Source organism: Myotis lucifugus, unplaced genomic scaffold (assembly GCF_000147115.1).
Source record: "Myotis lucifugus unplaced genomic scaffold, Myoluc2.0 scaffold_46, whole genome shotgun sequence".
In the NCBI taxonomy this organism is placed as follows: Eukaryota; Metazoa; Chordata; class Mammalia; order Chiroptera; family Vespertilionidae; genus Myotis; species Myotis lucifugus.
In genome coordinates, this window is record NW_005871094.1 from 3981939 (window position 1) to 4054027 (window position 72089).

Consider the following 72089-nt stretch of genomic DNA (forward strand, 5'->3'; position numbering starts at 1 on the left):
AACACCTCGGCAAAGGTGGTATAAACAGTGACAAAGGAGCTTAAAGAAGGTGGGTCAAGTGCCACCTTCACCAGCGCCTCCCAGTTTCCCTGGGTTAAGACCCGCCATAGAGAGCAGGTGGTGGTTGGGGGAGAAACAGCCTCTTTTAAAAGCCACATTGGAGTCTCTAGGAAATGACAACACTTCAGATGCATGAAAGGAAATGTTCTGGAGCTAAACACCAGGAAACATCTATCAAAACACAAAGGAAGTGACAAATTACTTTGTAATATGCAGAAAAATATGCATTTGAATGATCATCTTTAAAGACTTTTTTTTTGGGAAAATAACACATTTATAGATGTTCTGCAGGAGGATGGGTAACTGCTTTATTCTTCTATTAAATCTTCCCATAAAAGGAAACTTTAGGGATTCAAAAGATGCTTACAAATCACACTTATAGCTTCTTCCTTTCTCTTACTGGCATTTTTTTTTTTTTACTTTGACTTTTGCTCTTAACAAAGCACCACAATTCTGGTGGGTAACACACCCATCACGTGTGCTGGGTCTTTGCTGTGATATTTTTTTGTTTTGCTGTTTTTAAAACAACCTTCTTTTGATGTCTTCTTTTCAGCTCTACAGAGTCAGCTAATGTTTTCTAGCTGTTTGTATTCTTCTATCCCTTGCATTCAACCCAGTTTTGTCAATCCAAGTTCCAGCAATTCCCTACCTCTTACAAAAGGGATGTGTCTCTCAGGAACCCTTGTCCAAGGCCCTGCATGGCCATTTCACCATTTGTCAGCGTTAGTTGCCAGCAAAGGATTAGGCCATTGGTCTCTAAAGGTTAAAAGGGGGAGACACGTGACGTTCTAGGGATTGGGCAAAATGATCCATTGGTGTATGAGGAAAAATAATAACACATTTATTTTACTTTAAAAAGTGAAAATTGTGGCCCGCTGGGGGAACTCAGTGGTTGAACTTCGACCTATGAACCAGGAGGTCCCGGTTTGATTCCCAGTCAGGGCACATGCCTGGGTTGTGGGCTTGATCCTCAGTAAGGGGTGTGCAGGAGGCAGCCGATCAATGATTCTCTCTCATCATTGATGTGTCTGTCTCTCTCTCCCTCTCCCTTCCTCTCTGATATCAATAAAAAATATTTTTTAAAAAGTGAAAGTTGTTAAACTTTAATACTTGCTATGTGGATTGACACTGCCACCTTCACTTGCCCCATTCAGTTGTTTGTCACCAGTGATGTGCCAAGTGTACTGGAAAGAGTGGGGATACCACAATGAATTGAAATTGACAACGGTCCCCATTCTCATTAACTTGATTCCATAGAATCATCAACTATTACTATTTGCATGTGTACAGTGACGTGGTTTTGAAGATTATGTTTAATTTTAATCCACAAGATGAAGAGTAGTTTAAAATATTCCTGTAGAGAGACCATGATTTAAATTGAACTTTAATAACTCAAGCACAAAGGAACCACAAGGAATTGGCAGAGTGGACGCTGTGCCTTCTGGCATAAGCTCTATTTCAGCCACATTACAGGTGAAAATAGTGATAATCTAGTAGTGCTGATGCTTTTTTTTTGGCTTAGAAAAAGGTTGTTTGCATTGAAAAGAAATGTTTTACATTACAAATAAATAAAATAAAATCCATTTTAAGATATTGTTTATTTACCTTTACATGGTTTTATAACCATATTAGTACAGTAGTATGTGCACATAGGGTCATGCTAACCACCAATATTTGCAATTACATAGATATATAAGCACAATGGACCTTTACTGATAGGTATATGCAACCAAAACTGTTTGGCAACCACTGGATGACAGTCCCTGCTGTTCTGGAACTAGCTCATGTAAGCTCAGGACAGCTAATTGTTAAATTTTCAGGAGATTTTAAAGCTATATGTTAAACACAACTGTTATTACAATTTTAATGATACAAACATATAATTATGTAAACTATGTTAAAAACAAAATCAGTAAATATTCACAACCTGTCATTTCCTAATTATTTTACTACCACTATTCCCGTTACCTATGCTCTTGAGGTTATTTGCATCTATTTATGTGTATGGTAATATATTAAGTATCTATTGCTGCATAACAAGTTACTCCAACACTTAGCAGCTTAAAATAATAAACATTTATTAGCTCAACAAGATTCTAAATCAGGAACCTGAGAGCAGCTTAGCTGAGTAGTTCTGGCTCGGGTTTCTCATGAGGCTGCAGTCAAGATGTCAGCTGGGACGGTGGCCATCCCTGCAGCCTGACTGGGGCTGAGGGAGTCTCTTCCAAGATGGTAACCACATGGCTGTTGGACGGGAGCCTCAGTTCCACTCCATGAGCTTCTCCATCAGCTGCTCACGGCATGGCAGCCAGCCCCAAAGCGCGTGATGAGAGAGAGAGAGAAGCTGCAGTGCCTTTTATAGCCTAACCTTGGGGGAACACAGTATCACTTCTGCCATATTTGATTGGTCACGCAAACCAACTCTAGCACAATGTGGGAAGGGAATAAATATTAGGTGTGAATACTGGAGGATGGGATTATCTTAGAGGCTGGCTAGCACCCGTGGGAACACTAAGTGATGATGTGCTACTGGGTATCTCTTTCCAAGTCCATATTTAGTAACATCACACGGATTGCTTGGTGGAAGTACTTATACCACAGAAATCGGCAAACGCTACAAAATCAAGTGGTTTTTGATGTTGTTTCTTTGAGTGTTATCTTGTTTGTTTTGCCTGGAGAGCCAGTTGTTAAACATTTCCCAACACATCCCAGATTAGAGTATACTGCCACACTGTGCTGTCCCTGCTGAGTCTGGCAAGTTAATGGTGAGGAGGTGGGTAGCCCAAGGTGGTAATAAATTAGCTGGAATTTAGTTGGGATCAGATAGGGCTTAAAGAACTAAGGCAGAAACAGCAAGCCAAGATTGAGGTGACAGGAGTTGGGATTAAGTGAGGGGATGGTCCCTCAGTGATTCTGAAGGAGGACAGGGCAGCCTGCAGATTGCTGCATGCTCCTGGTAAATGTCTAGGATAAGGAGAGACTGGACAGATGCCGGGGTCTTATCCACATCTAGAAGGGTTCAGGAATCTGGAGAAGGGGCTGTGACGTAAATTAATAAACTAGACATGAAATATAAATTTGGGAGGCATTTTGAGGGAGCCAGGGGAGGCTTAGCTTTAGTAACTAAGTTCCCTGAATCTCCGAATCCAGGGCTTTTAATTCACACATTTTGCCCTATAGCAAAGCAGATATACATATCAAAGGTAAGGTTTGGTAAACAGTAAAAAGATTATCAGGTTGGGGGAACTGCCTTCAGCTGGCTGGCAGCAGGCAATAATATATGCAGATCTTCAGCCCTGCTGAAGCTCCAAGGTTCATCAGCCTTTTGATGAACTTCTTGCATTTTATTGAATTTGCTTCCAGCAGACAGACACTTACCAAGTATGACACAGTGTGGACCCCAAGCTCCCACTCCATAGGGGGCTGACAGACCGTATCTGAATTTCGACTCTGAGCGCATATCAGTGCCCCAATCTGAGGTTGAAAGTGGGAGTGAATTAAGATTGGAAGCAAGAATTGGGAGCGATGGTTAAAGAAACAAGGAGAGAAGCACGGCAGAAGAACAACAGACAATAGGGATGGTCTTCTAGATGATAAAAGGCGATTGCACAGAAGAGTGAGCAGGATAATGACAATAACGACCAGAATGGAGTCTGTTCTATGAGATAACATCTATTTCAATTTCTAGTCACTCCTAGGTAATGAATGTAGGCTTGTTTCATCATCAGTATAATTGTCCAAAATTCAATTTAGTAAGTGCTATTGAAGGACTGCTGTGTACCACAGATTTGGCTGAGCTCCTGGGAATGAGGCTTGGGGTGAGAGTTAAGAGGACTATATTAAAAAGTCTATTCTAGATGACATTGCAGACTTTTGGGTCTAGTTTACATTTTAAGAAATCTCTATTTTTGGTATAATAGGTATACTGGAACTTAGGAGGTGTGTATGTGTGCATTTACTGCAGTAAAATATGCATAACATAAATTTTATCACTGTAGCCCTAACCAGTTTGGCTCAGTGGATAGATACACTCAGGGGGCAGACTCAGTGCCCTGACTGGGAATTGAACTGTGACCTCCTGGTTCATAGGTTGACACTCAACCACTGAGCCACATGGGCTGAGCAAGGCCCATTATTTCAAGTGAACACTGAACAAAGGGACTAGGTGGGCTGAAATGAGAATCATATCTTTATTTTCAGAACTTGGCCTTCAAACTGTGTATAGGCCCCAGTTACTCTACTCTGACTTGAATGTCTGTCACCAGGTAAACAGAAGTTTATTAACATGCATACCTCATACATACAGAGAAAAATGAGGAAGTCTCTGAGGTGGCCTAGAATTTGGGTTTAAATAGCATTTTAATAGGGTAGGTGGAGAGTAATTTTGGAGGGAAATAAATGGATCCTTAGAAAAATATAGCAGAGCTACAATAGTGTGTGACAGTGTCTGGTGTGGTGTTGACTTCTAGTCTCCTCTCTTTGGATGGGAGTCAATCTCTTCTTGTTGATGAAACTCCCGGGGAGGGCATGTTACAACTGAGATTCTTTTGGAGGCTCTGTCTTTGGGTAGATAAGGGGAGTTCAGAGAAAGCCTCTCCCTGCATTTGCTGCTTTTCAAGTACCTAATAATTGGTATACCAAAGCTGCATACTTTGGGGTGGCATGTCCTGCTATTCTCCTGCATTGTATACCAACTCCCAACACTCACTGTTTGAGGGCTTATCTAGGGGGGGTCAATAAAAAAATCGCATATAATGTAAGACTGCATTTACATTTATGTAAGAAGAAGTTGGAGAGTTAGATCAAAAGGCTGTAGGGACATAAAGACATGATGAGCAGTTAGAATTTTATCTTGAAATCGAGAATTTTATCCAAGAATTTCCACTGCATTACTGGAGAGCATTTTCAGCATGAAATAGAAGCATTCTGCACGGGAATGTTATGTGACATATGTTTTTAACTGAGATGACTCTGGCTGCTGTGTGAAGAATAAAATGCAGGAAAGCAATAGATGAAACAGAGAAACCAATTAGGAGCTATTTTCAATGATAAACTGGGGCAAGAAATGATGGGGGCTCAGGCTAAGGTGATGGTGGAGAGATTGAGAGAAGTGGTTGAGGCAAGATCAGCAGCAGCATATAAGAGTGAGAGGAAGGGAAGTCCATGATGACTCAGGCTTTTTACTTGAACAGCTGTGCTATGGGCAGTGCTTTTGTTAATTCTGCAAAGGCTAGGGAGGCACACGCAGTGGGTAGAAATATGTACTGAACATGTTATGCTTGGGATGCCAGGTAGACATACCAGTGAAGCTGTTATGTAGGTACTTGGAGCTGGAAGTCTAGATTGTAAAGAAGTCTAGCTTGAGATACAAATTAGGCCATCAAATTAGGTGTCAAGTACAGAAATAACATTTAAAGTCATGAGATCAAACTTCCAGTTTTAAAATAGTTGCAGAAGACATTTCTACCCCTGTTCCAGGTATCTTCTGTTTTCCTCCTCTTTCTATCCTGCTTTCTGCCTCAAGGAGCTTGATATGTGTATATGGAGCCATCAATGGGCTCTCTTGCCCTAGCCTAGGGCTTCTGGTTGAGTTCTACCCCTGAGGGACCCTCCACTCACCCCCAGGAGCTGAGAGAAGGGAGGGATGATGTGGTCCTTTGGTTGCTGTGTTTTGGGGTCATATCAACCAAACGTCACTGCTACTCTCATGATGGCTTCTTCCACTGAACTCTCTTCTCTGGATCCCAGTTAGCTTTCCCTCTCCCCTCTCAGGCTGGGGCTGGGTGAGTAACAGCTCTGCTGTAGCCTCTGGCACTGTAGGATCCCTGTGGTTCTCTACCTTCAGCTCAAATCCGTGTAAATAGGACATTTATTGAATATTCTCAAACGATGCTAAGTTTAGTATGCTATGTGTTTCTTCTTGGAACCCTGAATAATAATACATTCACTTTTTCCTCTAAAAAGTCACCCCCCAAACAATAATGAGAACAATGAACAGAAGCACAAACGCCATATGGTCACGTATAACCCTGAAGTCATATTCTATGAAGATGGAACACTGGGTGAGGAATGAGAAGAGAGTTGGCAAAGCTTAGGAGTCAGGAATTGGAAGCACTCGGTTCTTTGAAAGGCAGGGATGAGACAGAGGGATAAAAACAGGAAAACTGGTTAGAAGGCTGTATAGCAACATGCATACCCCCACCTCTACTTTCAATCAGGACAGTTACTCTCACCCACACCTGTAGGAGACAAGAGATTTATTTTCTGGAGAAATTAAACCAATTGGAGCAGGAAGGCAGAGGCTCTAAGAGGAACATCTCCAGGAAATAAAAAATGGAAAAAATCAATTTCTTGACAAGATTGTCTATGGAGAAAGCTCTTTGCAATGACATTTTACATTTCTCTATGAGTGTATTGAAAATCTAACTATATGTTCAAAGAATATTAAGCAAATGAAAACATGAGTATTTTTAAACTCCAGGTAAAACAAAAATTTGCACAAGAATATAAATGTAATTATGGCATATCAGTTGGCTTAGCAGTGAACAATATTTATACATGCGTCATAGGGAAAACAGATTTAACATGCTACTATGCTGGGAAAAAAGGACGTATCTATGCACACAACTTATGGCCCAAAAATTCTCCTTAAAATAATTTATTCTGTATATTTGCACATATTCAAGGATAGTTATGATAATGTTGTTTGAAATAGCAAAAGGCTGAAAACAACCTAAAGGATAACAATAGAGTTAAACCAATAGTATTCCAAACAATGGATTATTATTCAACCATCAGAAAGACTGAGGCAACCCTATATGTACTGACACTGAAAAATCTTCAAGATATATTGTTAAGTGAAAAAAGCAGGACTCTGAGTATTCGGCGAAGTGTATGTAAAAGTGTGTTTGTCGGCCCCGGTGAGGTCCGGACGGTCCCGGTTAGGTTGCAACGGCCCCGGTGAGGTTGGGACAGCCCCGGTGAGATTGAAACAGCCCCGGTGAGGTCGGGACTGCCCCGGTGAGGTTGAAATGGCCCAGGTGAGGTCGGGATGGCCCCAGTGAGGTTGAAATGGCCCAGGTGAGGTCGGGACGGCCCTGGTGAGGTTGAAACGGCCCAGGTGAGGTCGGGATGGCCCCAGTGAGGTCGGGACGGCCCCGGTGAGATTGAAACGGCCCCAGTGAGGTTGGGACGGCCCCAGTGAGGTTGAAACGGCCCCGGTGAGGTAGGGACTGCCCCGGTGAGGTTGAAACGGCTCCGGTGAGGCTGAGACGGCCCCGGTGAGGTTGGGACTGCTCCAGTGAGGTTGGGACAGATAATGGGGACCAGTATAGACTGATGAACAGGGGTAGATGCAGAGGCAGAGCAACATTGAACAGTCTGTCAAACTACAGTGGGAAGCCTGGGGAGGGTTTGTGGGGGATTAAGAGATCAACCGAAGGACTTATATGCATGCATATAAGGTTAACCAATGGACACAAGACACCGGGAGGGGTAGGGGCCGGGGGAATGTCAAGGGGGGGGGGAAAGGAGACATATGTAATACTCTTTGTAATACTTTAAGAAATAAAAATTATTAAAAAAAGTGTGTTTGTGTTGTACCTGTCTGGAATATTAATATTTCTAGAAGGAAATACAAGACACCAGAGACACTGGTTGCTCTGAGGAAGGGAACCAGGTGGTGGTGGGTGGTGCGGGAGGGAGATGGATTGGGATGGGGTAGGATAATGGTGTGTTTTTGTTGTAAAAGCCTCTGGCACTGTTTGATTTTTTTAAAAAAACTATGTGTATATACAGTTGATCCCCACCACCCCCAACAGAACAATACTCAAGGCTCCTTCACAGCCATGCATGGACATGCACAGAGCAGCAAAACATTTGAGTCACCTAAGGCACAGGTTCCCAGCTGACATCCAACAAGGCTGCCCTGTGCCTTCAGTTCTCACACTGTAACCAAGTATTCTTTTCCCAGCCCATTCAGTGCCGTGCGTTTTCCATTTTTGTACTTTGTGTTGGTTATTTCTCTGCATAAAATGGCCCTCAAGCATAGTGCGCATGTGTAGCTATTTCTATAGGATGAGTTTACATAGAAGCGGAATTTCTGTATCAAAGAAATGAAAATTAATAACTTTTAAAAGATACCTCCTAATTTTGTTTCTAAAATTTATCTTTCCAGCCTCAGCGGATGGGAGCTTTGATTACCCTTATCACCATGGGAGATTATCAACTTGTAAATGTTTACTAATTTGATGGGGAAATAATGCTATCTTCTTTCTTAAAACTTAAAATCGAGTGTAGTTTTCATATGGAAAACCGCATTAAGAGTAGCATTCAATGAATTTTAGAAAACCAAATGCAAACGTGAGGCTCAGCACCCAGATCAAGCACCCTGAACCTCCTTCCTCCTCATGCTCTGTTCCCGCCACTACTCCCCTCTACAGCGGCACTTCTGAGAGCATAGATTCAGTCAGCCTGTTTTGGTACTTTATAGAAATTGAATCATATAATATAGTACACTATTTTGTGTCTGGCTTTTTGACTTGACATAATGCTTGTGAGATTCCTTGAAATCATTGCAGGGAGTTGTGGAAAACTCATTCTCACTGCTCTCTCTCTCTCTCTCTCTCTCTCTCTCTTCCTCTCTCTCTGTTACTTAAATTTGTATTTTGCTCTTAGGTAGAACAGTTTTTAGTTTATTAACAGATAATAGGTGTCTTTATAATATTAAATGTCCCCATTTAGAAACATAGCAACTCTCGGGACTTATTTTATTTTTATTGATACTGAACATTTCTTATTGTATTGCCTTTGAAGTAATTTGTAATTTTTATTGCTGTTATGAAAGGAATCTCTGTTTTTTTCTATTTTAAGAGCAAATAGAAAATATGATTTTTATATGCTGATTTGAAATCTGTTGAAATTTATAAATTTTCTTTATCAATCCCAATAGTTTAAGTAATTATCTTGAACTTCTAGTTAAAGTGTAATTTGTAAAGGAACATATAAGGACACTTTTGCTACTTTCCCCCAGTAGTTGTGACTTATTTCTTTGTCTTCGGGCTCGAAGCCTAGTACCATGTTGAATAGTGGAGCTGATGCAGACACCCTTTCCGTATCCTGACTTCAGTGCGACTGCTTCTAATGCTCCAGCAGAGTTTCACTACTTGTTCTGAATTTATGGCTGAATTTATGGCAGATGTTATTTATCAAGTTAAGGGTGTTTTCTTCCTTTTCTGTTTTTAATGTTAATGAAAAATAGGAATTGAATTTGAGCATATTTTAAAAATATTCATTAATGTTAATTTCTTGATTTGTTAATGTAGAAAATTACATGAAAAGATGTTCTAATATTGAGATATCCTTATAATTATGGGATTAATTGATAATTGGCTATGATGAGGGTTTGTGAGAATTATCTCGATTTCATAATATACTAGAGGCCTGGTGCATGAATTCATGCACCAGTGGGGTCCCTCAGCCTGGCCTGTGGGATCGGACCCAAACTGGCTCTCTACATCTTCTGAGGGTCCCGGATTGTGAGAGGGATATATATATATATATATATATATATAATAACTGTATAGCAAGTAGGGATTGTTTTCCATCTTTTTTCTGTTCCTAGAATAATTTATATAAGAATTATCTATTTCTTAAAAGTTTGGTAGAACTTGTCTATAAATTGTCTGAAATGAACCTTTTAAAGGAAAGATCTTTGATGACCTATTCAATTACTTTTATAGTTATTGAATTATTCTGTTTTCTACCTCTTATTTCTCCTTAAATCAACATATAAATTTAAATTTTTCTGAAAAATCATCCATTTCTTCTATATTTTCAAACATATTGGTATAAAATTTATATAATCTTTAATAATTTAAATAAACTACTGTTGGACCTTTAGTTTGTTCACTTTCTTTTTTCTAAGGTTTATTTTCTTATCTTTATGAGAATTGCCAAAAGTTTATTTTACTATTCTTTTAAAAAATTCATTTTTGTTTATATTGATAAAGTCTACTATATTTATATTCTGTTTCATCAATTTCTGCTTTTACTTTTATAATACTTCCTCTTTACTTTTGTGTTCTTTTCAAAATTTTCTTGTAATGAATGACTAGTTTGTTTTTTAACTTTATTTTTAATTTTTCTTATTTTCTTATAACTATATTTAAGGCTGTAAGTTTTCCTTGCTCACACCCACAGGGCCATTCATTTCTCAATAATTTGTACTTTCTGCATCAATTTCTCTTTTTTTATTGCACATCACTCCATTGATATACTGATCTGGAAATAAAAGACTTAGTAGTTATGCTCAAAATGCATACTGGGTGCAAGTGGCAGGGCCACGCAACGGGAACAGGATTCAGAACTCAGACACAGTGAGAGATACCCCTGGACATGTTCAAGAGGCATTTCACTGCCCGGAAACAATGAGGCAGGAGCAGGATTCCAGAACACACAGCAGAATGACTCCTACATCTCAGAGTCAAGGAGCTCATCCCACCATGGTGTGAGGAATGGCTTCTTTTGTGATGGCCACATGGGGGAATAGTACAACCGCCACTAGAAACCCCAGAAGGGTGTTTGCTTTGTATTAGTCTATACCAGAGGCCTCATGCACGAATTTGTGCACATTTAAAGGAAATTAATTAGAAGATATATTTTAATATCACTATTCGCCCTTTCTCTATAATAGAAGCGTCAACCAAATTCACCATTGACAATGACAGATGGAAACACACACGTGCGATTGGCGCCAGCGAGAGCTTTATATATATAGAGATAACTAAACTTCCTTTTTTTGTAAAAGTAAATACAACATGTCAACAGTCAGGATTGATCCCAATCCTCTGGAGCCAGCGTTTCAGGGGTCAGGGAGGAAATGTTTGTTTGAATCACCACTCATTCATCTTCGATGACCAGAGCCCGCCCCCCAGTCACCTGACTACAGAATAGGCCAGGACTGCTCATGGGAACACAGGTGGGCTCTCTCACCTCTCCTCATTGGTCACCCCTTAGCATGGCTCCTCCCTACCCCCTACTCTAGCAGGTCCTTAGTAGTAAACAAAGCACTAGCAAAAAAGAGTTACTACCTCCGGACTCTCTAGGTAAGAGTCTTCCCTCGGTTTAGAGTGAGGACCCATGCCCAGAGGTGCCATTCTGATGAGATGACATGAAGGGAGAGGGTGCAGGAGACAAAATGGCTAAACCAAAATTGGGAGCCACCCGTCCCCATCTGCAGCTACAACCTAAGATGCCTACAGATATGGGCAGTGTGACCTGTGCACAGGAGAGATGCAGAGGAATGGGGTGGGAGGGAGGGTGCCCTTGGGAAATTCGGCAGCCTGCTCGCCTTCACTTCCTGGCCTTGCCCCGAGCAGCCACAGCCTCCATGACTTTAGTGTGGTCTCTTCTTCCCCCAGGAACTGCATGGGCTTGATGGGCTTCAAGTCTGTCCAATTCCTAGGCAATGGGAATACCAGTGGGCAGGTTCAGTTCCATGACAGCCTCCTCAGAAAGCTCCCCCCCCCCCAGATGTCTGACAATGCCCCAGAGGCTGTTGCCATGGGCTGCAATCAGTACCGTGTCCCCTCCTTGAACAGGGGAACTATTTCTTCATTCCCAAAGGGCAGAGCTCTGGCAAGGGTGTCCTTCAGACTCTCCCAGGAGAGTGGCTGATCTTCACTGAGGTCTGCATACCTGCGACCCTTACTGATGTGGCTGTAGAAGGGAAGGTCGGGTTCCATCAGTGGTGGGATATCCTAGGAGCGCCTCCAGGCCTTTACCTGGGGCTCACCATGCTTCGCAGCAGTTTCTGCTTTATTAAGGCCAGTCAGACCCCCACAGGGCCGCTCATTAAGAGGCCACGTCCTCACCACAGGCAGCCACATGTGGTCCAAGGCATCCAGCACTGCCCAGAGGGTCCGCATTGCCCTCTTCTGCACTGAGGTAAAGCAGATGTCAAACTCCCAGCCGGCATCTCCCAGCGCCTGCCCGCACTTAGTCTCCTCGCGCCTCTTGGTTCTCCAGGTTCAGTGCTCTGGCTCTGCGGGATTAGCACCGGCTTGCAGGCGCCCCCACGGCGGTTCCGAGTACCCTGCAGACTGGGGCTCACCGAGTCTCAATTTCCTTTTTCAGCCAAGAATGATCGGAAGTGTGTTTTATATTTTAGAGGGACTTGAATTTAACCAAGAAAAGGCACAGCAATGCTAATATACTTAACATTGCCGACTGTATACCTACAAATAGTTAAGATGGTAAATTTAAATTTAATGTGATGTATATTTTAGCACAATTTTTTTAAGAAAATTAATGCAAAAATAGGTAAGTAGTTTTCTGGGCAACCACAAGGGTCTTTAAAAATGGAAGAGGAGGCAGAAGTACAAGTGAGCTGGCAGCGCTGGGAAGACTTGCCCATCCTTGCTGGCTGTGAAGATGGAGAAAGGATACAGGAGCTGAGAAATGCAGCCGTCAGTCTACAGAAACCGGAAAAGCAGGGCACAGATACCCCCCAGCCTCCAGGAAGGAAAGCGGCCCTGCCTTGATTTTAGCCAGGCCTGTTTTGGAATTCACCCTCCAGAACCGAAAGAGAATAAATTTGTATTGTTTCAATGTGTAAGGGCATTTTTAACAAATCCGTTTGAACAGATTTTAAGAGAGGCTATAACAGTGCAAACTCTTTTAAAAAATATATTTTTATTGCATTCAGAGATGAAAGGAGGGTTAGAGAGAGATAGAAACATCAAGGATGATTGATTGGCTGCCCCTTGCATGCCCCACACTGGGGATTGAGCCCTCAACCTGGGTAAATGCCCTGATTGGGAGTCAAACTGTGACCTCCTGGTTTATAGGTTGACCCTCAACCACTGAGCCATGCCAGCTGGGTAAATCATGCAAATTCTAATGAACTTTCATTAGCAACAGTTAACCCCTGAAGTTCATATGAGATACAGCATTAGTATTAGCCCCGTTCTAGATCTGCAATCTAAGCATAGTGATGCATATGGCCTGACATATACTAGTAAGCCATAGGGAAATTCTTCCTAAAAGATACTCAGAGCCTCTCGTCCTCTTGCCATCCTTTTGTACAAACAGTGCAGAGAGCACCATCCAAGTTCTTCACTGAGAAAATGGAAGCAGAAGAAAGTTAGGCTCCCAGACCTTAGGATCTCAGTGGTCAGTGAGGGGCAGAATCTCCTAGATCAAGGCTATTTATTTCCACCATCCTCACTGAGCTCTCCAGAACCCACTCCATACGGCCGGTATCAAAACACAAAGCCCCTGGGACCAGAGCCAGTGAGGCCCAAGGAGCCAGAGCTCGGGAAACATTAACCTGAAATACTATTAAAACTTTCATCTGCAGTGATTACAATGGTAGTGAGAGTGTAAGCTCAGGAGAGAGAGAGAGAGAGAGAGAGAGAGAGAGAGAGAGAGAGAGAGAGAGAGAGAGAGAACAGCTCACCAGCCTCTTTGCCCTCATCAGGGCTTAAGGGAATTCTGTTCTTGTACAGAACCTTTGCCACTGTGTCCCAGCTGTGCTCCACCTGCTTATCCTTTGAACTTTAGATTGCATTAGAAGAGCTAACATTTGCTGGTTTGACAGGAGGCTGAGCCTCTTCTCCCCTCATCTCCATGGCCATTCGAGAAAGGTCTGAGAATAAGAATGATTCCTTTAATAAATGGAGACAGAGATTCCACTTCACCCTCCCTCTGCCAGATCACAAGGAAACGATTTGCAGCTGAGTGATTCAGGAAGTGATACTGATGATTGAAGAAACATTCAGCTATAAACAAAATTTACAAGACATATGACAATGTATTTTATACTAAGAAAAAAAATTCCTAAGACTGAGGAAAATCTACTTTAAATGGTAAAAGAAATCAAATTTGATTCAGAATTTTCAATTGATGTTACATTTTTTAACCTTTTATGAGGACCTGCATTTCCATGTGTTTTCATTTAATCCTAAAACTTTTTTGAAGTTTTTTAAAAATAATTTTCTTTTAAATCCACTTGCTCTTTTTTTTAAAATATATTTTTATTGATTTCAGAGAGGAAGGGAGAGGGAGAGAGAGATAGAAACATCAATGATGAGAGAGAATCATCGATTGGCTGCCTCCTGCATGCCCCACACTGGGGATTGAGCCGGCAACCTGGACATATGCCCTGACCGGGAATCGAACTGGTGACCTCTTGGACCTGGGTCATTGCTCAACCGCTGAGCCACACCCAGCTGGGCACTTTATTGAAGTTTTAAAGATGAGAAAAAAGACTCAGGTTAGTAACTTGCCCACATAGTATTAGTTAACAAGTGGCAGATCAGGTGTTGTAGTGTTCAAGTTCAGTGCTCTGTTTTACTAGATTGCTATCTTCAATTGTGAAATGTCAAAACTATGGATTTATAATAAATTCTGTGATTTTAATTATATCTTTGAGCCTTTTCTATCTCGTATTCCATAAATTTTTGTTGAAAATCTATTAATCCTTGACAAAATTAAATTATAATTTAGGGTAAGGTGAAGCTAAATAATTATTTTAATGAAATAACTTATCTCAATATTTTTCATCATTTTCTTATTTTGCTTTTGAGAGGAAAATAAACAGTTAAGTGTTGATATAATTAATATTTACATCTCTAACATTTTTTTATTTGTATGAAAAAAATAAATATTAGTTTATAATTGAAAGCCAAAAAATAAAAATAAAAAAATGAAGACAGAGCCTCATCTCGCCAACAATATTTTCATCAGTCTTCCACTTTACTGTTTTTAAAAAGGAATTCAAGGGGATTTTCAGGTTTGGTGCAATTCCTCTGACCTAGGATTCTCCAAGTTCATAGGTAAGGGCAGGACTTTCTGGCCTATCAGATGGGGAAACTGAGGCAGGGATTGGGAGAGTGATGAAGTCAAAGTTACTCAAGATTAGAAAGAGCAGAATTTTAAAATCTCTGATTCCTAATGAGTTGATAAGACACTCAAGCAGTGGGTTTCTGATTTCCCCTTTTTTTCCCCTCAGTGATTCCTTGGTTTCTTAGAATAATTATCTCCTACGCTTCATTTACAGCTCTCTTTCTACAAGGCACAAAATGAGGATGAAGATGAAGATGAACTCCATGTGCTTAAAACAGGAGCAACACTTTCTCTCCTACCCTGCTCCCCCATCTCAAATTATCCAAATAATTTCTGCAGTCCCTAAGTCCTGTAAAAAACTTAAAATCATCTTTTAAAAGTTTACATTTTTGGTGTGAAAATGCTATTCCGACTGTGAATTCTGGGGGCAAAAATATTTGCATACAATATTTAAAATAGGACCTTTACAATAAACTTTACAAACTTTTTAAAAAATATTTTATTGATTTTTTACAGAGAGGGAGGGAGAGCGATAGAGAGTTAGAAACATCGATGAGAGAGAAACATCGACCAGCTGCCTCCTGCACACCTCCTACTGGGGATGTGCCCGCAACCAAGGTACATGCCCTTGACCGGAATCGAACCTGGGACCCTTCAGTCTGCAGGCCGATGCTCTATCCACTGAGCCAAACCGGTTTGGCAAACTTTACAAACTTTTATATAATCTTTTGTATAATCTTTACAAACTACTTTCTTATGTAATCTTCCTCAGAAAGCAGTTTACTTAAGAAGGCAGTTTATCAAAGTTGTAAGTTGTTAAGAAGTTACTAAGGAAAATCATTTATGGGCAAAATAAAATATTGATCAAATGGTTATAACTTGAAGTGAGCTCTCACATAAAAGAAAAAGAAAATGCAAAGATATAAAGGCACTCAAGTGAAAAGGGATCTAGAAATAGAATTGATTACTAAGGGTTGTTTTGCTTGGTTTTGTTTTGTTGTTTGTTTTTTATGAAGGGCTGAAATGCCTTCCCTGGCCATAATCTCCTCCTTTTCCTGCTCCATGAAAAGAATCAATAAAAACACCTGAAACTTATAAGGAACTACTTCAACAGAGGCTGTGAGAAAGGGGAGTCATTGAAGTGATTCTTTAAGCTAAAGCAATAGCCAATAGTTGATGGAAGCTGTGAAAACAACATTTCACCCTAAGGCAGAAAAGCCATGGACGTGAGCCACCTTACATGTTATATGACTTTAACATAAGGATTAAAGAGAAACGACAAAGACATTTTAAAACCAAGTCTTGGGAAAATAAACTGTGTTATGAATGATCATGTTTAGAATTTATAAGAAATGAACTGAGTTTTGCCACATAGCAAAGTTTTTTCAAACTATGGTCCATAGATTAGTGCATTTGAAGCAAAGGGCACTAGAGATGGAATGCCACTGTTCACCTATATTCAAGCATTTTCCTTTCTACCTGAATATACCATGAGACTGTATTCCCCTTTCTAATTTACAGTGAGGTGTGATTTCTAGATTGAGTTCAGCCACTACCATAATAGGCTGTAAACACTCTCATGTGCTAATATATCACATTCTCAATCTTATCTCTCTCTCTCTCTCTCTCTCTCTCTCTCTCTCTCTCTCTCTCTCGCTCTCTTCCTGTTTAGATATAGGATTTTCCCACAGAGGATTCTCAGTTCTTACAAGATGACAGGACCATAAAATGTAAGGAGTCTTGGTCTCTAATTCTCTACACAGGAAGCTGCCAATTTGGTTCGGGATATGAGTGAGAAATGAACCTTTTATGTGTTAACTATTTGAGGTTTGAAGGTTATTTGTTACGAGGATAGACTACCTTGATTAATACAATACATATTAAAATGACCTGATTCATTGTTCCATTCTAAGATACATTGAATCAGAAATTCTTGGAATAGGATCCAGAAATCTGAAATTCTTAACAAGTTCTCCAAGTGATTCTACCCACATTGAAGTTGGAAAACCGTTTTATACTTTGATTTCTTTAAAAGTTATGCATACATATCAAAATGAAGTCTTTCTTAAGCTGAAGTGTTCAGAGAGTTTTAAATCTATTAGAACAATGCATTTGAAACAATGTTAATCTTGTTTTCAATGCCATGCTTAGTTTAAACCATGTAGGTCAGATTATGCAGCATTTAACCAACAAATATGTAGTAAGCACCTCCTATATGCCAGGAAATATAGTAGATGCTGGAGACACCTGATTAACAATATAGCCACATTCCTTGCTCCCCCAAATACTCCTATGGTTATAGATAAATATAACATATTGTGATAAGTAGAAGTACCTGGTGCTCTAGGAGCAAATATAAAAAACATTTAACTCAGGTGTGATGGCTTCAAGGCAGATATCTCAACTAAAGCATGAAGGATGAATAGGAATTAGCCGGATGGAAGGGAAGAGGAAAGAGGGAGGGTAAAATGTTATTCCAGGTAGGCAAACAGTATGCACTAAGATAAAAATGAGAGAACATGCAACATAACATTAGGATGGGCATGATGAGAGCTGGGGCTAGAGAACTAAGTATGGCCAGGTCAATGAGGGCTGTGGAAATCAATTTAAGGAACTCAGAAATTATCTGGAGGGAAATGAGGTGCCACTGAAGGGGATTAAAAGGAAATGCACTTTATTAGACTTGCCTGTAAAAAATTCTCCAACTGTATTGAGGAGAATGGATTGGATGGGCCAAGACTGGGGGAAACCAGTTAAAAGACTGATTTGTGTGTGTTGCAGAATTCCAGGTGATAAGTTAACTAATTAATTTGTTCATGCAACTAACTTTTAATAAGCCCCATGTGAGGGTCTCACAAATTTTAAAGGAGAGAGAGAGAGAGAGAGAGAGAGAGAGAGAGAGAGAGATTGACTATTAAAAGGTAGTGACCCAGAATGACCAGTAAGGCTGAAGAGAAGTACTGTACTGGTAATTGATGAAATGTGGGAGTGGAGGAAGAAGTCCAAGATGATGCTATGGTTTCTGGCATGAATAAATGGTACCACCATTCATGGAAATAAAGAAGACAGGAATAAGATTAGGTTGAAAGAGAGATTATGTTCAATTTTGGATTTATACTGCCGGATTTCAAGGCTTATTATAAAGATATAGTAATCAAGACTGTATGGTATGGGCATAAACGTAGCACAATCGATCAATGGAACAAATTAGAGAGTCCAAGATTTTTCAACAAAGTTACAAAAGCAATACAGTGGAGTAAATACAGTCTTTTCAACAAATGATTCTGTAACAATTGGACAACCATATGCAAAAAACCCCCACTTTGATCATAGCTTATACCATATAAAAATTATCTCAGAACTGATTTTAGATGTAACTGTAAAACCTAAAACTGTAAAAGAAAATGTCTATCAACTTAGACAAAGATTTCTTAGATACAATACCAAAAACCCAAGCCATAAAAAATGGACATATTGGATTATATCAAAATTAAAAACTTTGAAAGAAACTTCATCAAAATTAAGAACTTCATTAAGATAATGAAAAGACAAGCCACAGATTTAGAGAAAATACTTGAAAGTCACATAATTGGTAAAAAACAAACAAAAAACTTAGATCCAGAATATATAAAGAATTCTTAAAATGTAGTAATAATAATAAAAAATTAAAAATGGGCAAAATTTTGAAAGGTTACTTCACCAAAGAAGGTATATATAGATGACAAGTATTTACATGAAAATTTGCTCATCATTAGTCATTAAGGAAATGTAAATAAAAACTTCAAGAAGATGCCACTGTATAACCATTTGAATGGCTAAATTTAAAAGACTGATCATACCATGTGCTGGGGAAGGTGTGGAGCAACTGGCACTTTCATGCACCACATACTGCTGGTGGGAATGAAAAATGGTACAACTACTTTGAAAAACAGTTTGGCAATTTCTTAAAAAGTTAAACATATACCTCCCATATGATCCAGATATTGACTTATAGGTATTTACTGAAGATGTATGTCTATATAAAGACTTGTATTTATATATATCAGATTTATTTGTAATAGTATATCTATAGTACAATGGAATACCACTCAGCAACAAAAGGAATTAACTCAATTGATATATACAATAACATAGATGAATCTCAAAATTATAACTGAAAAGTCATTAAAAAGAGTATATGCTATATTATTTTATTAAAAACTCTAAAAAGTCCAAATGAGTCTTTAGTGACAGAAAACAGATCATAGTTGCCTGAGGACTGATGAGGAGTGATGTAGTGAAGGGGTTAGAGGGAGGGATGACAAAGGAATACAAAGAAACATTTGGGGGTGATAAATGTGTTTATTATCTTGGTTGTGATGATGGTTTCATGGGTGTATACATATGTAAAAGTTATTCAAATTGTACACTTTAAATATGTGTACTTTCTTATATATCAACATACCTCAATAAAACTGTAAAACTGTTAAAATACTTAAAAAAATAAAAACAATCATTCAATTCTTTAAGGGCCTGAACAGAATAAAAGAAAGAATTCTTATTTAAAAAGAATTCTTGCTGAAACTGGTTTGGCTCAGTGGATAGAGCGTCGGCCTGCGGACTGAAAGGTCCCAGGTTCGATTCCGGTCAAGGGCATGTACCTGGGTTGTGGGCACATCCCCGGTAGGAGATGTGCAGGAGGCAGTTGGTCGATGTTTCTCTCTCATCGATGTTTCTGACTCTCTATCTCTCTCTCCCTTCATCTCTGTAAAAAATCAATAAAATATATTAAAAAAAAAAAAGAATTCTTTCTCTCTGCCTGCCTGTCTTTGAGCTGGGACATCAGTCTTCTCCTGCCTTCAGACTTAGACTCATACTGGGACTTGCACCATTGGCTTTCCTGGCTCTCCAACTTGGAACTAGAGATCTTGGGAATTCTCAGCCTCCATAATTGCATGAGCCAATTCCATAAGTAAAGTAAATCTCTCTCTCTTGCTCTCTCTGTAGATGGATATATAGAGATATACACATATAAATATAGGTAGAATATATAATTCTTTATAATTAAATAGAATTCTACATAAATATATAATTACATATAATATAAATTCTATATCCTATCTAGTATAGAGGGAATATGCTAATTGACCATCACACCCTCACAAAGATGGTGGCGCCCATACCAATAAAGAGGGAATATGCTAATTGACTGTCACGCCCTCACAAAAATGGCAGTGCCCACAGCCACAAGATGGCGGCACCTAGCCCCTCAGCCCCACCTCATCCAGCCGGAGTCCCTAAGTCCCCTCAGCCCTGCAGGGAAAGGCAATTGGGCCAGCAGGGGAGAGGGCAGTTGGAGGCAATCATGCTGACAAGGGAGCAGTTAGGCATCAATAAGGCTGGCAGGGGAGTGGTTAGGGGGCTATTAGGCTGGCAGGCAGAGTGGTTAGGAGCCAGCAGTCCCGGATTGTGAGGGGGATGTCCGGCTGCCGGTTTAGGCCTGGTCCCCGAGGGGTCCCAGATTGGAGAGGGTGCAGGCTGGGCTGAGGGACACCCCCCCCAACCCCCTGTGCATGAATTTCATGCACCAGGCCTCTAGTATTATATATAGAAGTCTTGGTATTTATTAATTCTATATATTTATATAGACTTCTATATATAGAATGCAGAATATATATTATATATGGAACTATATGTATAATTCTATATAAATAGAATATAGAATACACATGTATATCATTAGTTCTATTTCTAATACAGTTTAATACAGACTAACACAGAGACAGAGAATGTGAGCAGTTGGATCAGTCAAAACATGGCCAGGTGTTGAACTGGACAATAAGACAAAAGAGTTGAGGAAAGACAAAGCAATGAAAACAAACAGAGGTGCTGAGTATGGGGGGAATAGAAGTGTCAAGGAAGTAGGGGGGTCAGAGTGTAAACTAACAGAGAGAGTAATGGGAGAATAAAAGTAATTGCCAGGATAAGAACTTTAAATGAATGCTGTCAGAAACAGAGGTATTCTCGATGATGACAAAATCTAGGGCTGTGGCCTTGGAAGGAGGTGGCTGAGAAAAGGTAAAGGAGAGGTTTGTGAGCATTATGTAAATCAAGGAACTGATTGAGTAGGGTGTTGAATCACCCATGAGTTCTTGGTGAGAGGAACAGTCAAAAGAATGCAGACTTGTTACTGATGTCAGCTTGTCCTATTTGCAGGTTTTGCTATTGTAAATGATACGGTACCTCTGGAGAAATTGTACTCCTAAACTAATAAAATGATCATAAAATATTATTATGCCTGAGATATTTTGATCAGAAAAATTGTGTATTTACTGATCTATATGGTGCAACCTTTTTTTTGTTGTTGTTCTTTTATGTTATTTTTACCTTTCATGGTATAGGAATTTTAGATATCTATATTTATATCTATCTATCTATCTATCTATCTATCTACCTAGCTAGCTATTTTTTCTATTTATATACATATTAGAAAACGTCCTTTCCTGCTATTGATCTTTCCTAACCCCTCACCTGGCAACTGTGCTTCAGCACGGTAACTTGAGTGGTTATGATTGGATGAACTCTACAAAGTGAGAACATTGGATTAGATCAGTGAGAGGTTCTGGACCTTTAAAAAAAATTGTCGACCTCTTTGTAAATTTGATGAAAGTGTGACTTCTTTATGCAGGAAAATGAATGTTTTCATACACCCACAGAATTCTGTCACTTAATATAATCTGAATTTTATTATTGTGGATATCTTTTCAGCTGTACAATATTACAACTACAGTTATACTACGAAATCAGTTGGCTTATTTGCCAATTTTTAAAGTCTAATTGCAATCTTTTCCCTTAAACTTGTCTCTCAGATCTCATTCTGTAATGGGTGAGGTCAAGGGAGCATATACATTTCTCTCTGTGGCCTGATCGTTCTCTCCGAGTGTGACCCTTCCCTGACAGAGCACCGGGGAGTCTTCTGCTAGTCACCCCAACAGGTTTTATTTTTAAAGGGTGGGTCTCTCTGACTGGAACAGCTGAGCCTGTCTTCCTGTTTGTTGACTGGCAACAGCCCAACTCCACAGCTGACGTGGTGGAAGGGACAGCAGGGACACTTCCATCAGCCAATTCACTCTGCCCTGGGAATTACAAGTCAGAGAGAGGAGTTTGGCACAGAAGGCAGTGAGGGAACTGATGGGCTGATGACAGTCTCCACTGAGCACATTTGTGCTCGTGGTCTCAAGAGTGCTTAGAAGGACAAGCCTAGGGAGAGGCCCTGGGTGAAATGAGGAAAGAGAAAGGAAAAAATACCCCCCAAACAAGCAAGCAAGCAAAAAACATACACCATTTAAAAAAAATCGAAAAAAATCACTAACAGTTTGTCCAAAGCAGCAGTTGGAGATTTAACTGCTCAGTATCCAGAGTAGGTGCAAATTCAAATTCATTTTAGAAAATAAGTGGGCTTCATAGACCAGACTATTTCTTTCCACTCTTCCTCTTAGGCAGAAAAGCTACCTCTCCCCTGTTACTCTCTATCTATGCCTTCTCTCCCCCCACCCCTTTTTATGACAGTTTTATTCTCTCTTCACCTATAGCTATACTGTATCAAATTCCTAGAATGGTGAAATAAAAAATTTTGTACAATTTATTTACTTACCATTGGGAAATAGATAAAATAGGTTTTATCTATTGCCCAAAATATTTGAAATGATTTACAATAAAGACTAAATTGCTAGAAACCACTAAAATATAGCAAAAGAATAAGAGTCAAACAATAGATGGATTATAGTTGTGTTGTAAAAAATTAGGCCAACCAAAACTACTACAATTGATCCAAAACATAGCTCTGAGTTCCACAGAATCCAAGGTAAAAAAATATAATCCCTTGAGGTAGTCTTCACTGCCTATTAAATTAAATATACACATTTTTTCCTATTATTAAATTCTCAAATGAATCTATATGTCATAGAGATATTCAATTAACATAGTATATTTAAATATCTTCAATTTTATTTGAGATGTGGAAACATTTTTCCATGGAATGTTTTCAAGTATATCCTTTATAAATGCCAAGGGGGAGAATTTAAGTCATGGATTTGTTAGGGTTTTCTCATAGGTAGGTTGAAGAAACCTGTCACAGTAATGTTATTGGCTAGTTTTTGACTTGTCATGAGGATAGAATTTAGGCTTGAGGGGAATTTAGTCTAAATGAATAAATTGTTAGCTATACTTCTTAGAACATTTCAATGATCAATTGTCTCAGTTAGGTTACTAACCAACAATGGATGGCAGGTAATTTGAGATCTGAAGCATAGAACTTCCATTGTGTTGATATTAGAAGGTTGGTGTACATTAGGTGTCTGGCATGCTGATGGCAAAGCCAAGGTTTTATTATAAAAACAGGAGCTTGATATGGGAAGTCTTCTCATTTTTACTCTGGGTAGGTTTCAGGTGCCTATGCAAACAGTGCCAACATTTTTCTCAGGAAGCAGCTTTGGTGGAAAAGTAAAATATCACTGAAAACTAAACGAAATAACAAGGTTGGGCAGTCTATAAACTGAAGCACATCTGCCCACGGCAACTATTTTGAATTTGGCACAGTTAATTTTGGGCTTTTCTTTTTGAAAGCAGTTAGTTGATGGCATTATTGGCTTTAAGATGATGGCTACCATGGACACAGACAATAGTGTGGTGAAGGCCTGGGGGTGGGGGTGGTGCAGGGTGGAGGGGTCAATGGGGAATGAAAAGGGGACATCTGTAATACTTTCAACAAATTAAAAAAAAAGAGAGAGAGAGTAAGACTATGCCATCATCAAAGGATAGAATGATGAATGATCTTCCTGTTTGCTATTGAAAGAGAGAATGCATCCAGCTCATCTAAAAGTTGTTCCAAATATATTTGGTATGAGTTCGAGAGGATGAAAAGGAGCTGTATAGTTGCTACTAACAAGGCCCAGGATCTCTTGTTTCTGCTCCTTAGGACTCATTTAAAGGTACCGTTGACATTAGACAGAGTAGGATCAGATTTACATTATTCATTTGAATAAGGACAAAAGGGGACATAGTACAAGCTATGAGAAGCAAAAGATTCATAATGTCAGCATGGTTGTTAAAACAAGAGGGAATTTGCATTACAGTTTTTCAGATTATACCAAAATTTTTTTTCTCCTTTAGATTCAGAGTCTACTTAAGTACCTTGTCCTATGATTTAGCCTTTGAGAACAAAGAATTCCTTTCCTCTGTGTCCAGTTATTTCCCCTCTGGGAATTCGATTATCTTGCAAATCAATAGTCGGGTAGAATAGAGGTTCTAAGAAGAAAATAGTAATAAAAGACACTTCTTTGAAAAGACAAATCCAACCAATGTTGCCAGTGGGCCATGAACAGCAGAATATAATCAATAGAATCATCTGGACCTGACGTCCAAATAAACAACATTGAAAACAACAACCAAATGTCTAGGTCTTAAAATAGACTTTAATAATATTATAATAACTATGTATAGTGTCAGGGGGCATCAGATTTATTGGGGTGATCAATTTGTAAATTATATAAATGTCTAACCACTATGCTATACACCTTAAACTAATATAATGTTGAATGTCAACTGTAATTTAAAAATAAAAATAAAAAAAAAATAGACTTTAAGTCAAAACTGGTTACAAGCAACAAGGAAGATTATTATATTGTGATAAAGTGGTCGCTTCATTAAGAGGATATAACAATTGTATACATATATGCATCAACATCAGAGCACCTAGACATATTAAGCAAATACCAACATATCTGAAAGGGGAACTAGACAACAACACAATAATATTAGGGACTTTAATACCCCACTTTCAATAATGAACAGATCATCCAGATATAAATTCAATAAGGAAACACTGGACTTGAACTACATCTAAGACAAAATGGACATTCCACCCAAAAGCAGCAGAATATATATCCTTTTTTTTTTTGACCACATGACCTGTACAGGCCTAGACTTTTTTTGTTTGTTTGTTTTAATGCTTAAAGTATTACAAAGAGTATTACATATGTCTCCTTCCCCCCCTCCCCCTTGACATATATATCCTTTTTAAGTGTCCACAGACATCTTTAGGATGGATTCATATTAACTCACAAAATAAGCCTTAGCAAATGTAAGATTAAAATTTTATCAAGTACCTTTTCTGACCACGATGGTTTGAAATTAGAAATCAATACCTGGAGGAAAACTGGAAAATTCACAAATGTGTGAAAATTAAACAACACAACACTCACAAAAAAATTAACTAGAAATGAATTAAAGGCTTTAAGACCTGAAACTGTAAAACTACTGGGAAAAAAAATGCACACATAAGGAAAAAGCTCCTTGGCATTGGTCTTGGCAGTGATTTTTTTGGCTATGACGCCAAAAGCACAAGCAACAGAGCAAAAATAAATAAGAGGAACTATATAAGCTTCTGCACAGCAAAAGAAACCATCAGCAAAATAAAAAGGCAACCTGTGGAATGGGAGAAAATATTGGCAACTCATCTATCTGATAAGGGGTTAACACCCAAATTATATAAGAAACTTACACAACTCAGTAGCAAAAAACAAACAATTGAATGAAAAAATAGGAAAAGAACTTGAATAGACATTTTTCCAAAGGAGACACAAATGGGCAAAAGGTAAATGGAAAGATAGTCAGTATCACTAATCATTGGGCCAATAGGAACCAAGAGAGGTATCACCTCACATCTGTTAGAATGGCTCCTATGAGAAAGACAGGAGACAAGCATTGTCTTAAAACTCATGGTAAGGCTGTGGAGAAAAGGGAGCCCTTGGGCACTGTTTGTAGCAATGTAAATTGATACAGCCACTATGAAAAAGAGTACGAAGGTTCCTCAAAAATTAAAAATAAAGCTACCATGATTCAGCAATCCCACTTCTGGGTATATACCAGCAGGAAATGAAATTACTATCTTGAAGAGATATCTGCACCTCCTTCCATGTTCACTGCAATATTCACAGTAATATTCACAGTAGCCAAGACAGGGAAACAACCTAAGTGTCCATCAATGGATGAACTAATCAAGAAAATTGGTTTTATATACTCAATAGAATGTTGTTCAGCCACACAAAAAAGGAAATCCTGCCTTTTGCAACCACATGGGTACAAGTTGAAGACATTATACTAATTGAAATTAGTCACACAGAGAAAGGCAAATACTGTATTTCTCCCTTATGTGTGGAATCTAAAAAAGCTGAACTTGAAGAAATAAAGAGTAGAATGGTGATTACCAGGGTCTGGGGGTGATGAGGGTGGGTAAAGGAAATGGAGAGATGCTAGTCAAAGAGTACCAACTTTCAGATATAAGATGAATAAACTCTAGGGATTTAATGTACAACGTAGTGACTATAATTAACAAAATGCTATACACTTGAAAGTTGTTAAAAGTAGATCTTAAATGTTATCACTAAAAAATGGGAATTATGTGAGGGGATGGAGGTATGTTTACACATGTGTCAAATCATAACATTGTATACCTTAAACTTACATATGTCATATGTTAATAATCTATAATAATAAAAGCATAATATGCTAATTAGACTGGACAGCCGAATGACCTGCTGAACAATCTTCCAGATGAAGCCAGGGCTGTGAGGGCCGAGCCCTTTGCATGAATTTTGTGCACCGGGCTTCTAGTATCTCAATAAAGCCGGGGGGGGGGGGGAGTCTAGGTTTTGACTAGAGAACTGATTGTGTGTGTACTCATAATGAGGGAAGCGAAAGAACTGTGAACACATTTGCACCCTGAGTTTGTGGTGCAAACAGTCATACCACTGAAATAAGCAATGCTCTACTTCCTGAAGCATCTTGCCACCTTTTCACTCCAGCTCACCCATGTACAGGACCTTGTTGTGTAAGCCTCTTAGAAGGAGCTGGGAAATATTCACACCACCCTTTTGCCACCATCTTTTGCGAACAGGGCTACAGACAAACCTCACTGGGTTCTTCTGACATTTGCCAAATTCCTACACAAATAACCACTACCTGGACCTCTAGCAGCTGGGAAATAGATCAGATCTAATCGGTTTAGACTGACAAGGAGGTCGAGTCGGTCTGACTTTGTTTTGAAACAAGACTAGATACTTGTTTAGGAGCTGTGAGAGGGCAACTATGTGTTAAACACAGCACAGTGAGCCTGGGAGACACAGCTCTGGGCTTCTCAGAGGGGTGGGGGTGGGGGGGAGGAATGTCCTGGGTGCACAACTGGAAAATATTTTAACACCTTCTGTCTCTGGATGAAGTACTGTCCTTCTGTTCACTCTAAAGCCTCTCTGTTCTTTCTTTTTAAACATTCAGTTTAATTCAAAGAAAGTGAGACATGGACATTTTAAGAGGGAGCATCGCTGGAAGAGGTCAGGTCGGAAACGTTAAGTGCTCCAGGCTCTGGCGCTCTTACTAAGGAGACAGAGAGTGCCGGTGATGACAAGACACACTCTCAGATAGAGGGACTGTTTACTGCAGTTTGGTAGAGACCGGAAAATCTTTTCCGACAGGACAATGATCACAATGACCGTTGTGGGCCTTCCATGGTGCCGACCTGCAGGTATGGTGGGGTTACAAATCTCTCTTCACAGTTAAGGAAGCTCTGTGTACACTCATTTGCATGAAATGAAGTGAAAGGGAATTGGTAGTGGAGAAGCCTAAAGGAGAGTGGGTTTCCATCTGAAATGTCTTCCAATTGTTCTCTGATACTCTAGGCCAGTGGTTCTCAACCTTCCTAATGCCGCGACCCTTTAATACAGATCCTCATGTTGTGGTGACCCCCAACCATAAAATTATTTTCGTTGCTACTTCATAACTGTAATTTTGCTACTGTTATGAATCGTAATGTAAATATCTGATATGCAGGATGTATTTTCATTGTTCGCAACCCACAGGTTGAGAACCGCTGCTAGGCTAACAATTCAAAACGGGCCAGGATCTCAACAGTCAAGGGGGTTGGGGCTGAAACTCTGCCACCTGATGCCAGTCACCTGCCTAGGTGGGTGCTTTCTACCTGTAGGAGAATGACTTGTCTTGCGGCAGGGATGGGGAGTCCAGAGTCCAGAACTTCCCAGCATTTTGAAGTTCTCTGTGTCCCAAGACTTATAGGAAAATGCCTGGGCTCATCCTGTGGCCTGGTGGTGGAGGCAGAGGCTGGGACATTTGAGCGTACCTAACTAGGGCCACTCATAACTCAGGTGGTAATGTCAGAAGTTTCAGAGACAACGCCAAAGGTGTCTGTTAGGAATGGAATGGTCAGAAAAGACGTGGGGCACCAATAGTAGATTGTGTTGTGGGGCACATCTGTCCTGGTGTGAATGACAAGTATAGCGTATGGAAATAATTCTTGGTTCAAGTGTGACCTGTGCAACCTACCCCAGATCCTTTGGATTTTGCGTCCTTAAAACTCTAGCTCCTGTCTCAGTAAGAGCTGGATGCTGTTAGTCGACGGGCTGAGAACCATCAATTTCAATATCCCCAGATTATGGCAAAATCATTTAGCAGCTCCTCTGACTGATGGGCTATTCTTTTTCTCTTCCATCATCACAGCATGCCGACTATGTGTTTGCCATAATTAACTAACTTAATGTTAATAGGAAACTTCAGTGATGTGTATCGGCCCTCAAACTCACTAAGATCTTAGGAGGGGAAATAAGAGTAATTTTTTTTCTTACTTTACACAATCCCCTGGGGAAATCAGAAGCTAAGGAAATTTCCAACGATGAAATTAAAAACCATTCCCTCAGTGAATTAAGTGAAATAATAGAGAACAATAGTGGCTGAAACGGAACTGTAAGGGACTTTTTAATGTCATTTTAGAGTTGACAATGCTGGCCCACAATAGGACTTCAATAAATGTTGAAAGCAAAAGGTGGGTTGGAGGAGAGAGATTGAGAGAATGAGGGATGGATGGAGAGGTGGCGGGGGAAGGGACATGGAAAGGAAAGATTGCTGACTCAAGTTTAGCTCTGATTTTTGAGGAAACCAATGAAAAGAGAGACTAAAAATGTTTGTAAACAGATTTGTTGCAAAAGCATTTCATTGCTTCCAAAACCTTTGGACATGTCAATAGTTACACTGACATGTAGCTAACAATCAAGGAGATTCTATAATCTCTTATTACAGTGGGAGCAGTGTCCCAGCATTGCAGTAATGATACTGTCATCCGGAAGTGGAATGAGTAAGGCTTATTTGAGTCAGGTAAAGCTAAAAACTACCAGGAAAGATGTTCTCTCAACACTTTCGGATTAATATGAGAAAATACAACGGTACCCCATACTCTCAAGCTCTTAAAACATTATAACACACACACACACACACACACACACACACACAGAGAGAGAGAGAGAGAGAGAGAGAGAGAGAGAGAGAGAGAGACACATATATATGGTTTTTAATTCAAAGATTCAGTTGTGGAAGTCAGTGCTTACCCAAGACCCTTTCCTGGTGATTAAATTAAAGCTGTCTATATCACTTGAGAAACCTGTCTGTACAATTTTGGAGCTGAACATTAGCATAATGTTGATAGGTGATTTGTCCTAGTCTATAGTATTTTCGTTTGGGGCTTGGGGTTAGAATTATATACACCTTCATCATTCCGCCAGAAATTCTAAGTGAAGGATGTGACCTTAATCCACAGATATTAATCAAAACCCAATTAAATACCAAATGATTAATGATGACAATCTCAAGTTCCTCTTTTGAACTCACTTGAGGGAGAGAAGACTGGAAAATATATAAAAATGGAAATAGAATCAAAGGAAGAAAAAGGTGGGAAGAAGGAAATAATGGCAAAGGCCTAGAGAAGCAATCAAAAGTAAGGGAAATCCCAAGAAAAGTCATTGATTAAGTGGGCCAGAGTGCCCACCAGGAGATGGCTGGCATAACACAAACAGAAATGCATCCCCGAAAGGCAAAGAAGTCTTCTGTCCAGAGCAATTGCCTTTATTGCCTCTGATGCCCTTTCTCAACCACATCTTTCACACAATACAGACTCTGCCCTCCAGAAAATAGGGACCTGACTATTCAAACTGTCCAGAGAGTAACCACCAGGGCTCATTCAGCCCACACAGCTTCCACATACTGATAAGGTACCAAGAGGGGCTCCAGCTTTCTTTCTTAATTACTAAGGCTTTATATCTATCATGCCTCAGTCTATTCATTGTGGATTATAATTTGAGTATAAAGAAACAAATCAAGATTTTGTTGTTGTTGTTGTTGTTGCAAGTGACAGAAACTTAACTCAAAGTGACTTTAGCACAAAAAAGGAATGTATAGGTTCTTATGATGGAAAAATCCAGAACTTCAGGTATGGCTGGGTCCAGGGGCTTGAACCATATCAAGTCATTATAACTCAACTAGAGGCCCGGTGCACGAATTCATGCACCAGTGGAGTCCCTCAGCCTGGCCTGCAGGATCGGGCTGAAACCAGCTCTCCGACATCCCCCGAGGGGTCCCAGATTGCAAGAGGTGCAGGCCAGGCCAAGGGAGCCCACTGGTTCATGATCCGGGCCGGGGAGAGACGTGGGAGATTGGCCAGCTGGGGAGGGACCACGGGAGGGCTCCAGGGCATATCCGCCTGTCTCGCTCAGTCCCGATTGGCCGGACCGCAGCAGCAAGCTAACCTACCTGGTGGTCAGTGCACCTTATAGCAACTGGTTGACCGGTTGACTGTCTGCCCCCTGGTGGTCAGTGCACATCATAGTGAGAGGTTGGGTGGCCTTAGCATATCATTAGCATATTACGCTTTGATTGGTTGAATGGCCGACCAGTCGACCAGACGCTTAGCATAATAGGCTTTTATTATATAGGATTTTCTTATTTTATCTGTAATAATGTCATTTTTAAGATGTTCCCCATATGAGGTGCCCAGACACTTCAAGTATCTATCCTCCTTCTGTTAATAGCTAGAAATATCTGCAAGGGCTTATCTTTCCCCATAATTCCAGTGGAAGTCAAAGGATTGAATTGGATAGTTTGGCTTGGATTGCATGGCCATCGTTGAACTAATCAGGGTAGTTCGCAAAATGGAATACTAGTATGTTCACGGGCCATGCTGGGGCCACATGACAATTTCAGGACGTGTGGGTGGGATGAATTCTGTAGAACTACCCAGACTGGGAGAGGTATTGTGACCAGAAGAGCAGTCAGTGACCATTAGGAATCCTTTCTCTGCTTTTTCTTTTTCTCCACATTCCTCGAAACTTTCCTTTGCTTTCCAGGAACCACTTCCCTTACCTCCAATTCCAATTGGAAAATGAATTTCTCAGTTACTTATCCACCCAAATGGTGTGTTACTTATGCCCTGCCTTCTTTTCTCTTCTCTCAGAGCTTTCAAACTAAGTGAAAATATTCCCCTCAGCACTTGCTGCCTGCTTTCAAGACTCTTCTAGATAACTTGTCTCTGCTCAGGTAATTTTCTCTTCTCTGATGACTTCTGCTTTCCTCCAAATCCTATCACTTCACTCTGCAACGTTTTGCTGCCTGCTCCCATGCCTCTTAATACTTCCCTTTGCCTCATTCTGTCAGCATCTTGAGCTTCTAGGCCTAAAGAGCCTGCCAAACGGTGCTGACGTTAGCGTATAGTAACACAATTATTTGTTAAACTATTGACCAAAAAGAAATAGTTTTTAAAAATCCACAGGAATTGGGGGGGGGGGCGTAATTTGCTATAATGAATGATGGTCATAATTGCAAAATTATTGCACCTGGGTAAATGTATGGAATTATTTTTAATTCCAGGGGTTAGTAATTTCATGGTGTGATAAGTATCCTGAGAGGTTAAGGGGAGAATTCTGAATTTATAGGCTGGGTTTTCTTTCCCTCACAAAATATGTAATGCTAAGATTGCAAATTCAAATGTCTACAGAGCCCTGGCAGGTTGACTTAAATAAGAATAGACGTGGATCTTAGATGGTAAAGTGATGGGGAAGACTGGTGAACTGGAACATGCATGACCCTTCTAATGGTGGTGGGTAGTGGTTAAGAGCTCAGATTCTGGAACCAGACAGACTGAGTTCAAGTCCTGGTTCCATCACTTCTTACTCTGTGATCATAGGCTGAATAGCTGACCTCTCTGTGCCTCAGTTCCCTGTCTGTAAAATGGGACTATCACCAATATCTGCCTTGGAGGATTGTTGGGGGCTACTAAATGAGATAATATAGCTAAAGCACTTAGAATGGTTTCTGGCACATAATGAGCACTGTATGTGTTGACAATTATGGTTTCCAAGTGCAGCCTATTATTTCCATACAGAAATGTGTTCTATCTTGTGGGATCTTTTAATATTAATTTAGAAATGTAGTTTTATGTTTCCAAATGATATTTGTTTGAACTGAAACTATTTAGTTGATTTTCAGTTTAATTAAAAATATTTTAAAACACCAAGAAAGCTCTATTGGTTAGGAATGCATTCAGTTGCTAATTACTGAAAATCTACCTTACATTAGGTTTACCAACTACAGCTTTATTTTTTTTTCACATAAAACGATGTCTGATACAACCACTTTTAAAAAAAATATATTTTATTGATTTTTTACAGAGAGGAAGTCAGAGGGATAGAGAGTTAGAAACATCGATGAGAGAGAAGCATCGATCAGCTGCCTCCTGCACACCCCCTACTGGGGATGTGCCTGCAACCAAGGTACATGCCCTTGACTGGAATCGAACCTGGGACCCCTCAGTCCCCAGGCCGACGCTCTATCCAGTGAGCCAAACCAGCTAGGGCTAATACAACCACTTTGGAAAACTTTTTAGTTGTGCATCTCCTAAGACCCAGCAATTCTACTCTTAGGTATATACCCAACAGAAATGTGCTTATTATTAGATTGTTTAAGAATGTTCTTTGATAATAACCCAAAACTGGATAGTTCACAAATGCTCACCAAGGTAGAATCAATAAATTGTGATCTATACACATATGGATACCATAAGGTAATGAAAGCAAATGAACCACAAGTACATACACAAATAGGGAAGAAGCTCACAAACATAATATTGAGTGAATAAGATCAGACACCAAATCATTCACACTGTAGAGTCTCATTTATATAAAGTACAAAATTGGGCCCTAACCAGTTTGTCTCAGTGGATAGAGCATCAGCCTACGGACTGAAGAGTCCCAGGTTTAATTCCAGTCAAGGGCATGTACCTTGGTTGTGGGCATATCCCCAGTAGGGGGTGTGCAGGAGGCAGCTGATTGATATTTTTCTCTCACCGATGTTTCTAACTCTCTATCCCTCTCCCTTCCTCTCTGTAAAAAACCAATAAAACATATTTAAAAAATAAAATAAAGTACAAAATCGGGCCAAATCCGAAGCAGGAAGGGGTATCCTCGTGGAGGTAAAGACTGAAAGAGGACATGGTGTGGGAAGACACTGGGATGCTGGTCACGTTCTGTTCTTGATCTGGGTTCTGCTTTCTTGTGTACATATAGTTTGTGAGATTTCGTTGAGCTGTACACTTATGGTTGGTGTCTTCTCTGTATGTACATTCTACTTCAAAGAAAGTATGTTTTAAAAAGAGGAAGAAGTCTAGAGGTGACTGATGTCTGGTATTGTTCCTGGGGCCCAAGTCTATATACATTTTTGCTCTGTATCCTCAGCCTGTTGGCCTTCATCCTCTGTCTGTCACCACATATGGCAGTTACAGGCATACTTAATACAGTGTACTTGTGAGAATTAAATAAGATAGAGCATATAAAGTTTTTAGTAATTGCCTTCAAGCATTCTGTGTCATATTCACCTTTATGGACATCTCCCTTTTTACCACAACATAAAAACATTCTTTCCAAAAGCTTCCCCTTACCCTAGCCCAGTGGTTGGCAAACTGCGACTCGCGAGCCACATGCGGCTCTTTGGCCCCTTGAGTGTGGCTCTTCCACAAAATACCGACTTCTGCGCATGGGCCACGAAGTTTCAATCGCATTGTATGTGCGTGCCCAGCACATGGTATTTTGTGGAAGAGCCACACTCAAGGGGCCAAAGAGCCACATGTGGCTCGCGAGTCACAGTTTGCCAACCACTGCCCTAGCCCAACAGTCTTACTTACATCTCAAAGGCCAAAGGTGGGTCATGTGCTCACTCTTAGTTGTAAAAGAGCAATCTCCCCACCCTCAGTAATGGGAAATACCAACGATGTAGACAATTGGAAAAGGTATTTTTGTAATCAATTAACAGTGTCTGTCTTTTAGGCAGATACATTTGCAAGTTGAGTGTAATGGTTGTTATTTCTTCCTAGAACTATAAGGGTATTTCCCTGTGTGTTTTCATGGATAGAATTTATCATATTAAATTTAAGAGATGTGTTTGTAATTAACATGCTGCTCTTGTCCAACCTAATAAGTCAGGTTTAGCAAAAATGATAAGGTGGTCCAGCGTGATGAGACTCTTTCATCATGAATTATGAGACTTTCTTTTGATTAAAAAAGCAATGAAATGTAGAATTGCTCTTCTAAAAATATCTATATTAGATTTCAGACTACAAAGGCTAATTTTGTGTATAAGTAAAAGCAAATTTATTCATGAGGTGAACACTGAACACCTTTCCAAAAATCCAGAGTCCCTAGTAATCTTGAATTTTTGGCTCTATGAATTGGCCTCTTCTAGATATATCATGTAAGTGGAATCATACAATATTTGTTATTTTGTGTCTGGCTTAATTCACTCAGTATAATGTTTTTAAGGTTCATCAATGTTGTAGCATGCATCAGGACTTCATTCCTTTTTATGGTTGAATAATATTCCATTGTATAGACATACCAGGCTTTTTTAATCCACTCATCTTCATTGGCTATTGGATTGTTTATACCTTTTGACTATCCTATATAATAAAAGGCTAATATGCAAATCGGTGGCTATGATGCGCACTAACCACCAGGAGGCAGATGCTCAATGCAGGAGTTGCCCCCTTGTGGTCATTGCGCTCCCACAGGGGTAGCGCTGCTCAGCCAGAAGCAGGTAGCGGGCCTAAGCAGTCAGTCAGACATCCTGAGCTGGGCTGAGGGACACCCCCCTCCCCGAGTGCACAAATTTTGTGCACTGAGCCTCTAGTTGTAAATAATACTCCAATGAACATTAGTGTATAAGTATCTGAGTCTCTGTTTTCAATTCTCTTGGGAATATACCCAGGAGTTGAATTGCTGGGTCATATGGTAATTTTATGTTTAGCTTTTTGAAGAACCGCCAAACTATTTTCCACAATTGCTGCATCATTTTACATACAATTTTACAGTCCCATCAGCAATATAAGAGGTTCCACTTTCTTCCAGGATATGTTCTCTTGCTGAATTTGTGCCACTGATGGGCATACTCCACATCTGTTTCTCCTCACGTCACATGCCATGCTTCTGGGAGAGAGTGCAAATGGCCCAGCTTAGGTTGGGTCAGGCGATTGCCCCTGTTAGCAATTGACAATGGGGAAGGAGAGGAGGGATCATGTGATATAGATGTGGTCACATGGGGGCGGGGTCGCCTGAGCTGTAAACAGTAAACCCAGGAGGTTTGTACAATATTTGGTTGCTTCTTTTCTGAAATGGGGACAATAATACTTAATACAGTGTACCTGTGATAATGAAATAAGATAGTGTATACTGTATGAAGTTTTTCGTAATTGCCTAGCATTCAATAAGTGAAAGATAATAGCAACAGTAGCAGCAGCAGCAGCGTCTCAGGGTGGGAGGGAGTAAGGATGTTTATGGGCAAGCACAGCTTTTCTCCGTCAAGCGTCAAGTGTGCTGAGCTTACCTATTACAAAGGAAACCCTCTGTCATAGACGTATAAGTTTGACTTTATCCAAAGTAATTTTTGAGCCTATTTCTATTTTCACCCTATATTGCCTTCAGGGGCAATATGTTTCATTTCTTTACTATCTGCTTCGTCGAGTAGTAATTTGTTGTATTTCCTAAAAACCACCCCCTTTCAGCTCCGGAGGCAGCTTCTTGTGTCTACCTCAGTGGCCCTCAAGACCTTCTCCACAAGGACCCGCTCACGTCTCTGAATTCAAGTGAATGGGAGCATCTGTACAGGTGCTGGGCTTTCTTCTGGGTTGTATTCCAAATCATGCGCTTTCTTTGCCTATCTTCACAGACACGCTGGCAGCCTTTCTAGCTTTATTGAAGTGTCAGAGTGAAACCACTTCTTTACAGCCTTTGTGTGAGCTGCTGCCTGTAAGGACAAAGCCGAGACACTGAGTGGCTGCTTGGTGACTGGATAGGTGCCGTCACCATCTATGCGCCTCGTTCCTGTCGCATGTCACCCGGCACAGGTGATCCAAACGCATGCCTCAATAAAATGCCTAATTACCTTACCTGCTTTTGGAGTGAGTCTGATCACAAACCAAAATTCATGAAGGCAAGAGTCTACTGATTCAGAATTTAGCGAGCACACACATTTTTTACCCTCCTTATTCCTTTTATGATTAGGGGTGCAATTAGGGACATCTGAAAAGATATTTTTCTCTCTATAAAACTATAGAGATCTGGTTCATGTTTTTCCTTGGCCTCCATCAACTGAATTAATCACAGTAACCCAAACTCTGAGAAATGCTACTGCGATGTGATCCACAGGCGACAACTGTGTATCTTTCCTCTATGTAGTCACCTCCCCATTATCTGCACAAATGCAGGGGTGCGGTGGTGCAGATAATTCAAAACAGCAAATAATCCAAATGCCATTTCTGCTTGGCTTGAGAAGACATTATGCAAATTTTGGGCAGCAAATTTACCTTCTTTATTACATTTTGCTTGCATTCATATTAAACATTTATTTGCATTCTCTGTGAGTGTGTGTGTGTGTGTGTGTAGTGGGGTGAGAGGTGTTGGGGTGGGGGTAGGAATGCCATCCCTGGAGTTCAAGAGAATCATAAAACCTTGGTACTTGGAGGAGCCTTAGAAATCATTATGCAACTTTTTCTTTTATTTTTGTTAGAGGAGGCAGCCTAGGCCCCCAGAGGTAATGTGACTTATGAGAGATCCCAGTGTAAATTGGTGGCAGAGCAGGGACCAGACTTAGCTCTCTGGCTCCCTTGTTTCAAGAGGAGAAACACACAATATTAAATCAGAAGCCAGCCCTGGCTGAGTGGCTTCTTTGGTTGGAGCATCGTATGTACACCAAAAGGTTGTGGGGTTCGATTCCTGGTGGGGGTGAGTACAGGAGCAACCGATCTTCTCTCTCTCTCTCTCTCTCTCTCTCTCTCTCTCTCTCTCTCTCTCATCAATAAAAACATATCCTCAGGTGAGGATTAAAAATAAATAAATCACAAGCTGACAGAGTGTCCCAGCCTTTAGGTTTCCAAATGCAAACCCATAAACACACTTCTCAGTTCCTCCAAAGGGTGAAGCCATCTGCGTTCTCACTTCTGGAGGCACAAACCTTCCTAATGAGGCTGGATCAGGAGACCCTCCCTCCTTGTGGACTAGACAACATCTGTTTCCCACGGCAGCCAATGGCCCTGTGGGCTCTGAGTCTTCTGACACATGCTGTCGGGATGTGATTTGCTTGGCATCAGCCAAGAGCTTGCTCTCCGGAAGTCACCCGAGATCCCTGTGAGTTGGGTGTGGGAATTGCTGGAATCAGTGAGTCTGTACCTAGGGGAGTGCGGCAGGGGAGAGCTCGCGTGAGCACTGTGCTTTGAATCAGGACTCCAGGAGCTATGCCCACCTGATGGGTAATCTAGGGCTTGGCTGCCAGTGAGTTAAGTTGACCTTGAAATAACAGCTAAAGAGCAAACACGAAGCAGATAGGCAGCCTCCACCGCTGGCTAACTCCCCGAGAAGTACAGCAGGGAGGTTTGAGAAAAGGCACTCAGAAGACCAGCCAGCCAGCAAACATCAGCTCAGGTGCTCTGGGGAGCTGGGGGGCTGGAGGCGACATTAATGAGCTCGGCATCAACTTTCAATCCAACGGGTGGCTGTGCCAAGGGTCATTATCAGCTAATAGCTTTTTGTAGCTTGGAGCTGACTGGCAGTCGTTTTCTGTGTGGGCAGGTGTTCTCGGTGCGGGTCCTCCTGGAGCAATGCGGCAGAAGTGCTGGAGCACCTGGAGGCGCTCAGGGGGCTGAGAACGGAACCCAGAGGCGGAGATGCGCTGGGCCGGGGCACAGGCAGGCTTGCTTTGAGCTTCCAGTCTGGCAAGTTGGATCTATCAGTGCCCCTCACCTGTGCGGCCCACTCTTATTTCTTGCCAAGGATGAAGACAATATTTACTGCTGAATGCAGAATAATGTCTAAGCTACTTGATGGGTGAAAGGCCTTCTTTTTAATCAGAGGTGGATTTTATTAATGGTTTCTTCTTCCTGGGCAAAGCCTTTCTCTCTGCTCATAGCAACATCTGCTTAGAACTGCTAGGATTATCAACGATAGCAATGTTACAATATAATAGGTTCCTAACACGAATGCATAACAATATAACTTTAGTTTATGAAATGTTAGCATTGAGGGAATAGTTTGTACAGAATTTTCCATTTAAGTCTCACAACAGCCATGTAAAGTAGGTGAGAGCATTTTATTATCTCCAAGGCTTCAGAGAGGTAAACTGCTTTAACAAGGACATAGAATAGAAACTTGAACCCAGGCCTTATACATCTTTTCCAGTTTCCGTGGCTCTCCCTCCAAACACCTGGGAGGAAAGATTAAATGGTTTATGAGAAGAAAAATGGAAAGCTGTGAGTTGAATCCTAGTGCTCAGCAGAATGCTCAGTGCATGGGAGACAGAGCAATTATCAGCTCAGAGGGACACAGAATAGGTAGTCGCCTACATAGGGTAATTTGAGGATTACTTGAGAGAATTGGAAATGCAAATTCGTCGGCGTGATCCAGACCAGCTGAATTTGAAACTCTAGTGGTAGACACAGCCATCTGTGTTTTAATATGTCCTCCAGGTAATCCTGAGGCACACCACTGGCTTAGACCAGGGGTCAGCAACTTTTGTCTGTTAAGGACCAAATAAGTATTTTAGGCTTTGGAGGCCACACAGTCTCTGTCAAGATTATTCACTTCTGCCAACGTAGTGAAAGCAGCCACCGAGAGTGTATAAATGAATGGATGAGGCTGTGTTCTAATAGAACTTTATTTAGACTAATTAGGGCTCACTTGGTTAATGATATTAATGCACTTCAGTGTGAGTACACAGCAGAATAAATTCTGTAAAGTTGATTTTTCAAAGTGTAATGCACTTTTTAATGAAACTTTAAGATATTTATTTTTCCTGATGACTCACCTCAAGTGTAAGAGGCTAGCTGTCCAGTATTCCAAAGACATTCCCTGCTGTCTTCCAAGTTCCAAGAATGCTGTTGAGAAGTCCACTGCCATTCTGATCTTTTGTATATGACTTTTAAAACATCTCCAAAAGGCTTAGGCCCTTTATTCCTGATCTATTGAAGTTTCACAATGCTGTCCTTTGGTGTGGGTCTTTTTCATTCTTTGTATTGACATTTTGGGGCTCTTTTAATCTGGAGACTCATATCCTACAATTTTCTTGTATTATTTCTTTGATAATTCCTTCCCCATGACTCCCTTTGTTCTCTCTTTCTGGTATATCCATTAATCAGATATTGGATCTCTTGGTTTCAACCTCTAATTTTCTCATTGTTTCTCTTATGATTTATCTCCATGTCTTTTTGTTATACTTTCTGAGAGATATTTCTTTAAGCTCTCCCTTCTCCTTTAGTTAAAAAAAAATAAAAAAATTTCTGCTGTAATATTTTAAATTTTCAAGGGCTTCTTTTCTCTGATTATTCTTTTTATAGTTCCCATTCTTTTCCCATAGATATTTTATTTTTGTTATTTCTAAGAATATAAATTATATTTATTTTTTGAAGATAATGTTTTTGCTACCTACCTTGTCTCTGTTTCTTCCTAGTTCCTTCCCCCCTCTTTGTGTTTGTGTGTGTGTGGTATGTGTGATGTGTGTGTTTGTGTGTGATGTGTGTGTGCATGTGTTATGAATGATGTGTGCATGTTTATGTGTAATGTGTGTATATGTGGTATGTATGATGTGTGTGTTTGTGTGTGGTGTGTGTGTATGTGTGATGTGTGTATGTGTCTCTGTGTGTTTGTGTGTGTGTCTTTCACATTGGAAGATTTCCTCAGATGAGATTCTTGGTTGTCAGTTCATATTTTAAAGGGAGCTATTATATTAAAGAGCCAAACTTGCTGGTTTCAGTGTAAGTTAGTGAAATATAGCAAACTGCTTGGTTTTCGTTGGTGGAAATCACAATTATAGGTATTTCTATCTCTAGGCCTTTTCTCTGGGACATTCAGTTATTGCACAGAAGAATTCTATAACTTACTTTACTTTCTTTGGGTAGAGGTTGTGGGGAAGGAGGAGGCCACGGCAGTAAGGCTGGTTCCTAGTGTTCTGGCAGCTTTGCATGGGTAGGAAGTGGGGTCTCTCCATTCATTTTACACATAACCATTTTTTTAAAAAGACTAGTGCCTATTCCCTGCCTTCTACTGGGCTGGTGTCCCTGAGTTTGAAGCTTCTCTGGCTTGACTTCTTCTTGGTACAGAATCTTGAAAGATAGTCACCTGGTTACGCAGGCCAGGTGAGGCTCTGAGGGGTTCTCTCTGCTCCTTATTTAGACTTTGAACAAATCTCCCCACTTTTAGCCGCTTCTCTCACACATGCCTTCTGAGGTATTAAATGTCTTAAAAATCCTATTGTTAACCGATTATCAGGCTTCCTCCAGTCTGCAAAACCATTTTAACTCTTTCATTCAATTTCATATATTATAGTTGGAGGTTGTAAATATTTCCTGATTTTGGGGACTATGGAATAGCATTTTGTTTCTCATTATCCTTGTTGATTTTGGGTGATTTCCGAGGAGAAAGGGGGCAGAAAAAACTTTACTCTGCCATCTTAAACTTGGACATCTCTGATAGCACATTTTCATTTTGTTAGATATTCTCAAATTGCCCTCCATACAGTTCGCACCAGATTATACACAGTAATATAAAAGTGTTCATTCCCCATATCCTCCTCACCGTCTTAATATATTCACTTTTTAACCTCAGTCAATCTTAGTGAAAAGTGGAGATTTAAAAAAAACCGATATATTTTGTAAAGGGCACTGAAATCTCATTAATTCTCAATTTAGTTATTTAGTAAGTCCAAGTTCCTGCATGCAAATAGATTTGATAAATTACTATAAACCTCTCTTTGAAAAATACCTCCAAGGGCTCACTTGTCTGACAACAGAGTGTCAGTAAACATGGACATTGTCAGCAGAGCTGTATCTATTGTTGAGAAATTGTGCCCAAGTGGGCTTGTTAGTATATAATCCAGGACCCAGGGAAGCAGAAGCTGAAGAACTCGGGATTCTGTGCCATTATCCCCTCCTTTGCCCTCTTAGACTTTCCTCCAGGGATGCAAGTAGAGGTGATGGAACAGAGTTGGGAGACTTACCTGCATTATGCTTTCTTCTCAGACTCTTGACTTCTCACTCTTAGTTTTACACAGTATGTGTCCTCTAAGCTGCTCAAGGTGGTACATAATCTCTTTGACAGTGAACATTTCATGAGCAGCACAGTAGTCCAGCTGTTAGACACCATGCTAAAGGGAAGCATTTGGCACAGAAGCTAATCCATATCTCTGCACTATGGTCACTGAGGGTTGTGGAAGGAGCCGTCTAGAAGAGAAAGATCTGATTGTCTTCATGTTTGAAAAATGAGAGCAGATTGGGTTTTCCATTTAGTGGCCACTTCTCCTCCATCAAGGGTCCTTGATATCTAGAAATACAGAGATAAAGGACCAGAGACGCCAATGGAAGGTCTATAGGGAGATTTGCCACATTTTAGCAACTGAGTAGAGCAAATTGTGAAAGTGCATTGCTGATATGTGGAACACCTGCTTCTTTCCCCTTATGGACATCACTTTGATACCTAATTCCCAATCCCTAGCTGGTATCTGTGGCTAAGCTGGAGGACTCATCTCAGTCCGGGGGACACTCAGGGAGTGGATAAGAAGGGTTTCTATTTAGTGTGGAAGGTTAGCAACACAAAACTTTTTCTTTCTTTTGAGCCTTTATGATTATATCTTGTCTTCTAAGACAAGATTTATTTACTTACTTAAAATATGTTTTTATTAATTTTAGAGAGAAAGAAAGGGAGAGGGGTAGAGAGATAGAAACATCTATTGGCTGCCTTCTGCATGCCTCCTACTGGGGATTAAGCCCACAATCCAGGCATGTGTCCTGACCGGGAATTGAACCAGTGACCTCTCAGTTCACGGGTTCACACTCAACCACTGAGCCACACTGGCTGGGCCTCTTCAAAGATTTAAGTCAGTTTTTAATGTTATGAATTTTTTAAGAAAACAAATGGAAAATAAGGTCAGTTTTGTTGGAAGATGATTTATGGTTCTGAATCTACCTCACTGCATTTCATCACCCTCATAAAAAGGCAAAATGGAAATAAACTTCTTTCTTCTGTAACATTAGCTGAGAAAACACAAGCATATTCTCTGCCAGACGTTTTAGGTGGAATAGAGACAGGAATGTCTGCCATACACTTCAGTATGATTTTCAGCTTCCCTGGTGAATGCTGAACACCTGTGGGTCTCCAGCACCATACCGCTTTTCTGCCTTATTTAAGAGACATCTAGCACTTTCATCAATAAGGTGTTTTTGTTGTCATTCGACAAGGGAACAATATGCTGACAGACTAAGCCCACAATAGCTTCTATCAGTCAAGCACTTTGGGAAATCACAAATGACAATGAAACCCACTGCATTAAATAACCCACGGTGCTGGGAATTAATCAGAAATCTGGTGTTGTTGAAAATAAATGAGTTTTTAATAAATTAGATTTGAGAATTACTTACAAGCTGTGGGTTATGGGTGTGTGCAGAGGCGGTTTCTGATTCACTGGGAAATCCATGGGGGGGTAACTGCTGCTAAAGTAGATGAAAAAATATGCTTGTTCCCCTAGAGAGAAGGGAGGAGGGGGAGGAGGTTCCCCAAGTATGTGCCAACTTCTCTCTTGCTTATTCCCACATTGGCCAGGCCAGATCTTTGCTTGAGGCCCTTACCTTCTCTATGTTGACTGTAATATCCAACAAAATAAACCACTTTTCCTACTTACACTCTTACTCTCACCATCTGCTTTTTATCTTAGATTTAAATTACCTGAAGTTTTAGAATAAATTATTAAAATATGATGATGCTCAATTTTATAATTAGATTAATCAATATGGGAAACATTCAATTAAGGATCCATAATAGACAGCAAGACCTGGTCCACCAGACCCTAACAATCAATTAGATTTAATTCAAGACAATACACCAATTGGCTATGGAGTGCCTAATGTGTGTGAGATGCTATGCTAGGTATTAGGAATACAGAATTGCTAAAGTTCTCTCAAAGATCTTAGAATCTTAAGTTGGATCTTAATACAAAGCAAGGTGTCCTAAGGGTTTAGTTGAACTTACAAGTTGCTGTAGAATGACAGAGAAGGGCAGGAAATTCTAGTTTGAGGCGTTTGGGAAGACATCACAGATAAGGGCGCATTTGGAGTGGATGCTGGAAGACTACTCTAATTACAACAGGTGAAGGAAGTGTTAATGGCATTCCCAGAAGATGAAATAGTATGAACTACTACAATGATGAAATCTCAAAAGTGCAAAATAAATATAGTTAACAATGTTTGTATACTTGAAATTTGCTAAGAGGGCAGATCTTAAATGTTTTCACCATGCACACACACACAAAAGAAAAGGAACGAAAAGAAGTAAACATGTGAGGTGATGGATATGCTAATTAGTTTGATTGTAGCAATTAAATCACATTGTGTATGTATAACATCAAGTTGTCTACCTTAAATATATATAATTTTTATTTGTCAATTATACCTCAATAAAGATGGGGGGGATGAGAAGTGAAGGGCATGTTTGAAAATTATAATTCATTCATTCATCCAACAAACATGGAATATCTACTCTAGCTTAGCTACTGTACACTGTAGCTGAAGTGCAAAGTTGAGGCAGGAATAAAGTGGAGATGAGGCAAAGGAAAAGTTTAGGACTCAAGTTCAAAGGATCAAGGTTCATTTGAAATGTTAGTTTTATTTTGTTTAATATTGTTTTCATAAATGGGGATAGACTGAGTCTATTTTTTCCTATTGCTTGATTTTCCCCCACGCTTAATATATCTCAGAGATACTTCCATGTCCATACCTATAAGACTGTCTCATTCTTTGTATCTTATATAGATACTAGAGGCCCAGTGCACAAAATTTATAAAGGGGTGTGTGTGTGTGTGTCCTTCAGCCCGGCCTGCACCCTCTCACAATCCTGGACCCCTCGGGAGGATGTCCAAATGCTGGTCCCTGTGGGATCGGGCCTAAACCAGCAGTCGGATATCCGTCTCGAAATCCAAGACCACTGGCTCCTAACCGCTCACCTGCCTGCCTGTCTCATTGCTCCTAACTACATGCCTGCCTGCCTGCTCACCCCCTAACTGCTCACTGCCTGCCTGATAGCCCCTAACCCAGCGGTTCTCAACCTGTGGGTCACGACCCCTTTGGCGGTCAAACGACCCTTTCACAGGGGTCGCCTAAGATCATCCTGCATATCAGATATTTACATTATGATTCATAACAGTAGCAACATTGCAGTTATGAAGTAGCAACGAAAATAATTTTATGGTTGGGTCACAACATGAGGAACTGTATTTAAAGGGCCAGAAGGTTGAGAACCACTGCCCTAACCTCTCGCCTGCCTGCCTGATCATCCCTAACCACCCTGCCTGCCTGCCTGATTATCCCTATCCACCTCTGCCTCATTCCCCACCACCGCAGCTTCATCCAGAAGGATGTCTGGAATGATGTCTGGAAGGTTGTTTGGCTGCCCAGTCTAATTAGCTCACTACACTTTTATTATTATAGACTGGAGGCCCAGTGCACAGAATTCATGCACTAGTAGGGTCCCTAGTGCTTCTGGCTACTGGCTGCCAGCTGGATACTCCCTCCCTTCCCCTGGCCGCCTGCAGCTGCCACCAGCCAGGGCCTCCCTCCCTTCCCCTGGCCGGCCCTGCCCCCTGGTCGAACTCCTGGACAATTCCCGGTCAAGGGGACAATTTGCATACTATGCTTATATTATATAGGATGGGCTATAATTTATTTAGCTATTTTCCTATTGATAAATATTTACGTTGAGGAAAACTATCTTAAGCATTCTCATTCATAAAAAGAAATCAACCTAAGACCATTACAATGTCACAGAATTTTTTAAAGGAAGTTATATTAGAACCAAGACCTAATAATATCAATTAACCAGTCAATCAATCAATATTTGTAGAGGATTCTACCAGAGTCATGTCAACAAAAAGACAGTAACTGAGAATACTTTAATAAAGTAATAACGTTTGACAAAATTAATAAAGCTTAAAAATGCATTATTTACAAAAGCATAGCCTGGGTTTAGGGACACTAACAAAGGATGATGTTACTCCCCACATCAGAGAGCTGTCAGCACCTCTAGGCCAGACTGGCAGGGAGGGGGAGTGGTTACTGGAACCTAAAGCAAGTAGCTGTGCAGAGAGAGGCAGCCAACTCCTCATGACTAAGCAAAGAGGGGTCCATGGGGAATAGACATCTTGACCTACTCTCCTCCTGACTCTTATCTTTCACCAGGGTCTCCCATTGGCCAAACCATTTGGCAGCCAGAGGGCATGATGATGCATACAGTCCACAGAGGTCAGCCTCATGGAGAAGAATAGACAGGAAATCTGGAAGTACACTAAAAAAATCTATAGTAAAAGGATCAATTAGGAGTTACCAAAACTTTTACATTGAAAATGATAATAAAACATGGGGATTTTTCATTGAGAGTTTCAGGATAAATACTTGTCTAGGAAGAAATGAAGTATTTTTGAGGATGAAAAACAGGACTTCTAGAACATTCTACAATATACCTTAGCAATTTCCATAAAAACAGGACTTCTACATTTATATCTCTTTTCTTGACTTTTCTTTTTCATTATTTTTTTAAAAATTTATCTTTACTGTTGAAAGTATTACAGATGTTCCTCTGTTTTTCCCCATTGACCCCTCTCCACCCTGCACCCCACCCCTTATTCTTGACTTTTCTCCCAAGTTTCAGACTCAGACTTCAGTTGATTTCTGGGCATATCATTTCCATGTCAAACTTAATATGTCTCAATGATGCCTCTCCAAACCTGTCACTAACCCCATCCCTCCTCAACTACTCCTCCCTCTCCCTGAACCTGAACTCTATTTCTCTCACCTTATTATATGAGCCATCACTGTAAGCTTCTTTCTCAACTAGACTGTTAGATCGCTGAACTCAACACAAGGAGGTGGCTACTTTTTCACCCTCCACAATGCCCAGTGTAGAGCTGGTCTACCTCCATTTGGGGGAGAAATAGGAACTTTCTCTCCCGAAGCAGATCTGTGTCATGGGACTCCCCTTAGTTTGTATCACCTTAGTTATTCCAAAGCCATTCAATTTTGTGGCTATTGCCTCACTATATTGTAAGTTAACTGAGGGCAAGGACCATGTTTATTTACATCGACTTGTCTCCTGGTACCCCCTTTTTGGAGAAAAGAACTTAACACTCATTAGAAGACCAGTGGCTACAGTTGATGTTTTGCCCTCACTGTTAATTGTGTCTGGAGTTAACCATGTCTAAGCTTCCTAGACAAACTTCAGAGTAAGAGCTAAGTTTGGAAGTGTTTTCTTAAAGGTGGATTCCTGTTGTGTCCGGGCTCCCAACTGGGAAAATTGCTCTCAGTTCAGCCAGTATATAACTGCTTCCTCAGCTGACATGAATATGCAAAGAGGAAAGAAAGGCCATCAGCGGATCCTGTGGCTTGGTGATTAGGCATTAATAGACAATCAAAGTTTGGACAGACCTCCTCTTCAAGTGCTGCAGGTATCAAGAAAGGGTATTGAATTGCTCTGATTTCCTTGAAATAGCTGTTTGACAAGACTGAAAAATGCGTGATTATAACTATCCCTTTGTGGGTCTTTTCCACATTCATTTGAAAGAGGTATGGCAGCCCATAAAGAACAGCAACTTCCTCAAAAGCCAGAGGGCTTAATGAAGAATTAAGAATACTTCAACCTTGTAGCTGAAATAATAGAAAGAAAATTGAATTATTCTTCCCATAGTAAATGTATATATTCCTGAGTGTTTTTGTTAAAATGACTCTGCTAACCCATGGAGTGAAATACACCTTGTTTTCACAGGGGTGCATTAAGCAGAGCTGTGGGTGCTACTACACTGCTTAGAAGAGAACAAAACACATCAGAATGAAAAAGCACTCTCGACGTACGGGCATATCAACTCTAAATTGTATCCCAGCTGCTTCTGGCACCGTTAGACGGAGCACTGGGTAATTCATAGAAGTCATTTTTAACAATTTGATTGTTGGTATATATCTACTGAATTGATTGGTTGCGGAGACAGATCTTTATTTGTATAATAGCAATAACATCCTTTGCAGATTACTGCTCAATTTATTCCTGATGCTAACATTACCAACCAGCATCTATCAATTTACATTGAAAAAATATGTTCTTATTTCTTAATTATCTGTTTAATTGTAGGGAGACTAGAGTCCCATGATGCCTCGATTTGCCAGCACTGGGGAGTCTGCCAGAGTCAATGAGAGTCATGCTGTTTGGCTTCCAGAGGGCCCTGTGCAAGCTCGGGATATTAACAACCTTCACCCCTGTGCACATGAAGGCGCTCATGCCCTGAATCAGTCACCAGCACAGCCTGCCCTTCTCCACCCCAGCTGCAGTCTTCACAAGCCAGCAAATGACTTCTCCATTGACCTACTTTCCTGCTGATCTAATCTTGCCAGCTCTAGTCACCAGGAATCCTGGTGATGACACCCTCCATCAGATCTCCCTTTGGGCACCATGGCTGTCTCTGCAGAGTGATTGGCAGGAGGGCGGGATTGCCCAAAATTTTGTGGCAGCTCCCAGGAATAAATTATAGGCCCCATTTCTGACCAATGAGTTCGGATTGGCTGAGATGGAAGCTATACACATTTAGCCAGTTTCCTCTTCACCCCAGCTGCCACCACCACTAAATATAAACATTAATCTATGCAACAGCTGTGCATTAGAAGGCAACTACTGTAAGTCATGTCATTCTTATTTGCCCACTCCTTTTAAATGAGATTTCCTTTATATCTTATTTCTTATTATGGTCAAATATATGTAACATAAAATTTGCCATTTTAGTCATTTTTAAATATACAGGTCAGTGACATTAAGTGCACTCACATTGTTCTACAACCATCACCACCATCTATCTTCAGAACTTTTTCGTCTTCACAAACTGAAACTCTGTACCCATTAAACAATAATTCTCCATATCTCTCTGCTCCTACCCTGACAATCACCAATCAACTTTCTGTTTATGAATTTGACTACTCTAGTGCCCTGAATAAGTGGAATCATATATTATCTATCATTTTGTGTCTGCCTTAAAAAATAAATTATAAGGAAAATTTTTATTTAGAAAATCACTGAGGTAGTAGAAGGGCCCTTGGAGCATAGGAGAAAGAGAGATATGTGCCTTGAAAGAGGAAAGAGGGAGGGGAGGTATGGGCTTGCTCTGGAAAAGGGAGAGAGAGCACCCCCTGGGGAAAGAAGGGGGTGGAGGAAATTACAGAGCCACCAGCCCTCTTATATCTTCAAGGTTCATCGATGTGGTAGCATATATCAGAATTTCATTTTATTTTAAGGCTGAATAACATTTCATTGTATGGGTAGACCATATTTTATTTATCCATTTATCCATCAATGAACATTTGGATTGTTTTGAGCTCTAGGCTATTGTGTGTTTTTTTTAGTGTTATGCTTGATTCCTTTCTCTTTATTTTTTATGTATCTACTAGAGGTTTTTACTTTGTGGCTACCATGATGTTGGCATAAAAGATCTTAGAGTTATAACATTCTCTTTTAAGTTGGCTATTGTGAATAATGCTACCATGAACTCGGGTGTACAAATATCTGTTCAAGTGTCTTCTCTCAGTTATTTTGGTCTTTGCCAAATACTACTCATCTCCTTAACCATGTGAACCCATCCCAACTTTTATCTCTCTGGGATTCACAGTTCCTGCAAGTGCCTTTCACTGTTACTACCTAAATTTCACCTCTTCTCAGTATCTGCCCTCCCTGCGTCCCCCTACTTCAGTCACAGATTCTGATTTATCTCCCAAGCTTCCTTCCCACCATGAGCCTGCTATGGAAGAGGCAGAAGCCCAGGCCAGACTCCGAGAAGAGGATACTCCCATCTTTTCCCACTGATGCCCATTAGCCTAGGTGGATCCCATTCCCAAGCCTTTCATAGCTGCAAGCAACAATCCCTGATTTCCACCTGGCAGCCCACATGAATACACAAAGATCATCCCTGACCTTGAGACTCTGGCAAAAGATAAAGGGTAAGCACGTGTCCCATACTCAAAGACCCAAATCCAGAACCATGATCGTGGCTCAGCAGCTTTGAACTCCATCAGCACTGTGGCAGGAAGAGACAGTCTTCCCCCGATGTGGGATCAAGCACAAGTAAAGAAAGCCCTCTCTCCAATAAGGATAACAGTTTGCTTGGGGCCAGCACCCCTTCCAGGGATTCTAATCACACCTTCTCTAAATCACTTTGATTTTTTATTGTTCTTTTCATCACAATTATCATCATTATTTTATTATAATTACTAGAGGCCCCGTACACGAATTCATGCATGGGTGGGGTCCAGGGGGGAGGGGCAGGACTTGATCAGCTCTCTGAGTGGGCGGTGGGATGCCCTTGCCAGCCTGGGATCCAGATCTGTCTGTCTGACGTTCACGCTGGTTGTTGGGAACTACCTGGCAGCTGCTTGTATATCCTTTCTTCCTTGTAGAACGTCTAGGGACGGGGAGAAGTGGCTGTAATGCCTGAGATTGACTTCCAGGAGGCAGGCAGCACTGTTGGGATTCTGCAAGTGGCGCTGGTCCATCAGTGCCTAGCTCGTTCTCCATAGATTGGATAGGACTACTGAGGGAGTGGCTGCCGCCGGCCTGGTGGGCTGATGGGATGGCTGAGCAGCACTCCCACTGTGGGAGCGCACTGACCACCGGGGGGAAGCTCCTGCATTGTCTTCCCCCTGGTGGTCAGTGCGCATCATAGCAACTGGTCTTTACGGTTGTTCCGGTCATTGGGTCGCTTAGGCTTTTATATATATAGATTATTATTAATTCTCGCCCGAGGATATTTTTTTCATTTTTTTTTTTAGAGAGAGTGAAGGGAAGGGAGGATGGGGGGAGAGAGAGGGAGAGAGAGAGAGAGAGAGAGAGAGAGAGAGAGAGAGAGAGAAACATCAATGTGAGAGAGATACATCAATTGGTTGCCTCCCACTTGGGCCCTGACCAGGCCAAGGATTGAGCCTGCAACTGAGTTACATGCCCTTGACCGGGAGTCAAACTGGGGACCCTTCGCTACGTGGGCTGACAGTCTAACCACTGAGCACACCAGCCAGGGCATCATCATTATTTTAGATTTCTACCATTTGTTGCTTGCTTACCATACACAAAGTGCATGGTAAGAAATTTTTCTCTGCTTATATTTTTAACAATATCGGTATTAATGGGAGGCAGAATACTCTCTGGAGCCAGTCTGCCAAGTTCAAACCCCAGCTTTGCCACTTATTAATGGCTTGAAACTCTCTATCTCTCTGTTTCTTCATGCAAGAAGGATAATAATAGGTTGTATATTAATAGTTGTGATAATTGAGTGAGATAATCCATGCATCATACCTAGCAATAGTCAGTGCTTGATTAAGATGGACTCTTATTATTTTCTCCATCTTGAAGATCAAGAAACTAAGAGCAGGTTAAGCAGCTTGCCTAAGGCAACACATGCTGGGTCTGTTGACTCTCAGGTGTATGCTCATACTATTTCTCAGGTTTATATATGCCTGCTCTGTTGTCCATGGAGGACGAAATAGAACAAGCTATATATCAGCCTTTTATATAAGTTGTAAATATGTACTCACTCCAGATATACTTTGTATTAACTAGTCTACCTCTACCTCAAGTTGCAAGGAGTAGATAACACAGAGTTAAATAAAATTTGTCTCTAATTTTTACTGACCTAAGGCAAGTGGCTATCTAAAAGGCTGATATACTAGTATTGATAATATCTTCCATGTACAAACACACATAAAGTGTGGAGATTCCTTATTTTGCCCTCTGCTAAATATCTATTCTCAAAATTCCCAGTCATTGGAAAGCAGACTATTAATCCTTTCTCCTATCTCACCACCCTCATCACTTTCCACAAATTGGTACATGAGGGATAGTGAATGTAGATGGCAGTTCACAGAGCAGGAAATGATCTCTACAGGTGTTCCTTATAGAGGAAACTGCCAGTTCCCCAAGAGGAAGGACCAGATGAATCCCGCTCAAGTGCATTTCAAAGTCATTACAGTAAAACTTGAAAAAAATCTAGACCATTTCAAAATTACTTTTAATGGACTTGCTTCATTTTCTCAGGCTTTCTTCAAATCAAAAGCAGTTTTACTCCCCTCCTCCCCATCAAACCTCATGCTGTGGTGGATATCGACGGGCTGTTTATAATTGGGCCTAGCCCATCTGACCCCATGAAGGTAATAGGGCAGGTTTCTGAATGTAGATTTATATTGGAGCATCATTCTGCCTCAGTTGTAGATGCGTCTCTGGACACAGATATGAGCTCATCTTTGAAAGATAACAGCATGTGGTATGGAAATTATGGAGTACATATGAACTTCTCTTCTCTGGAGGTGGCTGACAAAAGGTTAGTGGGGCACATGTCTAGATTTTATGGGAAATTTTCTTACAGAAAACCAGGTGTTAGATTAGAAATTGCAGTGTAAAGTGTCTTTCAATGGCCACATTTTCTGATTTAATAATAATACTTTAAAAAAAAGAGTAAATGTGTATTTTGGGAGAAAGATTATGTCTGGGTCAGGTGTTGGCAAACACTTTCTGTAAAGAGACAGATAGTAAATATTTTAGGTTTGCAGACCATATGGTCTCTGTCACAACTACTCAACTCTTCCTCTGTAGCAGACAAGCAGCCACAGACAATACAGGAACGAATGGTCATGGCCGTGTTCCAGTAGAACTCTGTTTACTAAGACAGGCTGTGGGCCGCTTTGGTGTGTGGGCCATACCGGGTCAGCCCCTATGCTGGGCACTTTATAAACGTTGTATCTTCATTGCTCTGGCCACCGAACATCAAGGTATTGTCTATGCTAACCTAATCTAGGTAAATGATATGAACACAGGTAAAGAGACATTCTTCCCGTGCACCCAGTAAAGAATAGTAACGAGGCTGGCGACAGACTTTTCCACAAAAGCATTCAATGTGAGAAGAAAGCAGAGGAGGAGCACCATCCGAGTTGTCAGGGAAGGAACGTGTGACCTGAGAGCATTACTTTATCTAAGAAGACGTCCAGTAAATAACTCAAAGAATACAGACCCGTGAGCACTTAGGAAAAAACTGCGAACAACAAAATTCTGCATTGATAAATAAAAATAAAGAATGCAGGAAAAGACTAAACCGGTTTGGCTCAGTGGATAGAGCGTCAGCCTGCGGACTGAAAGGTCCTAGGTTCAATTCCGGTCAAGGGCATGTACCTTGGTTGCGGGCATATCCCCAGTAGGAGATGTGTAGGAGGCAGCTGATCGATGTTTCTCTCTCATCGATGTTTCTAACTCTCTATCTCTCCCCCTTCCTCTCTGTAAAAAATCAATAAAATATATTAAAAAAAAAAAGAATGCAGGAATGGACATTCCAGGATAAATGGTAGTGAGCATTAAATACATTTGAATATAGAGCCATATGTAGAACCAAAGCCAGATTCCAAGCAACTGTGGGAATTATGTGCATAAATTAAAGTGAAAGTTACAAATATGGACAATAAAAAAAACAACAGTGCAGCTAACACAAATCAGGAGGTTGCAAAGGGAGTTGAGAGGAACTGGGAGGATGCTGATGTCTAAAATATAAATAAATATGACTCTAGGCGCCTAATATTTTTATATTCTCTTTTTTAACTTTGGAGGACTCTTTTAGAAAATTGTTTCTGTTGTAGTGAAAGAAATATTTATTTCAAGTTCAAGAATTCTTCTGTTTCACATCTATTAAATATAGTTAAGTTTAAATTTAAAATAGCATCTATAATGTGAGCTCATTTTTAAAAAAATGTATTTCCATCTATTTTTCTAGTTCCACATTTGCATTTTTAAAAAAATGCTTTGGATAACAAAGAGTTTTTGGTTGTGTTATTCTAAAGAAAGGATAGACCTTCAGGATGAGGAAATCTGAGCTATTTATAAATTTCTAATGTTTTTACATTTCCATATTAATTAAATTTATATCATGAGCAAGGAACTGTTTTATGAAATGGTGGCGTGATTTCCCTAAAGAAAATAATAAAAAAGAGAATCAAACATGTTAGCAGCAGTTAACTTTTTGATGATACAAAGATAGATGATTTTTTTTGTTCATTTATATGTTGAAATAATTTTAAAGAAACCAACATGGATTTGTAAAAACAGAATATACTGTAATAGAAACCATAGAAAGAGCATTTTCAAGAAGGAGAGAATGGTTAATTCTAAAAAAAAAAAATGAATGAGATTAGTCCAAGTATTAGCAACAGGAAAATCATAGTTGACCTTAATGAAAATAATTTCAAGGGAATGATAGAAGCAGAAGCCAGATATAAGTGAGTATGGCGTGAATGGAAAATAAAGAAATGAAGATTCTGAATTTAGGTGACTCTTCAGAAAATAAGTCATTATTCCTCACAAACACTTCTTGGGATGGATGCGATATCTCTTCTTAGCCAAGGTTATCTGACTGGTGATTACTGAGCCAGTATTGGAGCCCAAGTCTGTCTGACTCACAAACCTATTCTATCCCACTATACCAGGATTTGTGTGAAGTTTGGTTGAAGGGTACAATTAAAATGGAGAGAAAGCAGAAGTGATCAAGGGTGCCTTTTGAAGTGCAAGTCTTGACAGAGGTAGGAAGGTAAGAATTTAGTCACATCAGGGAAGACTAATGGATGCACGAAAGTTAAAGGATTACCTGACATCACCATGGCACTGTGCCTGCTACTTATCAACAAATTGCTGGATAGATGGCTTATGCGTTGGAAGGTACCAAGACTGCTTACTGAAAAAAATATAGCCTTTCCTTCCTCTCTGGCTGGGCCAAGAGAACCTCAGAGCATGGAATTTGCTTAAAGGATATAATAGGAAGCATCTGTAATCTAAAGGCAGGTTGGGCGCTCTTGAGGCCCTTCTGACATTTTCTTAAGAGGAACCCATGAGGATTCCCAGCCTGCGGTGAAACCGACAGCTTGAGCCATAACTCCAGTGCTTCTCAGTTTTCGAGGGCTGTTATGTCCCCAAGTTCCGTTACCGATCCTTGAGTTGGGTTTGGAGAGCATCAGGTTTCCCATAACTACCAGTCCCAGGCAGCAACTAGAGGAGGAGAAGAGGATAGAGTTTTACTGTCAATTCTTTCTCTGGTGAAGACTTGGCTTTAGAGTCTCAGGTCATTCATTTATTCATCATTTGTCATCAAAGTTCTCCTGAAAAGTCCCATGCATGGAATCAATTGCTTGGACAATTGATGATAACAAGCTCTTAAGTTTAAACTCCAAGAAAATCACTTAGCATTATTCTGACTTGAGATGACAGTGGGAATCCAGTCATATGCTTCATAAGTTTCTATAAGTTTCAGCATCCACTGCATCCTTTGATTCATCAGCATCAATACTGGAAGAAGATCTGCCCACAGGGCATGACCCATCCCACAGTAGTTTAGAGGCACCATCCTCTTACCAAAAGTTTGAAATATTTTCATCTGTCAGATCCTATCTCCCAAGGACCCACTGGTAGTGGAGTTTACCAGTGGGAAACTGATACTTCAATGTAGCGAATGCACTTTGGCTCTCAGATGGAGAGTGACACCGATGCTCTCCCTTGGTGCATGTCATACCCCCAGCCGGCACTTTCGGCACATTAGATCACTTCCTCTGGATAACGAGCATCTAGTGTCCAAGCCGATGTGTGCAGCTTGGCTGATGTAGACTTAAATGCTACCATGCATTACAAAGTGCTTCATGTCACCCCACGTTGTGTTCGCCTCCATCACGGCTTAGGCTGATGGGATGCAACATAACGGGATGTGGCAAGCTGGGTGATAGCTAATGCAGTTACATGTTCTGCCTGCAAAGCAGTGTGTTCAGTGGGAGCACCACATGACCACAGAAAGCCCTGCTCTTAATGAATCCTGCCAGTGAACTGTCAGTGGACTGGGGGGAGCTGGCTCGCTTAGGTAATGGGCTCTCTCAACACCTTAGAAACCACTGCTCAGTTCTAAGTTGCATTTACCCAATTCTATCGGCAATTGCTTTAAAAAAAAAAACAAACAAAAACAAGGTTGAAGCCCACAGCTTCAACTTAAAGTCATTCCAGGGAGGAGATGAGCCTGGACTTGCCTGTCTGTGGTTAGAATTAGGTGTGCTGGAGATCCGGGCATTGGCCTCAACTTCTGAAGGCTTTTGTGAGGGCAACTTCCCATATAGGCCCTGATGTGTTTGCCGGACTTGATTTCACTCTGAATATGATCAAGTCACTGGGACCAGTGTCTACCTAAAGCTACTGGTAGCCTAGAAGTTGCCTTTTTGTAAATTAGAAAAAGACGTTTTTTGTTTTTTTTTCTCCCAGAGGTGCCTACACGACTGTACATTCTGATCATAACTGTTGCTCTCCAGAACAACCGTCAGTTCTTGGTCACGTGAAAGGGTCTCTAACCAGCCTCTTCCCAGAAGACTTCCTCGGCCAGGCTGCCCTTGACTCTTGCCCACTGGCATTGCCTCTGGGATGTGTCTCTCCACGGAGGGCCTACTTCAGAGAACACTTACATGAAAAGTGAAAACTTACATTAAAATTTCATTTCAAGCTGTTCCGGAATACCCGCTTCCTAAGGGCAGGACCAAGCACACCGATATGTATCCACAACAGTGGAGAGAATGGGGGTTTTCAATGATACAAGATATTCAATCATGATTAATAAACGAGGTGTTGGGGTTTATGAATAAGGTGTTATATTGGCTTTCTCAAGTATAAAAATAATATCTACTAAAGAAAAACGGAAAAGTCCATAGTAGAAAAGGTATAAAGTAGAAAATTAAAATCATTCATAATCCTACCACTCATAGTCACTATTAATATTTTCATATATTTTCTTTTTGTTATAGACATACAATGCATTTAAAAACCTCTTATATATAATATGTATATAATACATATAATGATTGTTATATATTATAACTATATGATATAGTATATATCATTATATGTGTAAAAATATATTATATGTAAATATATATCATTTTGTGTCTTTTTTCCACTTAATAGAACTTTTTTTTGTTAATCCTCACCCAAGGATATTTTTCCATTGGATTTTAGAGAGAATGGAAGGGAGGGGGAGAGACAGAGAGAAAGAAACATTAAGACATATCAATTGGTTGCCTGCTGTATGTACCCTGACCAGGGCCAGGATTGAACCTGCAACCGAGGTACATGACCTTGACCAGAATCAAACCTGGGACCCTTCAGTCCTAGGCTGACGCTCTATCCACTAACCGGCGAGGGCTAATAGAACATTATTAACATTTCCTTGTGAGTTGCTAGCACAGAAATTCCTAGATCAGAGGGGTATTTGTAAATCATACAATACACATGGTCAAATAAGGGTATTGTCTGGCTTTGAAATCTGAACAGCCTCGCAGGCCAGTGGAGAACAATCCACCACCCTCCCCTGAGAAGGACCAGGTTCATTACAGGAACCATCCCACGTGGCTGGAGGCTGCGAGGGCTGCTGCTTCCCCTTCCCTCACGGAGTCTCTGGCACAATCAATATTTCCAGCCCCAAGTCTCAGTTCCCACTTCTATAAGATGCAGTTAAACAAGAACCCCCAGGATTCCTCGGCTTGCCAGAGGACCACAGGACACCAGGATGGGTTCTCAGACCTCCACACTCTTACTTTTCACCACTGTCATGGTGGCTCTCCGTCCCCGCCCCCCAGCAGGGCTCTGCCTCCTCACCAGGTCGAGAAGCAAGGAATGAGTGTGTGTGTGTGTGTGTGTGTGTGTGTGTGTGTGTGTGTGTGTAGGGGGTGGGGAAGGAGTCGGGTGGAGGAGGGAGGGCGGGGGACTGTTTCAGAAGCCTCAAGCTCTGCTCCATTTCCTGTCTTCTTGAATTCCCAAAGACTTCTCTCAGGAGAAGTTGGGAATAAAATAGAAACTTTTCCGTGAAACCTGCCCAATGCAGTAGCCACTAGGCACATGTGGCTATTTAAATGAAAATTAATTAAATGAATTTAAATGGAATACAATGAAAAATCCAGTTCCTCAGTCTCACTTCTCACCTCTTAAGCGCTCAATAGCACACGTGTCTGTGTAAAACATTTCCATGATCCCAGAAAGCTCCGTGGCGGGCGCGGCTCGAAGCTACATTTCCGTGGAGGAATGTAAATGCATTTCCCTGGGGTTCTGGAGCTTCTGCCAGAACTTTACCACGGAAGAAAATTCTTTGAAATCTCTCATTTTCTTTCAAAAGCTTGGGTAAATTTTTCACTCTATGACATAATGCATGCACGTTTGCTTTAATGTAAAGATATGATTTTAAATATCGAAGATTGAATAAAACAGACAAACCACAACGGCATTAGATTTATCCTGCGGTTTTTCCTACTGCAGCTGGAGGAACACAGCTTTGGGGCACTGCTGTCCTCTGCCTGTCACCAACGGTGAGCCTTCCTGCCTCGCCTGAGAGAAGGGGCCGTGCCAGCAAAGTGATTCCTCCTCAGACCCTGAGAGTGACACAGGTGCAGACCTCTCGGAGAACCTCCGCTCACACCCAGGGAAGCTCTGTGATGCTCAGGGAACAATGAGGGGCCTCTCAGAATGACTACTTTTTGTTGTTGTTAATCCTCACCCAAGGATATTTTTTCTATTGGTTCTTTTTTAAAAAATAAATTTTTTATTGATTTCAGAGAGGAGAGAAGAGGGGGAGAGAGATAGAAACATTAATGATGAGAGAGAATCATAGATCAGCTGCCTCCTGCACACCTCTACTGGGGATCGAGCCTGAAAACCAGGCATGTGCACTGACTGGGAATCGGCCAGTGACCTCCTGGTTCATAGATCAATGCTCAACCACTGAGCCACAGCGGGCTCTATGGATTCTTTAGAGAGGGTGGAAGGGATAGAGGAATGGGGAGAGAGAGAGAGAGAAAAACATCAATGTGAGAGAGACACATCGATTGGTTGCCTCCTGCCTGTGTCCTGACTGGGGATAGGGATTGAACCTGCAACCCAGGTACGTGCCCTTGACCAGGAATCAAACCCGAGACCCTTTGGTGTGCAGGGTGGTATTCTAACCACTGACCCACACCAGCCAGAGCAGAATGACCCTACTTTTTAACTATACTGTGACAACCTGGCAGGCTGAGTAGATGCAGACTGAACTTGTTGACCACATAGCAGATTCCCTGTCTGATCACTGGGGCCCTAAAATGCTGTCCTGAGAGGGATCCCTTCAAGCCCACTGCTGAGCTTTGGTTGTCCTAGGCCAGGGGTATTCACAATCACTTGTGGAGACGTTATTAAACATGTAAATTTCCCGATGAAAACGGACTTTAGTAATTATATAGCATGTGGTCCTTTAAAGGTGGGCGATAAAAATACAAGGCAAATAATCATTAATGTCTAGAATCTTAAGATTAGAAGCAATCTCCAAAGGATACATAATTCACACGGAAGCCTTAAGTGACTGCAGTCGTAACCTGCAGACTGACCCCAGTTCCAATGCATGAGATCGGGTCCTTTGCTATTGATTCATTCTATATTTTTTCCAAAGCAGTGCTTTCATTTAGCGAAGGCGGCTCAGTGATTTCTAACAAAGAAGATGTCCAGAATAATATGAAGAAAAATTAAAATCTGTGCGGAGCATGGAGGGAGGGGGTTTCTGTTGGGATTTGTGACCTCCCTGCAGTTCTTAAGGCTTCAAGGGAATTGGATCAAATATATGTTATCACCTCCCGTTTTAGAATCTAACATTCAATTTTGTGCTTAGTTCCAATTTCTCATTGTCTAGTGGAGGTCTATTTCTTCTTTGTGCTGAGGAGAGATGGAAATGGCAAATTCCTATCCTTGAAAACAATGAAAATCTTACGGTTTTGAAAGTTTTCATTCATGTATTATGCAGATCTACAGCTTAGACGAAATCATCTCTTTTCTCTCACCTTCCCCACCTGGACTATTTTCCAACTCAATTCATTCTTTGTTTCTGGAACTTCTCCAATTTATCTATGCCCGCTCTATAAAATGCTGGATAAAATAAGGTCCTAACCAGTGATACAGAACCGGATTCAACCAAAACGACACCAGGCCATCAATTTTAACTGCCCATTTGGTTTTCCTCTAACCTGGGGCTTGACACCTGTTTTTCTGTTGTTTCCACCCCTGACTGGACCCCTCTATTAAGATTCTCTCGGCCAACTGTTGCAAAGATATCATACACAGGAATTGTTATTGCAAATATTTGTTTCAATTAATTAGCAATGAACTTATGATGAAGGCTGACTGCCTTTTTCTATCATAACCATGTGGTAGCTCCAGCCCCAGGGTGATGCACAGCCCAGCAACATTCCTTAACGATCCTCTTAATTACACAGTTGGGGCAACCATTCTGTCTAAAAAATCTGCTTCGTAATTACAAAATCACCAGCCCAGCCAGCCGTGTTGACCCATCAATCGCTTGCCTTCCAGTGTGTCCTTAAAATGTGTGCTGTCTTCTCTCCAAATGACAGGGACGCGTTGGAAACGGGTGAGCACAGGGTGCAGCTGCTCCTGTAATAAATGCCTCTGCCTCTCTCTGCCCAGGGCTGCTCCATCGCTGGGCTTTCTTCCTTTACCTCCTGCCATCTTTTCCTCCACAATAGCCTCCAAAAACACAAGGGAGTTCATCCTCCCTTTCAAAACAGCTCCAAAAAGCTAGTCGCAGTAATTTAGCATAAGCTTGGAAAAAGTCATTATGGCCCCTCGGGTTGACTGGCTTGGTTCCTTGGATGCAGAGGCGGTGGCTGAAATTGCCACTTAACTTGTTCCCGTTTACTTTCCGGTTTTGTCTCATCAGCTCCAAAATCAATGCGTGTCCCTTTGTTATTGTGTGCATTGCATTGAATCGTGATCATTTGTGGTGTGTTGGTCTCCTTGGTCGCACTGGGAGTTCTGGAATGCTAGCACCCAGCACAGTGACTGGCCCAGAGGACAGGCTCGATGCCACTTTGTGGTCAAATGGTGGCAAATGAAAAAGCTGGCAAGTTCTTCAGTTCCCTGCTATGTCACATCTTTTCGCTCTCAGGGATCCTGCTGGTAGACTGGTCCTGACTGCAGTGTACATGGGGACACCTTGGGACCACGGAACATATGTGCATCTTGAGTGTCTGGTGAGTGAAGCTCCTTTTTGATATGACAGAATCTCTGTTTGACGGTGTAGTGAGGTTTCCTAGTCTTCTGGGTGTCCTCTATATGCCTGTTTCATCTAGGGCAGTGGTTCTCAACCTTCCTGATGCCGCGACCCTTTAATACAGTTCCTCATGTTGTGGTGACCCCCAATTTTATTGTTACAAATTGAACATAATTAAAGCCTAGTGATTAATCACAGAAACAATATGTAATTATATATGTGTTTTCCAATGGTCTGTGAAAGGGTTGTTCGCCCCTCCAAAGGCATCGCGACCCACAGGTTGAGAACCGCTGATCTAGGGACTCATCACCTCCCCCCATATTACAAAAATATTGCTTCTTCAGGTGCCCTTTGGGGTCCCTGGAGTCATGAGAATGGTGATTTCTAAGGACCAGTGGTTCTCAACCTTCTGGCCCTTTAAATACAGGTCCTCATGTTGTGACCCAACCATAAAATTATTTTCGTTGCTACTTCATAACTGTAATGTTGCTACTGTTATGAATCATAATGTAAATATCTGATATGCAGGATGGTCTTAGGCGACCCCTGTGAAAGGGTCGTTCGACCGCCAAAGGGGTCGCGACCCACAGGTTGAGAACCACTGCTAAGGACTTAGGCCTCAGCCAACACCTCTTCTTGCGGACACCCTGCCTTCTGCAGCAGTAGAGACTGGCTTAGGAGCTTTTCTTCACTTTGTGAGTGACATGATTGAAATTAAAAGGGAAGGCGTAGAGCAACAGGAACCCTCACTCCTGGTAGGAATGCAAAATGGTGCAGGGACTTCGGAAGACAGGTTGGCAGTTTCTTGCAAAGCTAAAAACACACAGTCTTTTCACATGATGCAGGAACTGTGCTCCTGGGTATTTACCCAATTGATTTGAAAAAGATATGTTCACACAAAGGCCTGCACATAACTGTTTACAGCAGCTTTATTCATAATTGTCAAAACTGGAAGGAATCAAGATGTCCCTCAATCGGTGAATGGACAAACAAAATGTGGTGCATCCATACAATGGAATGTTATTCAGTAATAAAAAGAAAATGAGCTGTCAAGCCACCAAAATATATGAAGGAATCTTTAAGCTCCTAAGCGAAAGGAGCCAGTCTATAAGGCCACATATTGTATGATTGCAATTATATGATATCCTAGAAAAGGCAAAACTATAAGCCAGGAAAATAATAAATGGTTTCCAGGGGTTCTGGGGGAGGAGGAGGAGAGATGAACAGGTGACTCATAGGGAATTTTTAAGGCAGTAAGATTATTTCGTATGATACTGGAAGAGGTACATGACATTATGCACTTGTCAAAACCTGTAAAACTTTACAGCACCGAGTGAACCTTAATGTGAGTAATTTAAAAAATCATTTAGGGGATTGAGGGATTCCAGAGAAAAATGCAGACTATGGTAAGATAATCTAAATGTAGGAAACAATTTCATTGAAGGGGGTGGGGGAAAGGTGCTGATCTAAGTAACTGTAAATTAGTGGAGTCAGTAAGGCTATAAACAAAAGACACTATACATAAGCCCTGTGTTGTAGTAAAGGTGTGAACCACAGGGGTATAGGCTAACAGTTCTGAGACTGCTATGCATGTATACTGGAAGTGAATGATGAAATAAATGAGTGGCAAATGGTAGAGCCAGGCTTCTTACTGTTGGAGTGGAAAGTTACAGGTCAGCAAAAGGAGGAATCTGCAGTGGTCCATGTGGTAATAAATTAGAGTTGGAGACATTCATATTAACTCATGTTTAGCATGATTACATTATGTAATTTTATTTCTCTGTTAGCTGAGAGGGCCTAAACGAGCAATGCCCCAGGAGCAACAAGCATACTGAACACCCATAAATTGGTTTCTAATATCATTCTTCAATAAACAGAACCAGGGTTCCTTGAAAAAATGGCAGATTCTAGCCCTAGCTGATTTGGCTCAGTAGAAAGAGCAACGGCCTGCAGACTGAAGGGTCCTGGGTTCGATTCCGGTCAAGAGCATGAACCTCAATTGCAGGCTCAATCCCCAGCCCTGGTTGCGGTGTGTGTGAAGGCAACCAATTGATGTGGCTCTCTCACATTGATGTTTCTCTCTCTCTGTGTCTCTCTCTCTCCCTTCCACTCTCTCTAAAAGTGAATGGGAAAATATCCTCAGGTAAGGATTAACAACAACAAAAAAGGCAGATTCTAGGAGTAGGGCAAGTATGACATAACAGAAAATATATATTTGGTCTCTGTCTCCAGTTCCTGGCATAAAACTCCCAAAACACTTGGACTTTCCAGCATGTTAGGGTGAGAGAGACATCTTTGGTTATTCATAATAAACCCCTTTCAACCATGCCTAAATTTCTGCTAACCAGGTTACTCTTGGGGGATTGAGGAGGTTTAGTTAGTAGAGGAAACAACCGTCTGATTAGAGTGTTGGAACTTCCAGTTCTACCTCCCACCTCCACAGAGGGAAGAGGGCCTGAAGATTGAGTTAATCATTAATGGCCAATGATGCAATCAATCACATCTCTGTAATTGAAGCTTCATAAAAACCACAGAATTTGGAGAGCTTCTGGGTTGGTAAACATGTCAAGGTGCTAGGAGGGTGGCCTACCTGGAGAGGGCATGGAAGCTCCATGCCCCTTGCTCCTTCCTTGCCCTGGGCATCTCTTCCATTTGGATGTTCCTAAAATGTATTTTTTAATAATAAACCAGTCATAGTAAGTAAAGCTGTGCTCTGAGTTCTGCAAGTCATTATAGCAAATAATCAAACCTGAGGAGGGAGCCATGGGAATCTTTAATTTATAGCCAAGTCCGACCTGGGGACCCACTGCTTGCAGTTGACATCTCAAATTGGGGGCAGTCTTATAGAACTGAGCTCTTAATCTGTGGAGTCTGCACTAACTCCATGTACTTAGTGTCAGAATTGCTTAATGTGAGAGAAAACCCCACCATTTGGCATCATAAGTGTTCTGTAGGTAGAGTAAATTATTTTTATTTTAGTAAGAAATACACAAGATAAGCCTAGAGCATCTTGTAGTGCAAGAAAGTAAGAAAATGCACATTAAGGCTTCTAATAGCACAGGTAAATGCGGTACTCACATCCTCCACAACCACATCAAAATCACAACTAAACTACAGAATAACCATCATTCAGAATTGCCTGAAATCTAACTGAACAGAAGTCCTACAACTAAAGATACATAGAAGAAGCCACATGGAGCCTGGCAGGAGGGGGTGGAGGTGTAGAACGGGCTGGTCTCACGTCCACATTTAGAGGACAAATATTGGTAGGGATATCTCAGCTGAAGAGGTCCCCCATGAGGAGCAAGGGGTCACAGCTCCAACCAGGCCCCCCAGCCCAGGATTCCAGTGCCAGGAAGAGAAGTTCCCACAATTTCTGATAGTAAAAACCAGTGGGGATTGTGGCTGAGTGAGACAGAATCCCAGGCATTCCTCTTAAAGGGCCCACACACAAACTTACTTGGACTCATTCCCTCTGAGCTTCAGCTAGAAGGATACCAGGGACATGTGGGGAGAAACTGAATTGTCTGACATTAGTGCGAGGGATGGAGGAGCAGCTTTCTCACAGACAGAAGTGCTGGCAGAGGCCATTGCTCCTTTGATGAGCCATCCCCCCACAGAGCTGGCAGGTGGGTGCCATTTCTCAGTCTCCATCAACCTGGCTATCACTGTTTTCCTGACCTGGTGATTCCCTGAGACCCCCACCCTACTCAAATGGTGGTCCCACCCAACCTGTTCCCAGTGGGTTTTCCATATGAATGGCCTGTCTTGGCTCATGCCTCAGACTTTACTAAAATTTCTCAAACCAGTAACATCTGGACTTGCTGTGCCCTCTACCTCTCACTAAGTGATCCCAGGCTTGGCACTAGCAGCAGCCAGCCTTGGTTTGCAGTTTGGCCTTTCCTGGGCACCTCCAAGTCTAGCACAAGTAGCAGCCATCTGCAGATCACTTTGTAGCTCATGCTGGGAGGCTCCAGGCAGAAAACAGGAGGTAGCTGACCTACACCTCCCAGGAAGCCCCAGAGCCAGCACACCCAGTGGACAGCTTCAGATCATGTCAAAGCACCACGTAATCACCTCTACAAGTGACACCCTTAAGGGGCAGACTTGTCAGGCACTAGAATCCTGCTGAAATAAGCCCTGCTCTGTGGGGCCCTGCACAGCTGATCCTCCATGGTAGTCACAGTCAGTCCTTGCAGCTGATCGACCTGGAGGTAAATCTCTAAGATTGACATGCCAACCGTAAACAAGGCTCAACTCTAACAGGAGGGCGTACACAGCCCACACTGGGGGACGCACCTGGAGTGCCCAGCTTGGGTGAACAGGGAGACTGTGCCACTGGATCCTGCAGGATACCTACTACATTAGGCCACTCTATCAAGCCTGGGAGATGTAGCAGCTCTACCTAATACATAGAAACAAACACAGGGAGGCTGCCAAAATGAGGAGACAAAGGAACATGTCCCAAATGAACAAATAGAACAAAACTCCAGAAAAAGAACTAAGCAAAATGGAAACAAGCAATCCACTAGATGCATAGTTCAAAACACTGGTTATAAGGATGTTCAATGAAGTTAATGAGAACTTCAACAGCATAAAAATGTATATGGAAACCATAAAGAGGAACTAGTCAGAAATGAAGGTTACTCTAACTAAAGTGAAGAATAATTTACAGGGAATCAACAGTAGAGTATATGAAGTCAAGAATCAAATCAGTGATTTGGAATATAAGGAAGCAAAAGACACCCAATTTGAAAAGCAAAAAGAAAAAAGAATCCAACAAAATGAGCATTGTGTAAGGAGCCTGTGAGGCAACTTCAAGCATACCAGCATTCGCATCATGGGAATGCTGGAGGAGAAGAGAGAAAGCAAGAAATTGAAAACCTATTTGAAAAACTAATGACAGAAAACTTCCATAACCTGGCAAAGAAAATAGACATGTAAGTACAGGAAGCACAGAGGGTCCCAGTCAAGGTGGACAAATTGGCCCACACCAAGGCACATCATAATTAAAATGCAAAAGGTTAAAGACAAAGAGAGAATCTTAAAAGCAGTAAGAGAAAAGTGATTACCTGCAAGGGAGCTCCCATACAATTGTAAACTGATTTATCAACAGAAACCTTGCAGGCCAGAAGGGCTTGGCAAGAAATATTCAAAGTAATGAAAAGCAAGGACCTACAATCAACATTACTCTAGGCAGCAAAGCTATCATTTAGAATTGAAGGGCAGATAAAGAGCTTCACAGGCAAGAAAAAGCTAAAGGAGTTCATCGCCACCAAACCAGTATTACATGAAATGTTAAAGGGTCTTCTACAGGAAGAAGAAGAGGAGGAAGAAGAAGAAGAAGAAGAAAAAGAAGAAGAAGAAGAAGAAGAAGAAGAAGAAGAAGAAGAAGAAGAAGAAGAGGAGGAAGAAGTATGAACAATAAAATGGCAATAAATACATATCTATCAACAACTGAATCTGAAAAACAAAATAAACAAACTAGCAGAACGGAAACAGACTCATAGATACAGAGAACATTTTGATGGTTGCCAGATGGGAGGGGAATTGGGGGAATGGGTGAAAAAGGTGAAGGGATTAAGAAGAACAAATTGACAGGTACAGAATAGTCATGGTGATGTAAAGTACAATATAAGGAATATAGTCAATAACATACTATGTATGGTGTGAGATTGGTATGAGATATATCGGGATGACCACTTAGTACATTATATAATGTCTAATCACTAGGGCGAGCACCTGAAACTAATATAATATTGTATGTCAACTTTAATTGAAAATTTTTAAGTGATTTTTAAAAAGAAAATGCATATTAAAAAACAACAGAAACAAAACACATTGATGGGGATGTGTCAAAAGAGTGCGGGAGCCAACCACAATAGCTCCCAATGGCCAAAGCTGGGACAATTTGAGCAACAAGATAGATAAAATGGCATTGAATTATATCCCAAAGTAGAAAATAAATATCCATACTGATAAAATAAATGAATGAATAAAATAATAAATGGAGAGAAAAGAGAAAACCCCCATGCAGAAGAATTCTAAATAATTTATATAAATACTTCACTATAAGCTTACTTCTCTACTCATTTCCTTCAAAGGAGCAAAATATGGAAAGGGGGGAAATTACTTTACAGTGCTGAAAGCTAACAAGCGCTACTTCAGCCAGGTGATCAAGGTCAACATCAATAGTCATAAATCATGTTCATAGTATGTACTCTTGACATGCTGTGATAATGATGGTACTTTACCTCTGTGGTTTTCTTCCCCAGATCCCCTAACCTCAGTCTTATGATGAGAAAAACATAGAAAAATCCTAATAGAGAAGCATCCTACAAAATTCCTGACTAGCACTCTTCAAAACTGTCAAAGAACATCAAACACAAAGAAAGTCTGAGGAATTGCCACCGCTAAAACGAGCCTCAGAAAACGATGACTGAATGCAGTGTCATATGCTAGGTGGCAATCTGGAACCAAAAAAAGGACAGAGAAACACTTAAAAATCTGAAAAATCTATGCACTTTAATTAATAGTAATATATCACTTTTGGTTCGTTAACCATAACAAATGTACCATACTAATTTAAGATGTTAATAATAGGGGAAGCTGGGTGCAGGGTATATGGGAACTCTGTATTGTCTTTTCAATTTTTCTGTAAGTTCAAAGCTGTTCTAAAATATAGCCTATTTTAAAGGGGAGGGAGCAGGTTCTGTGGTCATCAAGGCTACCATCCTGGTCCCTTTCTCTCATGCATCCGCATTCTGGCATCCTTACAGTCCCTCTGCTTTGCCATCCCTGACCTTTGGCAAGGATGGTGGGGCAATGCTGGCAATTCTGTTGGCCTCTCCATAGTCACTCACCACCCTTTCTTTGTACCTCTAGAAGTTGACCTCCATGAATTTCATCAACTGGAGCCCCTTGCCCTCTGCCTTCTGGTAGGTTCTGAAAATGGAAGGCACTGGTGGGAGATCAGAAAATAGGAGAAAGAATTTGGGATGTTTATTTCTCTGGTGCCAGCTGTGGGCTGGCAGTGACTGTTATGCAATCTCAGGCCAAAGCTCTGTCTGGGTGAACCTCTTGACTGCTCTGTCTCAAAGTCTGCCTCCTTCAGGCCGAGGCTGGTAACTGCTGCTGCCGCTGTCCAGGCATTTTACCATCACTTGCTGGTTTCTTTTAACCCTGCCCACACCCTTCATTAAAATCACCCCAATTTCCCCACTTGAATGGGCCATGGGTATCCTGGCCTGATCCTACTGATGCTCTCAGGCCTGTAGGGCCTCTTCCTGCTTTATCCACCTCCTGATACCCTGTACCTCCAACAGCCTGTAACCCACAATGCTTTTCTAAGAAAACAAGATAAATTTGGCTTCCACTGGCACTTTTGAACCCACCCTCCCTGCCCCCTTGACTGCAGACCAGTCAGAAGTAGATGAGAGATGTGCTGAACCTCTCAACATAAACTATTGGTAAACAGCACTGTCACTATTTACCGGGGTCTTCATGTGAAAAATGGGGGTATTGCCACAGGCCTACCTCATTTCTCTCTGTAAGAATTGCCAGTGATAACAAAAGTAAAGTCATTAGTAAACCCAAAGAAACAAGCAGTAACATCATTTTTATGACCTTTTCTCCTCATTACAGAAATAATATAACGTCTATAGTAATAAATTTTACAATAAGCATGTATTCATGTATTACTGTTATAATTAAAAGACTCTAAAAAGATAAAAGTAATATATGCTGATTATTAAAAATTTGAAAATATTTTTAAAATTCAAAGGAACATAAAAATGACCCACAATGGTGGGACAAACAACACGAGAATGCTGTTTGAACACGAGCATTCTCAGTTCAAATACTGGCTCCATCACTTTTAACTGTAACCTTGCACAAGGCACTTAGCTCCTCTGAGCCTCATTTGTCACAGCTATAAAAAGGGACACTAATACCTCCCTAGTAGTATTGTGGCAAGAATTAGAGATACTCTAAGCATGGCCTTTAGCATAGTGCCTCATGCAGAATATGTACAAACAGAGACTGACCTGGGTTTGAATCTCTGCCTTGCCAGTTATACCCTGTTTGACCTTGGGGAACCTAGGTAATCTCTCCAAGTCTATAAGATGGGGAGATAAAAATGATAACTATTTCCTAGGGTGGAGCAGGGTAGTTAATGAAAAAAAGAGCTTCTTCGTAAAATGAAGAGCCACGGCAAGTACATGGCATTGCAGCCACTGTCTTCACCTTGTTCATGATCAAAACCTTTGTATCTTCATCATCATCAACAACCATCATCTTAGGAAAGGAAGTCAATCCCAAAGTGACCCACCAGATCATAGAGTATTCCCACCTCTGCAGCCCCAGACCAATAAAACCTGGTAAGAATCAGAGCAGCAATAGCCCTAAATTAAAGGGGGGGGGGTAAATTGGTGTGAATGAAAGGGAGGAAGGAAATGGGGTGGAAGGTGAAGAGGCGGGTGAGAGAGGTGGGTGTTAGGAGAGGCTCTCCTTTCTTATTTGCCTCAGCAACAGGGAAAGGTGTGCCAGCTTTTTATTTGTTTTATTTACGCTTGTTTGCTTGCTGAAGAAAAACCCCTGTACTGTTTTCTGTGAGCCAGGCGTGTTCTAACCACTTTACAGATATTAAATTCATTACTTACAAATGTACATGCATAATCAATTGCTTATATGTAGGCCTAGGAGTCTCAGGCCTTTGCTAAAGCAGCAGGTATATCAGTTCTGTCTCACTCCCACTCTCTTTTCTGGGGGTAAGAAAGCATTTGTGTGCCCAACTACACACCACTCATTCGTTAATTAATTCGAGAAAGATTTACTGAGCACCTATTAAGCCAGTGATGGCGAACCTATGACACACGTATCAGAGGTGACACGCGAACTCATTTTTTTGGTTGATTTTTCTTTGTTAAGTGGCATTTAAATATATAAAATAAATATCAAAAATATAAATCTTTGTTTTACTATGGTTGCAAATATCAAAATATTTCTATATGTGACATGACACCAGAGTTAAGTTAGGGTTTTTCAAAATGCTGACACGCCGAGCTCAAAAGGTTCGCCATCACTGTGTTAAGCCAAGGAGACTTGCACTGACCTTCCGGAGCTTATATTCCAGTAGAAAGAGACAGACAACAAAACATTAGTTATAAAGCATTATTCCCGAGAACCCAGAATGTCAGCATGAAGTTCATCAGATCGTCTTTCTGAACTCAGCTTCCGATAGACGAGAGGGCGGCAAACACCTGGGATCTGGCTTTGGGGAGTGAGTTTACATGGAGACGTGTCCATTAGAGGAAGACACAGACGGGGTGATCAGACGCCTGGGCCGGCACCCACCTCACACCTTTGCCTGGGGTCAGCCCGAAGTCCCTACCTGAAAACTGCAGGCTCAGCTCCGGCATCTCGTAGGGAAACAGTCTTCCCCACCTCACCACTTTCTCTGGCAGCTCCTGGATGAGGCGTGTGCCCGCACAATCTCCAAGAATCCGATGAGTGCTGAACCCGAGGGCCGAGCGGTTTCAGAACTTCCTACCTCTTTATCTCGGTAGGGACTCTTTCAACAGCCAGAGGGGAACTGGGGCTGATAAATTTTCTTAGAAAAATCATATTAAAGTTCAGTTGGTTAAATCAGCCCCCTGATCTTATCCACGGTGGGCACTTGTTCTAGCAACCGAACCAGAAGGTGATACATCCTGTAAGCTAAGTCCGCAGATGGTTAGCCTAACGGAGGACGAAATCCATGGGGAAGTCGTCTGAGGAACGTACTTGGGGCTTGTAGAACACCAGGCTCCTATACTGCTTGATCAGATTGCAATCATTATTTTCCCCTGGTGCGCGTGTCATTTCAATAACAAAGCTTTTGGCATGGTTGGGATTTTCCTCTTCTGGCGAGATCAGCAGAAACACCTGTTACCTGTGTTCCTGTTTTCAACACAAAATCCACTGTTTACTGCGCCAGGTTAATTTTTGGGAACACTGGAAACGAGGGTTGTGTGCAGGTGGCAGCTAGCACAAACCCTGTGTTGTCAGTGCTTCCCAGAGAGCTTTTGGTGCTGAGGAAACATCCGAACAGCCTGCGGGGTATTAATTTGGGGAGCAACTGCCTTTGGGGAGACTTCATGGGCAGATAGGACATGAGGTTAAGCAAGTGGATGTTTTATAGGCAGCAGTACAGGGAATGGCATTTGTCCTGTTTATTTAGTCCCCCAGTAAGTGCTGGGGGCAGTTTGTGTGCCAGGAAAGGCGCAGGACACAGAGTAGAGGCCGCCTGAAAAACAAATCTGTCCCTCCCCCCATGAGTGTGGGACCCAGGGCAGAGCCCGCTAAATCTGCACCCGCTTGTTTTTGCACAGCCTGAGGGCTACGAATGGTTTTTCCCTTCTTTGTCATGCTTGAAAAAAATAATATTTTCTGACCTGTGCAAATGACATGAAATGCAAATTTCAGCGTCCATAAGTAAAGTTTTATTGGAACAGCCCTGCTCCTACATTTATATACTGTCTGCAGCTGCTTTCTCACCACAATAACAGAGTCGAGTCATTGCGATAGAGACTTGCAGGCCTGCAAAGCCTGACATATGTGTTATCTAGCATTTTCAGGCAAATGTTTGCCACCCATGACGTAGGGGACACCGGTGAGTAAGAGGAAGCTACCTCACAAGGTGCAAGCGACAGAGCGGGTAAGTGCAGCAGCAGCTCCTTGCCTTGAGGACTCCAAGGCAGCCAAGATGTTGAGTCAGTCCTTAGCAAGTGTTATTACGGTTACAAAGAGCTGACCTTGCAATGAGGGAGCGTTTCAAAGAAAGGGGAGGCTGGGCTGGCTGGTGGTGGTTAATAATCAGAGTAAGAAGGCATCCATCAACCTCATGAGAGAGGCAGGGGGGTGGATTAGGGAAGGGGGCTGACTTGGGTATGGGTTTCTGTGATAGCAGAGCCTAAGACAAGAACTTGACATAAAGAGTTTATTTGGGAGCTGATCTCAGGAAACAGGACTGAGAATGCAGAGTGAAGCAGGGAAGGAAGGAAAGCTAATAGAAGGTGTGTTGATGACAGGTTACTGCCGAGGGCAGCTGAGGCGAAGTCCTTCTGGGAACCTCTGAGGAACAGGCAGAACAACCCTCCAAATTGCTCCAACCACCGTGGGGCAGGGAAGCTGGGTCATTTACTCTCTGATCCTTTATCGGTTAAGCTCCCATCATCTCCTCTACGCATCACAGTTGCACCTGCAGGCGGCTGCTGAGCCCCTTCAGAAGCTGGGGAGGAAGTCCTGGGCCACCGAGAAAGTCCTGGGCCCATCTGGAAGAGGGCTGCTCCCCAGGATGGAGCTGTCCACCACCGCCATGCTGGAGTCAAGTGGATCAAGGACCTGTGGCACCAGGTACCAAGAGCATCTACTGCAGAGCTGTCCACCCAGCTCGGTAGGAATAAGAGTAAGCGGTGGCCCCCGGCTATGATACATTCTGTTAGCCTGATGGCTCCTACTGCTGGCTCCTCAGATCCCCTGGCTGGCTCCCTTCGGGGAGCATGTGCTAAAATGAACACGTTCTGGGAGTTCAAAGCCTTGATTCCCTATATTAGGGTTCTCCAGAGAAACAGAACCAACAGGACACACACACACAC

General features: G+C 41.3%; 1 pseudogene; it reads right to left on the bottom strand.

The window, feature by feature from the left end:
- Positions 1 to 11412: 11412 nt before the first annotated feature.
- On the bottom strand, positions 11413 to 39212 carry LOC102434279 (annotated as a pseudogene).
- Positions 39213 to 72089: the final 32877 nt, after the last annotated feature.